The sequence below is a fragment of a genome, unplaced genomic scaffold (assembly GCF_019419815.1).
Source record: "Pyrus x bretschneideri cultivar Hongxiangsu unplaced genomic scaffold, Pyrus_bretschneideri_v1 Contig1, whole genome shotgun sequence".
Lineage (NCBI taxonomy): Eukaryota > Viridiplantae > Streptophyta > Magnoliopsida > Rosales > Rosaceae > Pyrus > Pyrus x bretschneideri.
In genome coordinates this window covers 12999707-13069123 of record NW_025999390.1, presented here as the reverse complement: position 1 = coordinate 13069123, position 69417 = coordinate 12999707, and the positions used below count along the sequence as shown (strand labels likewise).

General features: G+C 35.7%; 9 protein-coding genes across 15 annotated transcripts; 4 read left to right on the top strand and 5 right to left on the bottom strand.

Annotated features, from left to right (window-relative positions):
• The first annotated feature begins 669 nt into the window (after positions 1 to 669).
• On the top strand, positions 670 to 4008 carry LOC103944008 (nucleosome assembly protein 1;2). Of its 4 annotated transcripts, none has more exons than XM_009354398.3 (12): positions 675 to 900; positions 1008 to 1051; positions 1214 to 1309; positions 1723 to 1815; positions 2117 to 2201; positions 2297 to 2358; positions 2453 to 2637; positions 2767 to 2944; positions 3050 to 3093; positions 3215 to 3410; positions 3526 to 3543; positions 3661 to 4008. In XM_009354398.3, exons 1-12 carry the CDS (start codon positions 852 to 854, stop codon positions 3721 to 3723), a joined length of 1113 nt encoding a protein of 370 aa, XP_009352673.2. In that variant the 5' UTR covers positions 675 to 851; the 3' UTR covers positions 3724 to 4008. The 4 variants fall into 4 exon arrangements, with proteins under 4 accessions (XP_048443095.1, XP_048443097.1, XP_009352673.2 ...); XM_009354399.3 differs by having other exon boundaries at positions 676 to 897; XM_048587138.1 differs by lacking the exon at positions 3526 to 3543 and having other exon boundaries at positions 670 to 900.
• Positions 4009 to 5412: 1404 nt separating this feature from the next.
• On the top strand, positions 5413 to 9297 carry LOC103944006 (DNA repair protein recA homolog 3, mitochondrial-like). The gene is given in 9 exon segments (XM_009354397.3): positions 5413 to 5668; positions 5832 to 5889; positions 6318 to 6535; positions 6714 to 6801; positions 7400 to 7572; positions 7765 to 7911; positions 8148 to 8282; positions 8610 to 8783; positions 8785 to 9297. Coding segments are annotated over 9 exon segments (1263 nt in total). The 5' UTR covers positions 5413 to 5611; the 3' UTR covers positions 8998 to 9297.
• A 4470-nt stretch (positions 9298 to 13767) lies between these two features.
• Positions 13768 to 17648, bottom strand: LOC103944005 (putative transcription factor bHLH041). Its single transcript, XM_048587122.1, is given in 11 exon segments — positions 13768 to 14020; positions 14451 to 14858; positions 15121 to 15440; positions 15443 to 15524; positions 15526 to 15909; positions 16100 to 16162; positions 16402 to 16416; positions 16511 to 16616; positions 16710 to 16832; positions 16928 to 17188; positions 17273 to 17648. Coding segments are annotated over 10 exon segments (1770 nt in total). The 5' UTR covers positions 17119 to 17188; positions 17273 to 17648; the 3' UTR covers positions 13768 to 13942.
• An 8182-nt stretch (positions 17649 to 25830) lies between these two features.
• LOC103944040 (UPF0481 protein At3g47200-like) lies at positions 25831 to 26904 on the top strand. The gene has a single exon (XM_009354430.3). It carries the CDS (start codon positions 25831 to 25833, stop codon positions 26902 to 26904), a length of 1074 nt encoding a protein of 357 aa, XP_009352705.2.
• A 4225-nt stretch (positions 26905 to 31129) lies between these two features.
• LOC103944003 lies at positions 31130 to 33586 on the top strand. The gene is made up of 8 exons (XM_009354392.3): positions 31130 to 31256; positions 31388 to 31431; positions 31558 to 31676; positions 32030 to 32112; positions 32317 to 32438; positions 32577 to 32741; positions 32955 to 33048; positions 33141 to 33586. Exons 2-8 carry the CDS (start codon positions 31407 to 31409, stop codon positions 33340 to 33342), a joined length of 810 nt encoding a protein of 269 aa, XP_009352667.2. The 5' UTR covers positions 31130 to 31256; positions 31388 to 31406; the 3' UTR covers positions 33343 to 33586.
• LOC103944004 (DNA-directed RNA polymerases II and IV subunit 5A) lies at positions 33578 to 36231 on the bottom strand. Of its 2 annotated transcripts, none has more exons than XM_009354394.3 (5): positions 36072 to 36231; positions 35266 to 35474; positions 35004 to 35183; positions 34347 to 34460; positions 33578 to 33900 (listed from the first exon to the last, which is right to left on the bottom strand). In XM_009354394.3, the coding sequence occupies exons 2-5, from the start codon at positions 35464 to 35466 to the stop codon at positions 33775 to 33777; spliced, it is 621 nt and encodes a 206-aa protein (XP_009352669.2). In that variant the 5' UTR covers positions 35467 to 35474; positions 36072 to 36231; the 3' UTR covers positions 33578 to 33774. The 2 variants fall into 2 exon arrangements, with proteins under 2 accessions (XP_009352669.2, XP_048443075.1); XM_048587118.1 differs by having other exon boundaries at positions 36050 to 36180.
• A 695-nt stretch (positions 36232 to 36926) lies between these two features.
• LOC103944000 (CRM-domain containing factor CFM3, chloroplastic/mitochondrial) lies at positions 36927 to 42128 on the bottom strand. 3 transcript variants are annotated; one of them, XM_048587097.1, is made up of 10 exons: positions 42032 to 42128; positions 40022 to 41511; positions 39303 to 39783; positions 39088 to 39218; positions 38664 to 39014; positions 38387 to 38543; positions 38020 to 38312; positions 37875 to 37935; positions 37693 to 37784; positions 36927 to 37584 (listed from the first exon to the last, which is right to left on the bottom strand). In XM_048587097.1, exons 2-10 carry the CDS (start codon positions 41318 to 41320, stop codon positions 37492 to 37494), a joined length of 2958 nt encoding a protein of 985 aa, XP_048443054.1. In that variant the 5' UTR covers positions 41321 to 41511; positions 42032 to 42128; the 3' UTR covers positions 36927 to 37491. The 3 variants fall into 3 exon arrangements, with proteins under 3 accessions (XP_048443054.1, XP_048443062.1, XP_048443057.1); XM_048587105.1 differs by having other exon boundaries at positions 40022 to 41505; positions 42032 to 42123; XM_048587100.1 differs by having other exon boundaries at positions 40022 to 41508; positions 42032 to 42120.
• Positions 42129 to 46717: 4589 nt separating this feature from the next.
• On the bottom strand, positions 46718 to 49801 carry LOC103944001 (cytokinin dehydrogenase 3). The gene is made up of 5 exons (XM_009354391.3): positions 49159 to 49801; positions 48535 to 48662; positions 47862 to 48137; positions 47429 to 47697; positions 46718 to 47182 (listed from the first exon to the last, which is right to left on the bottom strand). The coding sequence occupies exons 1-5, from the start codon at positions 49745 to 49747 to the stop codon at positions 46891 to 46893; spliced, it is 1554 nt and encodes a 517-aa protein (XP_009352666.2). The 5' UTR covers positions 49748 to 49801; the 3' UTR covers positions 46718 to 46890.
• A 15453-nt stretch (positions 49802 to 65254) lies between these two features.
• Positions 65255 to 68746, bottom strand: LOC103944039 (cytokinin dehydrogenase 2-like). The gene is given in 6 exon segments (XM_009354429.2): positions 65255 to 65635; positions 65847 to 66115; positions 66220 to 66468; positions 66586 to 66642; positions 66644 to 66714; positions 68124 to 68746. Coding segments are annotated over 6 exon segments (1542 nt in total). The 5' UTR covers positions 68725 to 68746; the 3' UTR covers positions 65255 to 65340.
• Between the last annotated feature and the right edge of the window lie 671 nt (positions 68747 to 69417).

The following is a 69417-nucleotide window of genomic DNA, read 5'->3' as shown; positions in this document are numbered from 1 at the left end:
AATTTTCTCAATACATTTTTGTAAGCAAGCATGCGATCCATGATATAGCTGAACGTTAAAACATGCCTAAAAAAATCCTTTTAACATAAAAACACAAGTAATTGGTAACGTATTGGCTCGTTTGGAAGTTCCTTTAAAATAGTTGAAAGCACTTTTGATGAAATGTCTTTGATTAATCCTTAAAAAAAAATGCAAGTAGATTATGAAAAAACACTTAAAATGCTTCCCACAAAAAACACATCACTGGTGCTTCTTGCATGAGGCACTTTAAGCGCTTTTGGATCCTAAAATATTTTCAATCATTTTAAAATCACTTCCAATTGACTTATTCATTAGCTAATTAATGATTTTGTTTGATCGTTTGGTTCAAGACTGACGATCCAACGCAGCCGCATATTTGAAAAAAGAACGTTACTCTTGTACGAGTAAAATCATTTAGTGAATATTTCCTCAATCTACCCAACATTTCCAAATTTTATACTACTGTCAGAGATCCTGAATTCAAATTTTTCGAACCACGTTTTTAGAATAAAGAAGATAAAACATAATTTTGGGCCTCAATGCCACCAAATCAAGCCCAATGTAAACAAGAAAATTAGAAATATTTTAAATTTTGGACAGATCAGCACTACCATCCACAATAATACCCAGAGAGAGAGAGAGAGAGAGAGAGAGAGAGAGAGAGAGGAGAGAGGGGGTTAGGTTTTTAAAAGGGGAGAGAGGATTTAACGGAGGCCACGTTTTGAAATCCCCATTACCCTTTTCCTCCCCCTCCCACCGCTTCTAGGGTTTTAGCTTTGCCGCCTTCTTCTTCCTCCTCCTCCTCCCTCCCTCTCTCTCTGCAAATCGGAATGAGCAGCGACAAGGATAACATCAACATGTCCGATCTCTCCTCTGGTGGTACTCTCTTTCTCTCCTCCCCTCTCTGTTCTGATTTTTGTATTATCCGATCCGGTGATCTTACTCGGCTTCTGTTTTTTTTTTTTTTTTTTTTTTCGTTTCTGAAGCGCTCAACGACGTGGATCGAGCCGGCCTCGTCAATGCTCTCAAAGTCAGTATTCAATTTTCTCGGCAACCAAACAGATTTTTATTCTGTTACTATAGAAGGAAATTTCAATTTTATAGTTTGATTGGATTTCTGTCTGTTTGTTAGAACAAAGAAGTTAAGTGTTTGATTGGCTTATGGAGTTTGTTTTTCTTGTGTGTTTTGCAGAATAAGATAGAGAGTCTGGCCGGGCAGCACTCTGATATCCTCGAGAGCCTATCGCCTGTTGTCAGAAAGCGCGTCGATGTTCTTAGAGAAATCCAGGCATGATTCTCTCTCGCTCTGAAGCTTGTAGTTTAGTGCTTTGATATACTGGATTACTCATAGTTTCATGTCTTTACATACTTTATTTGATTAACTAATTAATAAGATTAAACCCTTGTATCATTTATAATTTTATTTAGTTAGCATAATTTTGATTGATATGACGGATTTCCGCTACATATTATAGTTTAACAATTTTTTACAATTGGAGTTCTGATTGAGGTTTTACTTGGGATTGTGCAAATATTCATTGTAATTGACAAATTGGTTGGAGTTGATATCTCATGAACTGATGGTGTTGTTTGTTGAGTGCAACTTCTTGAGCACTGTTTTAGTATTATGTGATGGGATATGAAAAAAAGTGCGTATATTATCCCGAGTGTGAAACACCCTGAGATTCTCTTTACTTACAGACCCAACATGATGAACTTGAGGCAAAGTTTTTCGAGGAGAGAGCAGCTCTCGAAGCTAAGTATCAGAAATTGTATCAACCTTTGTATACCAAGGTATTCTACTGTTCTACATACCGCACTGATTATGTATCTTATATTGGAACATGAATAGTTCATCCTTGCTGCTTTATGTGGATTCTGTACGACTATGTGGTTTAGTGGCTTGTCACAACTCTACTTGAGCGAGGTAGATGTGGCACCCGTAGCCTGTGTTAGTGTGATTGATCTTATTTTTTAACTGCATTTTAGGTTCTGTTTTGCTTATAGGTCTATTACTATATTGTGCATGAGGAGCAAAACTCCATTTCTTTGTATGTATTTGGTTTTAAAATAATTTGTACTGATCACTCTGCAGAGATACGAGATCGTAAATGGTGTTGTTGAAGCTGAAGGCGTTACTAATGAAGCAGCAACAGATGAAGAGGGTAAAGATTCTGAAGGTATACTCTTAATAGTTATTCAGGAGTCAGAACCCATATAGGTTTTATTTATTGTTGGCAAATATTATTCTTTTGTTTGCGTATTTATTTTGCAGAAAAAGGAGTGCCTGATTTCTGGCTCAATGCAATGAAAAACAACGAAGTGCTAGCTGAGGAGGTGGTTATTTGTACATAAAGTTCTCATATTTAATGTTTATAATTATATTGTTGTTGTCAGCTCAATTGTTTCTTATTTATTTTCCTATCACCAGATATCTGAGCGTGATGAAGGTGCTCTTAAATATCTTAGAGACATCAAGTGGTTTAGGATAGATAACCCTAAGGGATTCAAACTGGAGTTCTACTTTGACACCAATCCCTTTTTTAAGAACTCTGTCTTGACAAAGACATACCACATGATTGATGAAGATGAACCCATTCTCGAGAAAGCAATAGGGTAAGTTCGGTTCCCGCCTTGCCTTGTGCTAAATAGGTTAGGTTTCTTAGTTTATACTTCTGTTACCAAGGTGGCTTATACATGGTTGTTTGTACATACTTACAATATCTGGTACCTGGTGGTTTGTAGGACCGAGATTGAATGGTATCCTGCTAAATGCTTGACACAGAAGCTTCTTAAGAAGAAGCCTAAGAAGGGATCTAAGAATGCTAAGCCAATAACTAGAACTGAAAATTGCGAAAGTTTCTTCAACTTTTTCAGTCCACCTCAAGTCCCTGAGGACGATGAAGATATTGATGAAGATGCTGTAACACTCTCTTCTTTACTTTTTGTTTGTCTTTAAGGGATTTTGTTTGTCTTTAAGGCTTATATTTTTTTTTGTAGTTTCTTATTTGTACCACTTTTTCAACAGGCTGAGGAACTCCAAAACCAGATGGAACAAGATTATGACATTGGGTGAGTTTATAACTTCTACCCGTAGACAGATTTCTCAGCTTGTTACTAGTGCTACATATTTTGGTAATTTTCTAATTCAGTGCATTGTTTAAATTGTTTTTTCTCACTCATTTTTGTGCAGGTCTACCATTCGAGATAAGATCATCCCTCATGCTGTTTCATGGTTTACTGGAGAGGCTATTGAGGGAGAAGATTTTGGTGACTTGGAAGACGAAGATGAAGACGACGAAGAGGAAGATGACGAAGAGGAAGAAGATGAGGACGACGAAGACGAGGAGGATGAAGACGATGAAGATGAAGGCAAAACCAAAAAGAAGGTGCAGTGTTTGTAGAATTTGGATCATCTGTCTCCGCTTGCATTTTTCTCTTCCTTGAAATTATTGTAGTTTGAACTGATGGTTATTGTTTTTTGTGGAATTGATTCTGATGCAGACATCGGCCAGTCACAAGGTATGTTGCCTAGTTGCTTAAATTTGTTTATAAGTTGAAGATCTTATACGAGTTTTGTTGCGTCGAAAATGAACTATTTGTATGCATATACTGATCACTTGTGTTATATAAATGTAGAAGAATGCAAGAGCACAAGTCGGGGAGCAGGGTGAGCGGCCTCCAGAATGCAAACAGCAGTAGAATATGATTGTTTCGGAAAGGTGGGCTAGTAGCTGCGAGTTCTTGTTGGACCTTGAGACTGTTTTGATAGAAAATGGTTGATGGGCAGTTTTATATGGTCAATGTATTTTTTTACCTTACGCTATATGATGAGTGATAGTCGGAGTCATTGGTCTTCTTTTCCATGTTGGTTAGGGGGAATGTGACGAAGATGGTTTGGATGTCATTGTGATCTGTTGACCTATGTTGGAATTTGATGGACAACGTTTCTTAGTAATCTATTAATGATTTGTGTATGATGACTTACATGGAATGGGTTTACTAACACGTGGTGACCCAATTTAGTAAAACAATGATGTGCTGAAATTCAACACCCTACAATTGAAACGGGACACTGTTGGGGGTTAAATCTGTCAACTCATTTCGTATAAGTTGTACTCGAGATGTGGCCTTTTTTCCCTTCCAGTGGATTGTTTAGTTGTTCGCGAGATAGCAACCGATGCCTAAAGTTTCATTATTTTTCTTTTAGGCGCCGGAAGTATTATTCCCAAAACGGTAGAAATGCATTTTTGAATCACATTGCAAGAAATGTTTCAAGTGTTTTTTTCAAGATTCATTTGTTTTTTTAACAAACGGTTCTAAAATCACTTTTCTTTAACGTGCTTTTTTGTCATTTTAAACACACTCTTTTTCAAACACGCTTATTTTTAAGAATTTGTGAGTAGGGTGGGCACTTCAATGGGTTTACCAATCAACCCGACCAACTCAATCGAAATTCGTTGGGCAGGGCTGGGTTGTAAACTTTTAAAAAAATCATTTTCGGGTTGAAACCCAACCACCTGTTCAATAGGTTGGTTGGTTGGGTTGAGGTATTTTTAATCCGATTGAAATCGACTCACATGAATATCAATAATTCTTACACGAATATCAACACTTCTTAAACCTAAATGTATTTACATGACATATACATAAAATTAATTGTTGTTTAAACACATTTGTTTATTTGTACTTTAGTTAAATGATGAAATCTAAATATTAAGTAACAAATAGTGATTCTAAAACGAAATTCACGTTATTTAAGTTTATTATGACGTGTATTTTGGATTATTTATCCTCATACTCACTTTAAGAATAAGAAAAAAAGTAAATAATTCACAACCCGTTGAACCCACCAAAACCAACCCACCTTTGAACGGTTTGATTGACTTGGTTTGTCCATTTTCTTGGAGAGAAATAGGTTTCAATAATGTCAACCCAAGCCTATTGGGTTGGCTAACAAGTTGAAGTCCAACTCGACCAACTCACCCAACATCCACCCCTGCTTAGTGGTGTTCATTTAAAAACATGTGGAGGAATCAGGCTTCCAATTTATTCAACTTCTGTTTTTAAGGAAATCCAAATGAACCAACTTAAAAGGCATAAAGGCATTCTAAGTTGTATGGCGAGTCAATTTATTATTCACTTATACTAATGCGATGAAATAATGTCATGTCGCTATTGAAGGAATGGCTTGGCCTTCACCAGAGCTAAATATTATCTGAGCATTTATCCATGCATTCGAAGTTTATACTATCGTATTTCTTTTCTTTAGTATCGTTTTTTTATGATAAAAATGAAAACAAAATTGGAGTGAGGTTATGGAAAGGCCCATTGTAAAATGGGTCGTGAGCCCAACAGTCAGGTCTCCACTCTCCACTCTGACACTCTTCCGCTTCTCACTGCGATACTCCAGCATTTCAAAAAGGAGGGAAATAAACCCCAAAACCCTAAAACCCAGACTCTCTCTCTCCCTCTTCCTCTGCCAGTGCCTTCATATGCATGGCTTCGGGAAATTAATTTTCCGTCACCTTTTACCTCGCTCATCTCTTCACGAATTTGATTCCGGAGAGAAGCTTGGAGGTTGTCACCTATGGCGAGGCTTCTCCGAAACGGTTTTTCTATGAAACGTTTCCTATTCCCGCCACAGGTTTTCCATTTCTTCATTTGTGAAACACGAAAGTTTTTCTTTCTGAATATTGTAACCTTCTGTTTGGTTACTAGGAAAGTTTAGGAAAAATAGTGTCTGAATTAATCAAAATTATGATTTATGAGTTTCCGGCATCTAATTTTTTGTTTGCTTTGTTTCGCAGGTGAATCAGAGAGGAATATTAGGGACATCTACTCAGTTTTGCAATTTTTCTTCTAAAGGTGCTTGCTTTTAGTTTTTTTTTTTTTTTTTTTTTTTTTTTTTTTTTAATTTAATTTTTCTTGATGCTTTCAATAAGTTGCATTCGGGAAATGTTACATTTTTTGTATTTGTTTCGAATGAATTCGCACATTTTATAAGGGAGTTTTAAGTATATCAAGGAATACTGTATTTGATTGCTAATCAGAAAATAAGAGTGAAACTGGACCGAAAAAGAGACAGTGTGATGGTATTAAGATTTGTTGCAAACTTCAATAACTTTGTGGCCTCGTCCGAACGATTGTATTGCATGAAGTGTATTCTGTATGGCGTGGAATTTTACTGATTGATTACTAACTTGTTATAATAGGACCACTATTATCCATTATGTGCTGACACAAAACATGGTTTGTGCTCCTTATGAGTTAAAAATTTGAAATTCTGTCTGAAGGTAGAAAGAAATCTAAGTCGGATGGAAGTGACTCCTGTGATGAGAATTTGTCGAAGAAGGAGTTAGCCCTGAAGCAAGCTCTTGATCAAATCACATCCTCATTTGGAAAGGGATCTATAATGTGGCTTGGTCGGTCTGTCTCTCCTAGACAAGTCCCAGTGGTATCTACGGGTTCTTTTTCTTTGGACATAGCACTGGGAATTGGTGGATTTCCGAAGGTATCTTGCATACATAATCAGCTAAATGTTTAGGGTCATTATAGCGCTTATAACTTGTAGTCTTGGTCATATGAATGTTTTTTTTTTTTTGCATAGGACGCGAGACAGATTTGACCTTGTACTTCACCACAGAATATGTATTTGCTTCTTGTGATTTTCATTTGTTGAGTTTCTGCAGGGACGTGTTGTGGAGATATACGGTCCTGAGGCTTCTGGGAAAACTACTCTGGCTCTTCATGTAATAGCCGAATCACAGAAGCATGGAGGTTAGACTGACATTTCTTACTATTATTTGGCGGTAAATTAACATATTACACTTCACATATAGAACATGGTATGGCTGTTATATGCGAAAGACACTTACTTTTTCGTTCTTTGTTTCAGTTGTTCGTTATAGGTTAACACAGTACTTCCACACACACACACACATCTAAAATGTGTTTCCAAATCATCTCGGTTTCTTAGAATTTGAACAGGTTTTTGGAGTGTTTATCTGATGCTATCTATCACTGTGTCTCTTCCCCTGCATCTACAGCACCTATATCTTTTTTTTTTCCTTGTTGATCTACTCTAGAAAAACTAGTAAATTTCTCTTATCTTTAAGTTTGAAATGTTGAAGCGAGCCATGCATTGGGCATTTACTTTTTGCGTTTGATGCACATTTAATGGTATGGCTCGTGTGTAAAATATAAGTTCTTCATGTTTCAACATTTACTAATGAAGAATCAATGAGACCATCTTTTGGTGTGGGTTACACTGTTGATGTCAATTAACATATTAATAATCTTCCGTTGGTGATTTTTCTGTTGGCTGCTGTCTGTCATGATATTGAGTTTCTTGTTTTATGCAACTTAATTTATGTAGGGACATGTGTTTTTGTTGACGCTGAGCATGCTCTTGATCCTACGCTGGCTCAGTCTATTGGGGTAAACACTGAGAATCTGCTTCTATCACAACCTGATTGTGGTGAGCAAGCTCTCAGTCTTGTAGACACTCTAATCCGGAGTGGTTCAGTTGATGTTGTTGTTATTGACAGTGTAAGTAAGGTGCTTTTCAGTAACGTTTTGTTTCCATGTTCGTTGAGATGTGTTCTTATAATTCTCTTTGGTTTTTGTTCTTATTGAATGTTTTTCACCTTTATATCATCTCATGAGGTTTTTGTATATGTTTTTAGACAGAGTTTGTCTTTTCCGTTGTACGGTAGATGAATGCTTTCCATATGATTACAGGTGGCCGCACTTGTGCCTAAAGGTGAACTTGATGGCGAGATGGGTGATGCTCATATGGCAATGCAGGCTAGACTAATGAGCCAGGCACTTCGCAAATTGAGTCACTCTTTATCTCTATCACAGACAATATTAATCTTTACAAATCAGGTACCAGTGTTCGTTCGATTTCACTATTATGTATGATACTATTATGCAACATACAAATCTTTTCATTTTGTGAAATTTATATGGTTTCACTTCACTTGACTTGTGTGAAAACTTTTGTATATAAACTTCCATTTTCTAAAACTTATGGATTTATTATCTGAAGATAATTTGATATTCACCATTTCATGAATATTTGTTCAGAGCTTAGACATCTCTAATTGTTTGTCTATTTTTAGGTGAGGGCAAAGCTTTCTACTTTTGGAGGATTTGGTGGGCCAACTGAAGTTACTTGTGGCGGCAATGCTTTGAAGTTTTATGCTTCAGTGCGCCTTAATATGAGGAGAATAGGACTTGTAAAGAAGGGTGAAGAGGTAGGTACCGGTACCATTTTTCAATTTTGTTCATGAATTTGAACTTCGCTTCTTGGAGTGAGGTAGTTCGCCTGGTAGCCATTACCTAGGCTTATTTGAAAGTTTGAATTGTCGTTGAGTATCCATTTAATGAAGCCTGAAATTATCTTGGTTTTATTTAGGCTACTTTCAGTGACTATCCAGTCATCTGATAAAAAAAATTACCTGAATAGAGTAACATGGCCTATTTACATGTTGTTTTGTGCATTTTTTTTTTTTTTTTTGGTTTGAGGATTAGATGCTATGTTATTTATGCATCCTTTTCAAACAAGTTAATTTTCCATGCAGACTTTAGGAAGTCAAGTTCAAGTGAAGATAGTGAAGAACAAACTTGCCCCTCCATTTAGAACTGTTCAGATAGAGCTTGAGTTTGGTAAGGGTATATGTCGGGAATCAGAGATCATTGATTTGGGATTGAAAAACAAATTCATCACGAAGGCTGGTGCAATGTATGACTTAAACTGGTCAAAGTTTCCGTGGCAAGGATGCTTTAAAAAGGTTTTTGTCCGAGAGTAGTACTGCTCTGGAGGAACTTACAGCAAAGCTCACGGAGAAGCTAGTTGATGATGTGGCAGCCAGGGAAGCAGAAACAGAACTCATGGGTGAAGGTCCTGCAGAGGAAATTGTTTCACCTGATTCTACTGACGAAGATGCAGTTACTGCAGTAGGAGCGTAAGTGTTCGGATGGCCTCAAACTGTGGAGATAAGTTTTTACCTGTTTTACCTGGCAGGGTTCGATGCTATGGGGGAGCGGCTACTGCATTCTCCCAAGCAGCTAGTAGAATCACCTGCTCTCCTTGGAATGACATGGATGTGGTGAAATTTTGTGGGTTCAAAAGAGGGGAATTTGGGAAGGATGCAGCTTGTCATTACTTGTTCAGCTACAGTTTGTATGTCAGTGAGGTCAGTGTTATATATCATTTGATTTACCAAACGGAATGTTATATATTGTTTAGTGAATTCTATTTCGAGCTCTCGTTGCCGATTTTTCTCACCACTTCAGACTACTTGTTGACGTAGTTCTCACATCGTCCGACTAGTACATTACCCTGTCCGGGTGGTAATTTGGGAATGAGCAGTCGAACATTATCGCTGCACACGCACTACCACATCGATCATCAAAACTTTGAATCCGGCACACTGCGACTTTAAGCACACACGACTGGTATTCGCACTCATCTGTTTTCGTAAATTTGGAAACGGTTGATCTCGGACCATCGCATAATCATACCATCGGTGCAGATCAAAATCTGTAACCCTACGCGATGGTCCAAGATGGAACAACAAATTATTTGGTGGTCTTCCCAAATACCGTATTCACATATAAACTAACGACGGAAATAAAGAACCAAAAACGTGTAGAGTAATAAGAGTAGGCTTTCCATAAGCCTCTCAAGCCTATATATGATGTATGTCCAGAACAAGCAGGCTCCCGCAGAAAATGCAGTGAATGATAAATGAGTAAATTGTTATAGATATTATATTAAAGTATGATTGTGTAAATTCTAGATAGATTTGATTACTAATTATTTTTTTTCATTAAAATTGTATTTTTTTGAAGGAAAATGATTCTTCTCCTCCTTGTTACTATAAATAAAGGCATTAGGGGAATAACTCCTTCAAAATATCACATATTTCTCCACCCCTCTCTCCCTTGCCAGATAAATTGTTCACAACACGTTTTCAGCACGCTTCTTCGCTGCACTAAAGAATCTGATGTGGAATTTTTCTTCATCAAACCAGTTTATTAATATCATCACGTAATCAGATTCTTCCAAAACAACGATTTTTATCTTAATATTCTTGCAGCCTTGATAACATGAATATGAACATTCACTGTAATGCATGATTCAATTTTACGTTTACGAAATTTAAATTCTACGTAAATTGTATATGCATTATATTCATAATTGTTAAATTTTGTGAATTGATATTGCTATGAATTATATATATTGAATATGCATGAATTGAATTAAAATTGAAAAAATAATTAAACTTTAGGGTTTTGGCCTTCAACAATGCCTCGACCCACGGGTCACCGTCCCCGACGACCAGAAGCTCGTCTCCGACGAGCCTTGACTTCGAATCTCATCGGAATTTCTCGAAAAATCCGATTTGATTTTCTAGGGTTTTGGTTTTTGAAACGTTGAGATTTAACCTTTCTCCGTTCACCACCGTAGTCGCCGTTGAACCACGATCTTTCCATGAGGTTTTCCCAGCCAAAGCATTGCCGCCGGAAACGATGGCTCCAATTTCTTCCCCGGTGAACACACCTAGCACGGCTAGGATTTTTGGTTGGACCAAACCACGACCCTTTGGTTTAGCCTGCAGTCGCGGCCTGTTTCCACTCTTGCTCAGCCCATGCGACACCAGCCCACATAGGCTTTGGTGTCTCTGCCCTGCGCCACACTCGATCCCAACCTTGTGCTGGTGCATACGTTCTCTGCGCGCACGCAATCCCAGCCAGCAGCTGGTGCATCGGTGCACCGCACAGGATCCACGCCCATTTTGGGTCTCTGATCTCTTGGGCCTACAGCCTACACCTCTATGAAATTGGGCCTGCCAACTAGCCCAACTAGATTTCAGCCCAGTTTTGGGCCTAGGCCTCACAGTACTTATGTGTAAAGACCACCCGTGGGCTTTGGCCCATTTTTTATTGTCTAGTTTTTCGGCCTTTGGGGTTTTTAATTTTTTCGGCCAACCTCTAAATTTGGCCCCAAGTCCTATATTTAATTCAACTATTATCGTAGGCCCCGAAGACTTACATGCATATATTTGTTGCATATGTTTTGTATTTATTTATGTTTGTTTGCAGGTACGCATGAACCTGAAGTTCATAAATCTTTCGAAATCCAAAGTTTTCGAAAATATGCATTTTGAAAACCCAAAGTTTTCTTAAAACATCACTCATGAAAACCTAAAGTTTTTCATGTAAATTTCAACCAATACATGTCTATTAGAACCCAACTGCTATGTGAATGGATTGATTTGTCTCCATTACACTAATCACATTCTCGTCCATTTATTTTTGACAGGACATGTCAAATTTATACAAACTTGACTTTATTGCTTTAGAGGTATCGAAAAGAAATTACCTCAAGTGGGTCCAAGATGTGAAGCTCCACCTTATCGCTAAGAATTTACGAGCATCCATTGAAGTTGAGATGGATAACTTGGTTGGCAAAGCTGAGAAAGGTCACTGCCATGATCTTCATCTAAAGACACACATTCATGATGCACTGCAAACTGAGTACCTTACTGAGGAAGATCCATGAGCTTTATGGGTCATTTGGCCGATCGTTTTGATCACTAAAGGGACATCTTCTTGCTTGAAGCAAGACACGATTGGTAGCATTTGTGCTTCGAGGACTTTAAGTCTATAAATGAATTCAATTCTAAAGTTTGTCGAATCTGATCACTACTCAAGTTCTGTAACGAGAACTTGATCGAAGAGGATCTCCTAGAGAAGGCCCTTTCGACCTTCTCTACTGATCAATATTGTCTTGCAACAACAATATAGAGCTCAAAAGTTCATTAAGTTTTTGGATTTGATATTTTCTTTACTTCTTGCGCAGAATCAGTTGTTGATGAAAAATCATCAAGCTCGACCTACTGGTGCAACCACTATGCCTAAAGCACATCATAGTGAGAATCGATGCCTGAACCACCGTTCTAGGCGTGTTAATTATGAGCTAATTAACAAATTGATTGATATTATTGCACCACATTAATATGTTTATCCAAGAATGATAATGCTTTGTTCATTATCCGAAATTACCATTTCATGTACTTTGCATTTTTAGATAATCTTTTACTTAACTCTTTTCCCCCCTACAATTGTAATCACAACCAACAAACAATGCTACAATTAAACAATATTAATGAATTTCAAAAAAACTTTGTTGGTTTACCATTTCCATATAAAATTAGGAAAAGATTGTAAACCAAAACTTTCAGCCAACCCAGGGGGACTACAAGTGAGAAAAGTACTAAGCCCTTTAGAGTGGGAAAAGCTAATAGTATTGCTCCCTAAAAGCCCACTAAAATAACAACTCTAAACTTTGCTAACATAGCTTATAATTCTTATAATTCAGGTTAATTAAAAGTATTTATCTTTACACTTGAGATTTTGTATTCGAATTACTTTCCCATTTAGATAAATATGGTTACAGCTATTAACAATACTACAGTTATCCACCGATTTGACCTAAGTTACCCATTACTTTGATCTTATTTTACTAGAATTATTAACAAATTCTACCTTTTTTTATGAAAATATTTAGATACTTTATTAAAAATCGATTCTACTCTACTTACTACTAATTTTTATCTTTGCAATTATTGGAAGATTTCTACAGATTAATTAAGTAGGATGGCAGAAGGTTCGTAAAATTAAATTAAAAACTAACATAACTATTCTATATCTTGAACAAGTGCATGCCACGCACAACAGGGTCAAAACCGCCGTCTCCAAACCCCTTTACTAATTCCCTTACAAGACCCTAGAATTTCAAAGCAGATATCGTGGCCAAATGACTAGAGACAAATGGGATTTAAATATCATTAATCTAAGATGTTTGATACATGAATCCTATCTCAGCCTCAACCACTCCACTTGACGTGGCAGATGGATGTAGCTGCCAGCTGTGAAAATGTTATAAGTGGTTTTGAATGTAGCTGCCAACTGTGAAAATGTTATAAGTGGTTTTGAAGCAACAGGAAGATCCTCGCGAGGATTCTGAATATCTTTTGACCGCACGATATATAATAAATAGATGTGATTAAAGGATCTTCAAAATCCTCACAAAAAGAATCAGGAAGAATCCCCTCTCTTGAAGCAACTATTGAAAAAGTGAATATTTGACGAACCAATAGTCCAATACTTTGAATACTGTTTTTCTGCATCATGAACCAATCTCTTTTTGGTCGTATTGGCGGTTTTCTTTTTATTTGCAGTCAATTTGGGCAACATAAATTCGTACCAAGAAACAAAGAACTCAAAAAAGAGAAGATGGAAAACAAAGACTTATATTTGGTGGGCTTGACTGACCCCCGACTGCTGGAGCTACCAACAAAAACCATCCCAAGCTCCCAACAATTGTGGTATAATTAACAGATGATTAAATAATAATATAGAGAAATGTTCAAGAGATTCTCGAAATGAAAGACAATCTGACATCTCATATTTTAACGTTAATTTTCGTGTTAATATTATAAAAATTATGCAAAAAACATAAAGTAACAAATAGTCTATAAAGATTCTATTTTTTGAAAAAAAAAAACTCTTTAACATTTCTCTGCAATATAAATCTCTTATGAAGAAAAGACAAATTAGTGAAAGAAACCATTAAAACTGTCACCTTTCTATAAAAAAATCTTAAAAGTATTCTACACTTTTAATCGAAGAAAAATATATATTAGTTTTTGGTCAATAAACACAATGAAATGAATGAAATTGATATGTTTGATTAAATGGTGGCTATCCCAGATGTGATAGGGCTCGAATTGGGAAGCATCGATGGGCAAAAGTAGAATGCAATCCATATATCAAAATCTTGACTAGTCCTACTATTTGGACCATAATAAAAAAAAAAAAGAAAAAAAAAAAAGAAAAAAGAAGACTAGTCGATCCTACGTACTAAGTCAGCAACCACCCTTCTCACTGCTTCCTGGAAGGCAGTCTCGTTCCATTCGGTTCCCTGTGAAAAGAATAAAGCAACTACTCAATTTCCTTCTAATTTCCCTTCTCATTGCTAATCAGTGACCTCATTAAACCCTTCAATTATTTGTGTAGTTAGCACATTAAATCTACAACAATCAAAGAAAACTCAACCTAGGTTAACATTGGTCAACATACAATTAACAAGGCTACATATCAACTCTCTCAAAAGCAAGCTTGTAATTTAGGTGGTTACAAGCGTTTATCTTTATACTCAATCTCCTATGTTCAAATCCCTACGTGTACGTATTATTCCATTGTTTTTTGCTGTTTTAACTTTTTGTAGTTGTAAAAGCTTATAAAAGGTGTTCTGTATACCCTAGGTGAATTTCATTCACACATGCTTCAATACCAGGGAGCATTTTAATAATCAATGCGTTTAAGAAATTTGTAAGTATTTTATTACATACCTGATCAACTCTTAATCTCAAGATTACGCGGTTGATGTTAGAATTTGATTCTGATATCCAAGTATTGGCTTCCATGGACATCAAGCTTACATTCTCAACCCGCTTCAAGAATTCCAAAATGCGGATCACCATATCTTCGGTGCAACTCTCTTGTGATCTTAGAATCACTTGCAAGTCAATAATTTGCTCATCTTGATCCGGGGATGATTCGGTTGATACACGCGTAACCGTAAGACTAACTCTTTCATTTGAGGAGCCTGCAGCTGCTGCTGCTTCATTAGCTCCTAAGCTGGTAAGTGGCAAGAGCCTTGCCTCTAACTGCTGGTTTCTTTTGCTAAGCTCAGCAACTTGAGCTTTTAAACTAGTCAAGTACTCCCTTGCAGTTGTAAGAACTGAGGCTTTGTCTTTCTACACAACCAAAAAATTTAATTAATCACGATTGCAACGAAACCAATATATATACCAATGCAAAAAAGAGAAAGATGTTCTAATGCATTGCCCAACAAATGTATAAATTAATATATAGCTATACTGGACCGTATTTGACTGAACTGGAATACTAAAACTACGCTCAATATAATCTAGTTTAGTATTGTTTATTGTAGTCCAATTCAATCCAGTACGGTCCAATATCCTTTTATACAACAGAGTATATATGCATGTTAAATACCTTGGTTCCCGGAGGAAGTAGTGATTTCAATTTATGAAAGCTTTCATTGAGCTTCTCACGCCTTTTGCGCTCTGATATCATATGATGCAACTGGCTGCTTGTGGGGCGGGTGGCTTGGATACCTTCGCGAAGCCTCATTAGATTCAAGCTTCTCAAGAAGGAAATGGATCGCTTGTGCATGTTTTGCAGGCGTAAATTAGCACCCATTTGCGTTCTTGGGGCTAAAGCTGAGGTGTTGTAACTCTTGAAAGCACTGGCCTTTGGAGTTTGCAAGTGACGATCAGTAGTAGAAGAAGAAGAAGGTGGATTAGTTTGTGGGGTGGTTCATATGAAGAAGAAGATAGAACTGTAAGGATGGCTCTTGTCATCGTGGCATCTTCGATCTCCGGAGTTGGGAATTGGACTGTTTCGCATTTGAGAAATTGCTTGAATGGCTTGTTGATGAGGACTAGTAGCACCAGTAGAAGAAGTAGTAGTAACGAGATTTATGGTTGGTAAAGGTTCCAATGAACTAGTATTGATTGGTTGCAAGGGATTGGAAGATAATTGTGTAAAGAGTTCTGGGATGTTATGAGAAATAGTAGTGGTGGTGGTGGGAATGTTGAAGAGGAGGGAGGAATATTCAGGACTATCCATTGTGGAAAGTGATCTCAAAGAAGATGAAGATGATGAAGCTGGATATTGTTGCTGACCGTTGATTGACCTGCTGGCAACTTCTGTATGTGGAGATAATTGTCCTTGAAAAACTTCTGGCAACCAGGTTCTCATCATTTCTCTTTTTATATTTATCTGCAAAACAACAACAAATAAATTAGTTAATTATAAACCTCAATTATGCATTAAGATTCTTAATATAATTAAAAGCCACTTGGATCAGCCTGGTGGGGGCGGGTTATGGTAGGGTCAGGGTTCGAAACCTCCGTGTAACCAAATTTTTTGCATAAAAATAATTCCAAGTTAGGTTATGACTTGGCCTTACTTGAGACACATTGGACAAGCCCAGCTCAATTTCTCCACTCTTGCACCCCATGAAAACTGCAGTCTGTAATTTAAGAGGAAACTATAAGAGGAAAATACCGATTAATTAAGGATAATGCTTGTGTTCCCCTTATGCGGGAACCTACTTATTTCCTCCCTCTCGATTAATGAATCTTTACCATCAGAATATCATAATCGGAATAATTCATTCTCTTTGTCATCATCTAAAGATCATATATGCAAAAGTGTTCAATTTGGAGATTTTTGTCCATTAGTTAATGTTGTAGACCAATATGAACAAACCTTAATCCTTGCTTCCTGTTACAAGCAGATTAAAAATACTCAATTAGCGCACGATATCTTGCCTGAGTAAATTAATGAATGTACTTCAGATATATTTTAAATTAGTTACCCGATAAAATTGCCTCTGTTTATCATCTGATGCCAGTCTTTGTAGGTCCATTTCTTGCAACTCCACAAATGAAAAACTATTCCTGAAAGCGAATCCTGGAACACATCTGATCATGTACATATATACATGCAGCAAGAAACTTATGAGAGAAATAGCAACATTAATAATTAGAAGCAAACCAATAGGCTTAGTTACGCACTCGTTTTCGAGGACTTTGAAAACTGATAGCCGATACTCATCGAAAAGCCGCCGAGCCAAAATGCCGGAAGAAGAGCTTGGTTGATTTTCTTCATCATAGACACCATCGAGAAAGAATAAGCAGCTGCACGAACACATCAAACCAACATTAATACGAGCTCCTTCAACATTTGATGTGTGTGTGAGACGGAGAGTGAGAGAGGAATGATGCATACATACTTAGAAGGAGGTGGCATATAAGACCACAGGCAAATGTAAAAGCAGCCAAAAGATTGCATGACAAGTCGAAGGAAATTGGCGCGAGAACCTTCATCTAGGTGGAAGGCAGTGTCCATAGACAAAGGTGGGAAATGGGAGTCTCTCTGGATCTCCCCGCTACACTTCAATCGACCTTTATGTCTTTTGGTCATGACTATAGGATGACCCTACCCAATATGTGTGCTCCTTATTCATCTTGATTTATATGCAGAACCTGATGAGCTACAGAGAATAAGAAGAGTCGTTTAACTAGAAGGTGGCAAAGGGAAAGTCATAATAAGATAACAAGTATAGGGCTTAGCAAACCTGAGTTTAGCTAAGTTGGCTAGATCAATGTATTCTTATTATGCACCTAAGTTCTTCTCCTGGATGAATTTAATGTAGAATATACTATCGCTTGTCAAAATGAAAAGTATAGGGCCAAACAGCATGAATATATGTTGGGGAAAGATGTGAGCAGATTAATAGTGGCTTTAATCATGGAAGAAGCTGGCACAGATGAGGGAGATTTGAAAAATGGTGATATTTATACACATAGATAAGAATATTAAAAGAAAGCATTCATATTAGTGATGGAAGAAACTGAAAGAGGAAGAAGAGGAAGGAGACAGGTGATGAGAGAGAAAATTAGATGTTTCTAGTTCGTAAGGACTTGAAAAGTAATAAGGATGAGAACATGAAAAGTAGTAGTACTGGTAAGCAAGTTAGAGAGAGAGAGAGAGAGAGAGAGAGAGAGAGAGAGAGAGAAGCAGCCAGGGAAGGAGGGAGGGAGAGAGGGAGAGGTAGGTTAGAAAAGTAGCGGTCAAAGTCCACCCGTGACTCAAGAGAGGATATATGCCTTAATAAGTTGTACATGTGGAATTGAAAAGAGTCAAGGGAGGAAGGCAGACTCCCCTCTATTTAATTTTTTTCTACATTCCAGCATTAAAAAAAAATTCTTCCCCTTTTTATAAAACTTTCAGTGTTCTGTTTATTTTATCTACCAATGAACTTGGTTTATGAATTTCACCATGTGGGTATGAACGCTCTTTCGCAACACCTTCTTCTGTCGCATTTAAAAATAAAGGGATCGATCGATGCAAAGGTTTGTCTAAAGGTTTGTGACGTTTGTCTAGACTTTGTTTGAGTAGATCTTCTGGCGCACCTAATATTGAATTACAGAATCATCTGAAGCTTCTCTTTGATTAGGCATATTATAATGCATTGAGGACGAGTATCTACGAGGGCAGTTGAGTTGACTACATTGATTTAATATACACTATGTTTTTAGTGAATATATTTAGTTTTAGCAAATAAGTACAAGTCAGTTAATACAACGCTAAATATTTATTTTGAGTTCACACTGTATTTTACTGAAAAATCACACTTGCAAATTTTTACTCAAATTAAAAAGCATTTAGTTATCTTACTTTGCACTATATACAAACAAATATATATTTTCAATAAAAAATCGTGTTAACAATAAAATTTCTAAACGAAGGGTAGTGCTCTTTACAACTATACTATGAATTAAAAGAAGGGTAGTGCTCTTTACACTTTTTTTTACCTCCCACATTCTTGTTAATTTTTATTCATTAATTTTCTTTAATTTATCCGATCAAACGACTGAAAATTAAAAGAAGGGTGTGAAAGGTAAAAATAGATATGTGGATAACACTACCCTTAAACAAACTTTCTTTATCAGCATGCTTTAAAGAGTAATGCTACACTTACCATATATTTGTACCATCATTTGTACCATCTCTTTAACAGAGGTAGTAAGGCCACCAACATACATGTGGATCTCATCTCTATTAGAGAGATGATACAAATGAAAATAAAAATATATGGTAAGACTAACATTAATTTTTGAGTTTAAATGTCAATTATTTAAACAAGTTACTATGAAATTAAAGGTAATTATAATAATTAGGGTAAATATCATTTTACTACCCTCAAGTTTCGTGGTTTTCAACATTTTGTACATGAAATTTTTTACGTCTCAGAGTCATACCTAAAGTGTTAATTTTGGGACAGTCTCATACATCCGTTAGTTAAACTGTTAAGTCTGTCGTTAATTGATGACGTGGCGCCAATGTGAACAATGACGGAACGTCACATGTCAATATGGGCCCACGTGATATTAAAAAATTAAAAAATTAAAAAAAAAAAAAAGTTCTAGGCTTTCACCTCTCCCGACCCCTTCCCTCCCTCACCCTCCCTTCTCTTCCCTGCACCCATCCTCCCTGCACACCCACCCATTCCACTCCTTATCCCGCCCTTCACCCACCCACGTTCCCACTAATCCTCTTCCCACCCTGATGGTGAAGTGCTCCTGCATCACACCTCATGGTCTTGGGTTCGAAGGTTTATGTGCTTTTGCTACTCTACTGTTGCCTTTCTCTGGAAAAACAACCTTTTTCTAGGAAACCTTTTTATAGGAAGCTCCCATGATCGCCGTCCGAAGCTTCCTCCTTCGCGACAGAGCACGAATCGCAAGCCGACATGCGTCCGGAGGTCCTGAGGCACTCTCTGCCCTAGAAGATCTTCCACAATCTTCCGAAGCGACGTCGTCTTTGGACACGGCCTCCCAATGGGTTTTTGAATCCGATTCCAAGAACGGCCATTTCGTGTCTGCCGAGGCTCTCAACCCTCTGAGGGCTTACCTGTCCCTGCCCCAAGTCACTTTTGGCCCCAAAAGGTTTTCCCTTTTTGTTATAACTTCTAAAAAATGTGGGAAATTGAAGATTCTTGGACTTGTTTGGTGGAAAGAGAAGGGAGGGAGGGTTGGGTGGGCGGGAGGGATGGATTTTGGGGTTTTGGGGAAGGTGAAGGCGCTAGGTTTTGGGGATGGGGAATAGGCTTGGTGGCGGGGGTGGGTATCAGGGGAAGGGGGAGGGTGAGTGCAGAGGAAAGAAGGGAGGGAGAAGGAGGGGAATGGGGTGTGCAGGACGATGGGTGCAGGGAAGAGAAGGGAGGGGTGAACCCCCAGATTTTTTTTTAAATTATAATTTTTTAAATTTTTTTAATATTCATGTGGGCCTATATTGACATGTGGTGCTCAATTATTGTCCATGTAGACGTCACATTATCAGTTAATGGTAGACTTAACAGTTTGACGGATGTATGAGACTGTCTCAAAATTAAATACATTAGGTATGACTTTGGAATAAAAAAAACTTTATGTACTAAATATAAAAACCATGAAACTTGAGGGTAGTAAATGATATTTACCCTAATAATTAAATTTTGAACTTTAGACTCACTCCCTAATTTTGAGTTTATGCTAAAAACAAGCTTCGATCTTAAGGGTAAATAAGCACTTCCATTTTTCTAGTCTGTAATCAATCTAGAAAAGTCCCATAAACAGTTGGAAATAATTTGTCTGCTTAATTAGGGCATATGCTAACATCGTAACTTCACTGTCTAGACTAAAATAATTTCAAACTCAGTTGAAAAGCCATACCGATGACTAAGGGGAGAGATTTTTCAGTGTGACTGGTACACAAAGTGGTATACCACGTGTCACTAAATAAATGGTGGGATATGTGTGCTAAAAGTTAATAACTTAAAAAATAAAACTTGCCACCATTCTATTAAAACACATGGTGTACCACTTGTGTTCCGTCACAACTAAAAATTTCTCGACTAAGAGAAGAATGGATGGAGTGGATGGAAACAGCGCACCAAAATACTTAGGTATTGCTGCAATCTTGATAGCCAGTTATGGTGGAGATATAGGAGTTTATGTCTAGGGTTTTGAAAAGGAAGAAGGAAACAAAAAAGAAACGAGCAAAGCAAACAAGATAACAAGAAGCCAATTAGTTGTTTAAGAAGCTAGTAGAACACATCTTATTGCTTTTTTGGGTTCCACATTGCGAATGGAGGGAAGGGATGGAATTGAATGGATGAAATGATCATCTTAGCCTCATATGTGAGTTTTACGTGTAGGTTACTAACGGAGGAACAACATAAGTTTTTAAGTTTTTGACGTGAATTCTAATCGACTTCACCATAGGAGTTTAAATTCAAATTTTATTAACACATGAGCTATCTTCCGAACACCTTATGATCACATAGATTATTTATCTAATTAGGCCAAGAATAAAAAAACATAGTGGCTCCACTCCACGTTGTCATCTTTAATTTCTTAAGCCAAATGCTTGACCGGCGCATATATTCTTTGGTGAGAAATCGTCGAACGGCGATTGTTGAGAGAATCGTAGCCACCACCAGTTCATTGACCGCAATTGACCCTGATGGGCTTGAGACTGATCCTTTCCTCTTCTTTTTGTATCTTGTAATTCATATATAGTATGCATAAGCAAAAATAAAGAAAGGATAATCGCTCGCCTATCTTTTACACCTAGTGCTCTTGTAAGTAAAATAATATTACGTTTTGTATCTTATATTTGGTCCTTCGAACCTGACATTTTGGCTCCGCTCCGAAGATAAAAGTATTAGCTGCCAAAGTCTTCTCATCTTCTTAGTCTATAGTTTTAGGGATTAATATATTTCTTGTCCCAAACCTCTCTTGGATTAGTTAAATGCAACAGGCATGAGCCAAAGAATAGCTTCATGTCAATCATTGTTTTCTATTACTTGTTGGTTTTACTCCCCAAGGTGACGAATAAAAAATTTGTTATTATTTATTCTTATTTTGAACAAGCTATAATTTATTCTTGCCCTTTCACATTTGTTTCTTTATTTATTTTATTTTTATTTTCATTTTTAAAGGAAGGTCAAACGGGGACGTCGGGGAGGATGATACAAACTCTAACCTTTGGGTGTGAAAAACTGATAGACAACATGAATAACAAAATAAAAAAGAACATGTTCCTATAAACTATCCAATAAATAGAACACTGGGTTCACATTGAAACCCTTAAACAATTAAGCTTCAACGCGGATGCGTCCACTGTTTCCGAAAAAACGTAAGTGTCATGGAGCAACTTCGCAAAGTTATTTCCACTAGTGAAGCCATAGAGGCTCAAGGAGTTGCAGGCGCACGTCCGGTCGTCGAAATTCAACTCTAAGAGCGAGAATCCGCCTTCTAAATGTCCATCGTTGTAATGAATGGCAGGGAGGGAATTGTGGCTCCAGCGATGTCCAATATGCTTGCATCACTTATCGATCGAATTGTGAATGCTTGTATGCACTGTTCTAAAAATTCCTACTAACGCTAGGTAAGCTGTTCACCGCCCTAGTTAATCTCTAAACTTTGAAAATTAAGAAACGGCGCCTAAACTTCCTTAAGCGCCCACTCAGCCCGACTAGGTTGCAACTCTTATTTAGATAGAAAATCAATAACTTTCAATTTGGACTTTATTTGTTCAATATATTGTAAGAGACTTGTTGAATACTTGGATGAACACTCATTATACACTTGTTTCCCATATTTTTAATATGTTATAATACTGTACTCTATGCATTTATTTTGCAATTTATGTATCTCAATACAATTATGTATTTTTGTTAATATATACTATATATAATAAAGGGTAAATTGCCAATTCAGTCCCTGAATTATCACCTAAGTGAAAATTAGGTCCCTAAACTATTTTTTTTTTCAAAAAAATCAATCCTTGAATTATAAAAATTTGCCAATTACATCCCTAATATTAGATTCGAAACTGCTTTATTCAATTTTCTGTCAATTTAAGTCACGTTACTTACATGCGATACACAATAGGGTAGATTAGTAATTTGTCATAAAGAAAAAGTGTATAGAGTTAACTTCAGAGGGTAAATTAGATGATAGGCTCACATCCTATATGAAATGTTAAGGGCTTATAGGTGAGAAAGTGACAATATTACACTCTAAAGAGTGTCAAGTGACTTAAGTTGACGAAAAATTGGATAAAATAGCTTTGAATATAATAGTAGGGATGAAATTAGCAATTTTTAATGAATTTAAGGACTTATTTTACCGAAAAAATATTCAGGGACTTAATTTTCACTGACGTGATAATTCAGTGACTAAATCGACACTTCACCCTATAATAAATTTACTTAAATCCTCCTAGGCCCCACCTAGGCGCTAGGTCCAACCCATCGCCCTAATAGCATGTAGCGTCTTTTAAAACCTTACTTGTAGGTCTTGTTGTGTTCTTTTATCATAATCGACATAGTTGTCCTTCAAATAGTAGAGCAATTAACAAGCCCATATTAAATTAGAAAACTAATAAAAATGACTTGAAAACTTTGAGTTTTAACGATAAGGACAAAATACAGGGTAAAGTGAATAGTACCATGATTGACTTTATAGTGTAAAAATATGGTTTTTCGTTAAAGTGAACAGTACCGGGAGCTTTTCGTTAAAGTTCCCTATTAAATTTTGTTTGATTGATAAGTTAATATAAAATTTATTGAATTGATAATTTAAATTTACATTATTTCATTTGCATAATCTAAAGTAATTGCTGATTTATATGAATTTTTGTTAGTTTAATTTAAATTAAGATATAGATTAATATAATATAATTAATTGATATTATATACTTTTTTTTTTTTTTTAAAGAGGGATAACTGGTGGCAAGCCACGGTTATCCACACTTTCCGCAGGCCGGGAAGACTCGCAGAGGCATTTCAACCTCCCCCTGGCCATAAGTCTGGCTTCCACACATTTTGCCACTCTCCCCGACAATTCCTTGTTTCGCCACTGGTTATTTCAGTCACCAAGTGAAGGTAGTGTGTAGAGAGGTAAAGATAGGGAAACAAACACAAGGTGTATGTGGTTCACCTTAAGTTGCGCTACGTCCACGAAGGTAAATGAGTTTTCATTAATAATGTAGAGTTTACATGACACATGGGTTTAAGCATATTCATCATTAATTAGATCTAAATATAGATAAAGGAATCTCATATCATAAAAACAATAGAGTAAAGGAATTTTGTACAGTTTGTTATTTATTTATTCTTTTTTACATAAACAATAGAGTGGTATTTCATTGAACTTCACAAACAATTACAGAGGTTTGCCAATCAGGTACATAGCTCCAATGATCAAGAAATTGATCTGGAGTAAATTTGCGTAGCCAAACAAACTATAGTAAACCTTGCTGCCACAAGCACTGCCTTACCCTGCAAAACGTCACAGATGATTGCATGAGGGGTAGTATTATAAACACATCTAATGAATGTTGTCCTTGTAGGACGTGTTTCGTGTAACCGAGGAAAGTTTGATGGATCGCCTAAATACGAATATGCATGAAGCATGCCTTCAGATTGATAAAGAATGCCGATAAAATTATCCCCGGCTACTTCTAAGTTCTAGTTAAGCACTCTTTAGCTTTTAAGTTATAAATTTCTCAGGTTAATATCGTACCTGTTGATACATCATGCTAATTTTTAATATATACCATTGTGTTTATTTTGGGTTCTCCTCTTAATTAACATGGTCAGTTTTGAGAAAATTGATTTGTTTAGTTACCAAAAGATGACAAGAACTCTCAGAAAATTTATTACAGTTTGAGCCTTGCATGCAGAATGTTGAATCCATTTAACTTGTGATTGTTTATGCTTTCTTGTTATACTTATGAATCGACATGTGCATTTTCGGTGTGTATTCTCATTCAATCAATTTTCTAGTAAAGAAGAATGTCCGTTGACCTAACGGCTACAAGCGCGTCCCCATGAAATACAAATTCGCATTGTGGAAATTCCGAATCTCGATGTCCACTGATCTGTTTCTTTGTTGTTGGCCCAATCTGTTATTTTTTGTGTTGTGTTTTGTAGACTCAATAATTGTGGTTTAGCTTGTACTCGTTGGCCAAATTTTCTCCAAGCCTTTCCCACAGGGCTTCTTTCACTTTCGTTTTTTTCGGATTTTTTGGTTTTTGTTCAATTAATTGTCTTTCATAGGCCTAAAAAAAGGGATCAACATTTCCTTGTTTCTGTGATTTTTTTTCAAGGTAAAAGAGCGAGCCTGCAATTGGAGAGTTGCATCAAATTCGATCATCCTCATAAGGTTCTCCAACAAATTATACAACCAGGTAAGAAAACATGATTATCTTGACCTTTATATATATATATACACGTGCGAATCAGTGCTTTCTCTTTACAATGTGTATTGAAAATCACTGTAAATTATTAGATTGTTAAACGAATTTCAATCCAAATTAATACCCTCCACTGTTCTTCATATGTATCAATCTCATGTAGTGATACAATCATCTCATGCTAAAATTTTCGGAGATTAATGTGATAATTAGATTTTGGTTTTCCATGTAGGGTTTGCAAGAATAAAGATTGTTCATTAGATATCATAAGTAAAAATAACAAGAGAAAGATAAATATTTGTTTTTTCATAGTGGGATAGACTCTTGATGAGTTAGTTATATATTGGAAACCTGATTTATCTTAATAGTTATAAGCATGATTTGTTAGCGAGTAGTATGAAACAAACTAGTGTTACATGCAGACATTAATCAGATTAGTTTTTTTTTTTTTCCTGGTAAAAAGATTATATATATCTAAAGCTATTTGATCTTATATTGTTCCAATATTTGTACTTCTCTTGACATTCAGTGGTAACAATTTCCATATTTCCTATATTAAACGCAGAATCCATCTAACTAGGAGTTAGAAAGGAGTTCATGGTGGTAGAGAACGTTAATGATCTCTACACGATGCTAATTAGTCATCGTGGTGGAAATGTGGTTGCAGAAAATAATGCGAATGCGCAAACCTCGAGTGGAAATGGACATGAAGTGGAGTTAATAGCATCCTCGATTAGACGAAAGCTTCATAAGCAACCTCCTTTACCAGCTTGTACTTGCATATTTAGAATCCCCAGCGTACTACGCAGGCATAATGAAAAAGCTTTTCTTCCAAATTTAGTTTCAATAGGGCCATTTCATCATGGACAAAAGAACCTGCAAGTCATGGAAGAAATTAAACTATGGTATCTATATTGCCTCCTTGATCGAAAACCAACTTCAGAGACCAGATTGGAGTACCTTGTGGAACTAATTAGAAGTATAGAACAACATTGTCGTGATTGCTATGGTGAAAAAATTGATATGAGTAGTGAAAAGTTTGTAGAAATGATGGTGGTTGATGGTTGCTTTATTATAGAACTCTTTCGCAAGTATGCGAGAGTGGTGCCTAGTAACAAAGATGATCCTGTGTTCTATACGTTATGGATGCACTCGGCACTTATAAATGACTTGTTTCTACTCGAAAACCAGCTTCCTTGGAAGGTTCTTGACTGTTTATTCCACCACACGAGGGAAAATAATGACAAACCACCGGCCTATTCTCTGTCTCATCTTGCTCTCAACTTCTTTAGGAATTCCACATTCTTACAGTCTACACAGCTTTACGGAAAATCAGGAAGTAAACATTTACTTCACATCATACGACACTCTTTACTTGGCTCATATACGCAATTACAATTAACGTTTAAAAGTTATTGGGAACCAATTCCTTCTGTAACAGAACTTCTACAAGCTGGAGTCCAATTCAAAATCAGAAACACCGGTGACAACATGCTTGATATAACCTTCGAGAATGGAGTGTTGGAAATTCCACCAGTAAACATCCAAGAGAATGGAGAGTCTCTCTTCAGAAACCTCATAGCTTACGAGCAGTGTAATCCAAGCATCTCGATTTCTAACATTACCTCTTACGCTGTGGTGTTGGATAACCTTATCAATTCTAGCAAAGATGTAGACTTTCTCATTCAGAAAGGAATTATAACTACAGTACTGAGCAAGGAGGACATAGCCTGTTTCTTCACTAGGCTTTACAATGACACTATTCCTGGCTATTTCTCTTACGCAGAACTCACCAAGAATGTGAATGCATTCTATCAGGACCGGTGGAACAGATGGCAAACAATTCTCAGGCGTGATTATTTTAACAATCCGTGGTCAATCTTGTCGTTTGCTGCTGCTCTCATGATCCTAGGCATGACCTTCATTCAAACCATATATACTGTTCTGGCTTACTACTAGGGTTCCGGTATGCACTGTGCAATTGTGCCTTTGTCAATATCTTTGTAACTTTGCTAAATATACATGATCGTGAATTGGAATTGTGTATTTAGCTCGTGCTGTAAAATCCAAGGCTGTAATCTGTTGTATGTTCAAAATAAACCCACGGCTGTAATTGCTTACATGTGTATGTGTATATATACGAATTTTGTAGCTAGAAATAACTTGCACGACCCTTTTCTGGCAAATGTACTATTCATACTCGATTCATAAACTTCTAACTACTTTCACTAAATTCATTTGTGGCTACAACCTTACTGCAAATCACGAAATCCATTTTTTTCTCTTATTGTATTAATACCACATACACATGATTAGTGTGCTTCACATAGTAAGTCACCGATCAACATGTAAATTTCTGAAGCTGTACATTTTTCGAAGTACGGTAGGGCCAGGTACGTAGGTCCTTATTCCCCTAGTTGAATAAATTCATGCTTTCTCATAACATGTACATATTTGTTGAGCCATCATCTTGCCACGGTCACTTCTGAGAAAATTCCAGGAACACTTACTTATATTGTTTGAGATCCTTCTTAACTTCATGCAAATAATCAAGGACGAAAGATTCAATTGCGCTACCAATAAGACAGGTAATTTTCTATTTCTTATAAAATTCAAAATTCATACGTGAGGTTTTAGATGGCAGGGATAAAATGTATTGACATATATCTGACAGTTCTTTTGGTGCTAATGTATCCATTTTCCCAGTTAGCACCAGCTTTTATTGGCAGGAGGACTATAAGGCCACATCTAATTAGGTACTGTCATGCCAATCGGCATATAGTTTTGGGTCCTTTCCCTTAGTAGTCGGATACATTCATGCTTTGCCGCAATATTCTGCGAAAGTTTAATTTGTTTGGTCACCAAGGATTTCGAGAAAATCTATCAGAGTGAGCTTTACTCTTCGGGCAAGTATTCTCCATCCGCGTGGTTAATCGTCCGAAACCTCTAGTTACTTGCACTTATATCCACGCATGGCTAGTGTTTGTAGTAAAGCACGAAATCCATCACTAATATCACCAAAAGTTGTGAAAATCTCTTCGTCTACTTGTAACCTCATGCCAGACTCATTTGAGCGGAAGGCTTACGATCCTGCAGAATTAGCTGAAGCGCGGTGGACAAATGAGCCGTGTTTTGAACAGAAGTATGTGATTTCAGAGAAAAAACTGATTTGTTTGCTAACTGAAAAATTCTGGAAAGATTTAAAGGTTTTCAATAACGTTCCTGATTTGCAGCAGTGTGCTCCACCCATCGCACCCAAGTTTGAATTCTCCCCTTCCTGTAGTTTAGATAAATTTAGTGTAATAATAGTAATGTGTATACTTGTATAACGTATATCTGTGTACTTTAGACAGTTAAAATTCTTATTTTTAGCTAATTAAGCCAAGCTTACTTCTAATTAACAACGTATATACTCGTATGATTTAGGTCCCATGGCTCTCTATCAATTGTGGACCCAACACAAAGCTGAAATTTGACGTAAAGTATCAAGGAGACAAGAAGTAGCTAGCTATAACTATCTAATAAGGCCGAGGAATTTCTCCTTCTCAAAGTTCCCTCCAACTAAAGAGAGAGCCTGCAACGGAGAACTGCATCAAACTCGATCATCCTCATAAGTCTCTTCTACAAATCCTTAAATTAATGTAGGAAATTAAATAACATGTTTTGCTTTAGTCTTTACCTTTGTCGATTATATGTGGGCTAGTTTGGTTGTGGAATAGATGTGTCGATATGTCATCATAAGATGCTTCGATTCTAACGTAACATAGCGACTTGTTAAGATGCATTAATGTATATAACTTTCATTTATTTGTTCTCCTAAATGTAGTGCGTAGAGTATTTAGAGGTATTTAATCCTAAGATGTTGTCAACTATACATTTATTATGGTCTTTTTCACGTACAAGCCCTTGCTAACATTACACTTTTTAGAAGAAAAAAAATAGCAAACCGAATACTTTGGAGAGAAAAAAATCCTGCTGACTAGCTATGTAACAGTTTCCAATTTTAGTTTCCTGTATCAAAAGAAGATTTTACTAAATAGGAGTCAGAAAGGAGTTCAAGATGGCAGAAAATAATGTGAATGTGCATTCCTTGAGTGAAAACAGAAGCGAAGTAGAGTTGATAGGATCCTCGATTCGAGGAAAGCCTACACCAGCAGCCTTTGTTCCCGGCTTGTAGTTGCATATTGAGAATCCCTAGCGTATTACGGAGGCATAATAAAAAAGTTTTTGTTCCAACTTTTTAGTTTCAATAGGGCCATTTCACCATGGAAAAGAGAACATGCAACACATGCAAGAAATTAAATTGTGGTATCTACATTGCCTACTGGAGTGCTTTGTCGAAGCCATTAGAAGCATGGAACAACATTGTCGCAGTTGCTATGGTGAAAATTTGATACGAGCAGAGAAAAATCTGTGGAAATGTTAGTAGTGGATGGTTGCTTTATTATTGAACTCTTCGTATAATAAATTAGATATGCAGAAGCCCATCTTACCGGGGTTATGATTGGTGAAGCAAGGCTCGCCCTGGGCTGAAATGTAACAGACGAAGCTTTATGATCCTAGTTTTAACCTTCATGCAAACCTTAATTATATTTCATGCTGTCTTACTACTAGCAAACTAGGCCTCCATTTCAATTTTGCTTTCTTCGATGTGTTTATGAAGTTACCAAATACATGATCATGTCTTGTCTGTGTGAATTGGGATTGTGGTTTTATAGTTCATGCTTATTACAAGTTCAAAATACTATACAATGTTATAAGTGAAAGTTTAACCTTTAATATCACCGAGATGCCCTTTATGATAAATCCGAACACTTAGCAATAGGTGGTTAAGTCGGTGTTGGATCATACTTAGCCTAAAACATTTACAAAAAATTTCATCGCCAATTTCTGCAGTATGAATCACCAAATTTTGATAAAAAAAAAAAAAAATCATGTATACAAGTTGTGTGTATTCTCATCATGCGTGGTGACCATTCGCCAATCCACATTGAGGTAGGCCACATAAATAAACACACAAAAACAAGCAATATATACATATTCTGCCCTTTCACACAGTTAAGGGATGCCGTGCTTGCAGGAAGTGTGATTTACTGTGTGACAGAGGAAGGTCTAATGGATCGCCTGAGTACTGATATGCCTGAATCATGTCTTCATGTTGGCAAAGAATGCAGGTAACTGAGCAAACTCTACTTAATTTCGTTTTCACTGTTTTATGTTTCCTTTTCCTTTTTCTTGCATTGCACGCATGACCAAGCTTATTGGCGATACTGTATATAAGGGTGTTGACAGTCCATGGATCTGCTGATGAGGCCGTCCCTGTCGAAGATGCATTCGAGTTTCCAAAGATAATAGCAAACCACAAATTACATGTTATAGAAGGAGCTAACCATTGTTGCACCTCACATCATCTGAGTTAGCGACAGTCGTTTGGTTCTATTCAAGTCAAATTTGAAGCATTAGGGTTTTGATGAGAGTTGACGAAATGAATAATGTGAGACTTGGGGGAAAGTACGGGAGGTTAAGTGAGACATTAGGGGCACAATGAGAATTCACTGTATCATAACAACAATTAAGCCATAGTTGATATGAACCTAGCTAGTTATGTGTGATGTGTTTTTCCTATGAACTCAAGTTCTAATTCAGGCTGCCTCTTTATAGTCTTTTTATTTATTCAATAATTTTTTAATTTAATGATGATTGTCTAAATTTCAAAGTGGGTCAACTATAATTGGGTATTTTACTCGTTATCCATGTGAACCAATAGTATGAGACCTTCCAATTATAAGTAAAGAAGAATATTATCTACCCTCCTCCCAACCTAATGGTTGAATGCACTTGCATGAAAATATTGGTCTTGGGTTCAAGGGTTGGTGCTGATGTTGCTCAGCTATTGATCTAATGATTATATTGATGAAGATGAACCATTAACCAAAAAATATAAAGTGGAATATCACTAACTTGTAGTTCTTGTGGCCTCTCTTTGTCGAAGTGTAGATTATATTAGTATATTTCTTGAATAACCAAAAATAGTAAGTTAGAAAAAACGGACATGATCAAACATGGATGTGTAGAAGCTAAAAATGATGTGTATTTATCATTTTCAAAATAAAAGATAGAAGCATGGCAGTTTTAAGAATCCCATAAATAATCAGGGTCCAACAGTTAAAAAAGAGACTGTTGTGGACCAAAACCTAATAAAGACCCAAAACATTATTTGGTTGGGAACTGACTGGATTGGTCCGATACTCTCCCAGTTCCAAACCCACCGGAGGTGTGTAGATTGCAGAGCAGCAAGCAAAAGTTTCTAGGTAAACTTCTACTGCCTTGAGGATTAATTAATCGTTAATTAACTTATAATCTCAATTAAAATGCTGCTCTTAAGTTCTTTCACTTCCATAAGCTTCCCTTTACCAAACTTTAATCTTCCCCGCAATCGCAGCCCAAAACGAATCTTGAAAATGGCAGAAGCTGCGAAAAACCCAGGTCAGAAATCTCATCGTCTCACGCTGTATATGTTTGATTTGAAATATTCATGTGCTTATTGCCATCAAGTTACCGACTTTATCAGAATTTCAGTGGATTTTGTTCGTTTGAATTGCAATGTTTCAGTGGGTCAGCAGCAGAAAATCATTGTGCCCAACAAACACGGTGAAAACCTTGTGGGATTGTTACACGAAACCAGTTCCCCGGACCTTGTAATCTTATGCCATGGTTTTCGATCCACCAAGGTTGGATTTTTGATATAGTCGCAACAATGTCTTTACATGGTAGCAATGCTGGAGTGGATTTGACGTTGTTTAATTAAGAAAAGAGAGAATAGGGGGATCTAGCTTTAGCTCAAAGAGGAAACGAGTTCTCGTTTGGTTCCAGCTTGATTAGGCTTCTAATTTAAGTTATATTTTCTAATATTTCATTGACAATCTATCGGCGAACTTTGTTTGTTAATGATTTGGTTTGTAATTTGAAGACAACTGTGTTTTAATAACTAATGAATAGAGTAGTACTTCGTCCGTGGAAATTGTAATGCTTAGTTGGCTGCATTGTGGGCCAAGTTTCACAGCTTGTGTGTCTTGATTTCCAGGAAAGCTCTGTTATGGTGAACCTTGCTGTTGCACTGGAAAATGAAGGGATTAGTTCCTTCCGTTTTGACTTTGCCGGAAATGGGTAATGCTGTCGAATTACAGGGTTTTGAATTCCTGAATATAACAGGTTCTGTGGAGAGTTCGTTGTGTGCACCTCATTAGTTTCATAGTTGTAAGCCTGGCTCTGTCCTTATCATACTGTTCGTACTTGCAAAGTTTGCATTTTTTCAATTTGAGATCTAAGATTACATTGATGCTGATTAGTTGTGGTATTTTTGGTTGTCAGGGATAGTGAAGGCACCTTTCAGTATGGTAACTATTGGCGAGAGGCTGATGACTTGCACTCTGTGGTCGAATACTTCTCTAGAGAAAAACGTGCACCCAGTGCAATTCTTGGACACAGTAAAGGTACGTTGGATTGTTTTGCACGATCGTTGTGTGAGATTTTACTCTGATAAAATAGAGGACAAAATGCTATTGATGAATGTTTCGAAAGAGTAATTTTGTATTGTGTACCAAAGGTATTGCTGAAAATTGCTACTACAGGAGGTGATGATGTGCTCCTGTATGCTTCTACGTATCATGACATTCGTACGGTTGTCAATGTTTCTGGACGTTATGATCTGAAGAAAGGCATTGAAGAACGCTTGGGGAAAGACTATATGGAAGTAATCAAGAAGGAAGGATTCATTGATGTTAAGAATAAGTCGGGTAATTTGCTAATTCGTATCGTGTAGTGAATTTGCGAAATTTGTTTGTAAGACCAGAGGATGGCATGGATAAATAAACTGATAAATCTGAGTGTTTTCAGCTTGTATCCATTTACTTTCAGTAACACACACACACACCCTTACATATATATACATGAAACCGAGTAAGGTGCATGCTGGCGTTTAACACAGTGATGGGATGCCATGTTTGTAGGAGCTGTTATTTATCGTGTGACCGAGGACAGTTTGATGGATCGTCTAAGTACTGATATGCACGAATCATGCCTTCAGATTGACAAAGAATGCCGGTAAGCAAACTTAATTAACTCAGTTCTCATTCTTTTATGTTTCCCTTCATTTTTTCGCCTGACCTAGTTTATCGGCAATTCTGTATATACAGGGTGTTGACAATCCATGGAACTGCCGACGAGATCATCCCCGTTGAAGATGCATTAGAGTTTGCCAAGATAATACCTAACCACAAATTACATCTTATAGAAGGCGCTAATCATTCGTACACCTCGCATCAAGCCGAGTTAGCATCGGTTGTCTTGGACTTCATTAAGGCAGCTCTGCAGCAGGACAAGGCTACTTCCAACTAGACACATAAATTTTTCAACGAGTCAGGGCTGGGTGGATTCCTTATCTCGATGTAGTTTGATGCATACATTCTCATGCTTTGCCGCAAGTTTGTGTTTTCGCTTCGTTCTGTGACATTAAATACAGAACTAGATGAACACGATGCATGCCATTGCATCACGATTTGAGTTGTTACCTCAGAATTTGGTATAACCATTGAATTTATACCTCAAACATCAATAAAAAGGCAGAGAACAATGTTAGCAAGTTGCTATGACTAATTATATAAACTAGAATTGGATTACAGCTCCATACGAGCATACATAAATCACATGAACTACCGAGGAATCCACAAAATGAGTTAAAAAAATCCCGATTGCAGCGACTGCTCGCTTTAGAGCTCCATTTCCAACATAACCATGAATGAAAAATTATCAGGTCGCGCTGACAGAGTATTATATGACGTAACGGTAGGTGACATATCGCCCTGCAGTCTCACTTGGTCGAATTATCTTCACAACTTGTGCACGCTTAAGGCCATAGTATTTTGCAATTGGATCAGTCACCTGAATCCGAGGGAGCTGGACCAAAAGAATACAAATACAAGGGTAACAATTAGCAAGCAAATTTCCTTAATTTGCCACAGATATGCAGGCTAAGATGTGTTTGGAAAACAAACGTTAAAAAGCCATTAGGATGAGAGAAACAAAGCTTTGTTACTCTGTCATGTAGTTTGGATGGTATTACGATGCATTGGGCATGACCCGATTCAACCAATAACATAAAACATCCACAAAGGGGAGAAAAAGCAAGCGCTGTCACTTTGTCACAATAGTTTGGATGGTGTTAAATACGCATTAAGCATGACTCTGTAGTTGAGTTGAAATGTTCAACCCAAACAGTTCAATGAATGAAGTGGTAAATTTGTAGTCATGTTAGAGTTATAAATCTAGATTTAAAGTCATGGCATGTCTCACGTAGCATATAAATTTCGTAATGCAAGATTAACAATAAGTGCAGAACTGACCTGTGTTTCCTTAACAGTGTATCTCTCCAGCAAAGTCTTCTTTTCCTCATTTGTAAGCACTCGATGTTCAGGAACTAGAACGTGCTCTTTAATATTCACCAACAATTCTGCCTCCTGAATCATAGAAATAGAGCAAACATTATTATCCTCTTAGTTTGAAGCACCTGATGCAACTATAGGTGGAGCCAATATTTTGTATGTGGGGTAAACAAAAATTCTCTTCCCAACCCAACCCTCTACACTGTAGGGCCATACCCATTCATCAGACTAACAATACTAGTAAGAGCTTTGATCAGATCATCAGATTAATATTCACTCTTTAGAAGGCATTAGAGCTTAGAATATAAACAAACAAATCAAGTTATTGCATCGGTGATCTGTATGTATAGCCTTCAAATTTCTGATATTTCTGGTACGGTAGTACCTTACATTTCTTGCGTAAGGCTTAATAGATTGTCGTGATATTCATGAAATTTCAAGAAACACAGCTTCATACTAACAACAGATTTTTTTTTTTTTTTTGAACAAACAATATTATGTACACTAAGGGGTGGGGAGTGGGCTAATCCTGACAATGGGCGAGCCATAATAACGTGGTTCAAATTCGCCTTTGGTCTAAGCTTCATACTAACAACAGATTTAAGTAATGAACCTCACCAGAAAAACCTCCAAGTGGAACTTTCCGGATATCTCACTGATACAGGCCTTTGCAAAGGGCGTCAGACTTTGTTGCGTAACCAAGATTGCTCTGAGCACATTCTCCGACTTCATGCGGTTGGTATAAGTCTTCATTGTCTTGACCCCAACTTTTGGTTCGTCAGGAAAGAAGACATAAATCTGAAACACAAGAACCAACAATCAGAGACGCCAACGGTTACAGTACTACATCCACTGCAATTAAAAGGCATTGGGGAAACACCTGATCATTGCTGTCACTTCGCTTAGTTTTATTGATGATAAGGTCTTCCCTTTTCATGTTCTCTCCATACTTGTCCTTGAACTGTTCTTTTGTCATGTTGATCTCAAAATCTCCAACCAAGTAATTCCGGTCTTTCAGCATTTGCATCACCGTATTTCGGACTCTATAAAGCATTGTGATTTCTTCTTCTGTTAAAACCATCTTTGTCTCTGATATGTTACAAAACCCAGCTTGTTTGTTAGGTTCCTTCGCAATTAGCAGACAATGGTTATGTACAATGAATCACGATCAAGCAACAACACATCAAACTTAGACAAAATTTTCACAGTTCCATTAACCCTTTCGTTTTTTCACAAAGTTCGAAATAGCAAGGCATTTTATGGGCAGCTTTGTGAGGCATAAGAAACCCAAATACATAAAATTAAACAACAACTTCATCATTCATCCCTAATAATCAACCAAAAAAACATATAATTCAAGTTTAACAACACCGTAAAACTTTAAACCAAAATCCAATCCAAATCTAACAACAACAAAAAAAACCCCAAATTCCAACAATAACAACAACTTAATCTCTGCCTTAAACAGACTAACAGAAAAATGGAAAATTGCAAAAAAAAAAAAAAAAAAAAAAAAAAAAAAAAACAGGCAAAAGAAAACCAAAAGCTCTGAGAGCTGAAAAAAATAAACACAATATACAGTCCTAAATTCTAAAACACAAAAGAAACACAATATTTGGAAACCAACAAGAGAAATATCATAAGAAATCGAAAAGAGATGAGACCTTCGGTATGACATTATCTAACCTGTTCGGCAAAAAATATGTCCAAAAAATTAGTGTTTGTAGTCGCAGGTTGAAGAGGTTGTACAGGAATTCAACTCACTAAATTCACGGGTGTTTTGTTTATCGAGAGAAAAAAGGCGCGAACGAGAGCTGCTGCTGCCTCTTTGAGTCTGTTGTGCCAAGGAAGAAAGTCTGTTTGCGCCGAGTGAAGAGAGAAAGGCAGGGTTTATAATGGAAGTTGGTTTTTTAGTCAAAATGTTCCCGAGATTTGCATTACTCCTTATTTTGGTCTTTAAAATTTAAAATCGATAAAATTGATTTTAAATTTGTTCACAATCAATCATTTTGATCATTTCGTGAAAAATCTCTATAAAATAAAGATAAAATTATAAAAATACCCTCAACTTTTGTCAAATTATTTTGGCTTATTGTTTATTATATTGAGGTAATTTTATTATTTGAATCCTTATTTAACATAATTTTTTATCGAATGATCAAAATAATTGATGGTGGACAATCAATGACCACTTCTATTGATTTCAAATCTCAATAACCAAAGTGAAGAGTTAAGCAAATATCAGAAACCTATTTTGGCTAAACAGCCATCAAAGTTTTATACCGCTACGGTGACATATAGGTATTTCTACTTTTTTTTTTTTTCCAAAGAAAATGGGAAACATTAGCCCATTTAGCGTCAACTACAAACTCAATATATCAATTTTGTCGTTTAGCCATATTACAAAGCAGAAAACTGAATGCCACGTGACAATGATCCCGACCCACATAAAAAAATCATCCATAAAGCAAGCTCAGAGTGCTTTTTGTTTGCTATTGGGAGTGGGAGTCTGAACTGAAGGCCTCTTGTGACATTGTGAAAGAAAGAAAAATATTGCTAGATGAATAGCTAGTTGGTCTCGAATGGGTTTTAAAACTTGAATTGTGAAGCATTTAATGACGACGATGTATGCAAGAACATGATGAATGTAACCGGATGTTGCCATACGGATGGCCTCATTACACATTCATACGCCGTTAAAACTACAACTATTACTTAAATGATACTGATCGGAGCTATTTACATCTTTCTGGACATCTGCAATCTTCACCTCTGAAGTATCAATCAGCTCGCTGAATTTGCTGAACTGGTTTGAACAGCTTCATTATCTTGCATTTACTGGTATATAGGAGGTTTACGGTTTAACCTGACCGACATTCAGATCCTGTCGTACCCTCCAAAGTTTTCCCAACATAGCAGCCGATCTACCTCATTGCCACAAGATAAATGCTTAGATTTCTGCAGTTAGGTTTTTGGAGTTCTGACTTCTGAGTATCAAAAACCATTCCTTTGTGCCGGCTCATTCATTCACTCAGCAATAAGAAACTATACATCTCCCTTTCCGACATACCTATCTTCAACTCTGAAGTAACAATCAGCTTGCGGACTAACTACTAAACTGATCAACAGTCTCATTTTCGTTATCGTCATCCACATTGCCACAATCATATACTTCAAGATATGCCTCCTCCCCTTCCTCCTGGTTCAAGAAAATAGGGAAGCATCTCAGTTATCGGAAACCAAAAGTGCCATTTTGACAAAAGCGGCACGTTGTACTAACTGAGAGTGAGATAAATGGGTCAGTTACCTCGTCACTGTCATCACTGGGGATAGAATAATCATCTACTGTTGAAGGCAAGGTTCTTCCGCCATCGACCATTTTCCCCTTTCCTGTGTCCTCTGAAATTAACACCAGAAGAATATATATATTATGGAAATGCAAACTACATCACCTGCGTCAAAACTACGACAATGCAAAGGATATCATACTAGTTCGGACTTCAAGAGGCTCAACTCTCTCCAGTAAGTCTGAGATATGATGCTTCAATGCCTGGGAAAGATGGGAAATATATTAGAACTGATATAATAGCCATCATGTTTGAAGAATAACAAACACGATTGGTTTATATGTTACCTCGCGTCTCTGTAGTTCAATTGACCGAGCCAATGCCTGTCTTCTTGTCAATAAATTCCTAGGCCTTAATGGAAGAGGGCATTGATAGTTCTTACCACGATAAACAATCACTGCATAGCCTTTGGTAGTTTTATCTAGAGACACTAGCACCCCACCACTCTCTGCTTCCAAAGAAATTGCAACATGCTTGACTTGCTCAAAACTTTTTCCCCTAACAATTATCTTCACCAACTCTCTATGCTTCCAGTGCAAGTGCATATTCTCTATGGTACCAGAGTAAACCCCTCGCCTCCCTGAAATATAAATCACTCAAGCATTTGATTCTCCCCAAAAAGTTCATTTAATCCAAAGAGGTAGTAGTTCTTACCTAGAAGCAGAAAGGGTTTCATACTGAGACCAATCTTACGAAACAAGAACCTATCCTCATCAGTTAAGGTTTCCAAATCATCTGGGAGATCTGATGGTTCCAAACTTTCCTGCACTCTTGCTAAAGCCTTCTCAGCCTTTCTGAGCTTTCCTTTCGCCTAGAATCATCCAGGGTTAGAAATAAGTCGCAATATTGAAATTCCTAAATGACACTTGTTCTGGCATCCTAGACTTGTGGGGTACATAAAATACTTGGACATATTGCATTTTGGACTTACAAGAGCCAACTTCTTCTCGAGGTGTCTGACTAAAGATGCATGTCTAGCCAAAGTTGAATCTCTCGTCATTTTTTCGACTTTATCAATGGTCAGTTGGTTTCTCCAGCGAGTGGTTGCTGCCAAGGTTTCAGCAAGGGTTCCAGCAACCAATTGGCCTTTAGAAGCTTCAGGTTTTGACTCAACAAAGTCTGAGGCCATCTGTCGTGCTTGTTCTTCCTCATCTTGTTGGAGATCTCTTAATTTTCTCCTCTCTTTTAAAACCCCAGTGACAACAGACGGCAAGTAGTCATTACCCCTGTAAAAGACGATGAAATCTTTGTTTCTAGAGAGAAGTGTACCCCCTGTCAACCTCTACATATATAACATGCAACAGTCGTCAGAAATAGATAGGATAATGTGGCATACAATGGTCATTATGTCTCACCTTAAGTTCTTCCGCCATCCTCTCATTACAAGTATTCTGTACTCCACGTTTGATGGCTATCTTTGCAATAGCACTCTTCTCCCAAAGCTTCACCATTGCATTAGCCAGACCTTGTAATTCTCTATTCCTTCCTATAACAATTAATCATACACGAAAAATATCAAGACAAAAGATTTGGTTATCTAATACAATCATAAGCAATAAGTGTTACATACCTAAAGCAAAGTGTGGAGGTACAGTTCTAGCAAGCCTACGGAATTTTGTCATGTCCTTGTTTCTTAGACCAGGTCTTACCCCATAAGGGAGAAGTCTGAATGGAGTTTTATATCCGGGAATCACGGGAGGAAGCAAGTCAGCATCAACAGGCAAAGGCTCACGGCCTATCCAATCCTTAAATCGTGGACCCAACTCATCTAACAAATGGTTTAGGACACTCAAGTCCATGAGTTCGCGTTGAGATAAATCCTTCAAATACTCTGCAGACTCAAGACTTGGAAAATCTGTAGTCCTAGACACATCCTTCATTCCTACTTTGTGCATCCCATCCCTTGTAGCATCTTCTGTGTGGTGGAGCATATGTGAATTAGTCTGACTCTGTTTAGCATATGATTGTACACAAGGAATGTTATACGTCATTCCCCTGTAAAGCACTACCGAACTGCCTGATCTCCATATAACCAAACCTCCGGTTTTACTCTAGCAGAGAACAAATGATCAACTAAATAAGGTGCTAGCGGTAACCAATTCTTGCAAACAACTAAACAATATAAAAAGAGAGAAGAGCCTGCTATGATCAACATGATACATGAATCAATCTCCAATTTAAAATAGTTGAGCAGAAATTAATCATCAAACAGCTAAAGAATGATTCAATAACTCCACAGATATATAGGAAAGGGATAACAAAGAAAGTAAACGAGGTACCAACACCAACCTCTAATATCTCATGTGTCCTTTTCATGTTAAGGGAAAACGGCTCTTCAAACTTCAACTTGACCACTTCATCGACCTTCCACTTCTCATGTATAGTATCCACCAATGCCTGTGTGATGCCAGAAACTCCGACTTTTATCCTCTCCAACATCCTCAAAGAAACATTTCTCAGCCTCTTCAACTCATGATCCGGAAGCATTCGCTCCACCAAATCTGTGTTGCTCCTCCTTTTCCTTGCCTTATCACCTTCCTCAGAACCCAACTCACTTTCTCTCTCCCAAGGCAACCGGATAGAATCACAAGAACCACTATGAATATGCACAAAATTTTCAACCTTTTCATTTTTAGCACCATCTCCAGATATAGTTTCATCAAAAGAAATGCCATTTAAGCCTTTTGAAATCATTTTATCCTCTTTTTTCGAAACCCCAATTGAAGTTCCACCATTTTCCCCAATACTTTTACTCTCCAGCTTCCTTTTACCATCAAATCGTTGCTTAAAGCTCTTCTCTTTTTCAATCTTTTCATCGTTTCCACCATCCACAGATAGAGTTTCATTGAAAGAAACACCATTTGAACCATTTGAAATCATTTTCTCCTCTTTTTTTGAAACCCCATTTGAAATTCCACCATTTGCCCCAACACTTTCTCTCCCCAGTTTCTTAGTACTATCAAACCGTTGCTCAAGTCTCTTCTCTTTTTCAACACCACCACTTGTAGTATCAATCTCAGAGTGCCTAACAAACCCACCAAGATTTTTCCCTTGTGCAACACTGTGTTGTGAGGTTGCAGACTCATAATCAACCTGGGGCTTAATGGGTTTGCTTCCATGAGACCAAGGAGCATAAACTATACGGTTTGGCAAAGAAAAACTCACTGTCTGTTTCACTGGTTCAGACGCAGAAACTCCAGAAGATTTCTGACCTTCCTCTTCCTCCTCCTCCTCTTCTTCTTCTTCTTCTTCCAATACTACATTTTGTTTTTGCCATGGAAAATTTTCTCTTGGGGAATTGACTTTCATAGACCATTTGTCCTGTATTTGCTCAAAGAAGCTTGGCTTGGGCTTCCTCTTCTTCTTTGTGGGCTCAAAAGCTACTTTGGTTCTTTGGGGTTGCTCCTGGGTGTCAATTTGGCCAGTCTTACACGAAACTCTGAACCTGAGAGATCTGCAACTTTTGGAATAATGGGCTTGAATCGTTTGATACGGTTGAAAAAAAAAGTAGCTAGATTGAGATGCATGGAAACTGCAAGCACAGGAACTAGTAGTAGATGGATTCACTGAGACCAGCAGCAGCGCCATGGTACTGGATGTCCCAATATCTTTAGTGTTCTAGCTATATATTATGGAAGGCATAACATGATAGTTTCCTGACAATGCAACTAGTCTGCATAACTTGATAAGACCCCAGGATAGCTAAGCTAGGTGACAAACCAAATTGCAGCAATTGCCTAACGCCAAACACGATGCATTTGCCTTCTTAACTGCTGCTACTGACAATAGTAAGGTTGTAAACAACGAAGGCAAAGAATTACAAAATAGATAAAGAAAAACCGGAATGTAAATAAACCCGAATCCAAAAGCAACAAAGATAGCTATTTGGAAGCAAACCCATCACTGCCATCCTATATTCTACTGAGATATGTTTCCTTCTCTCAGGCAATTCCACAAACAGAAAGTAGACATAAAACAATGGAACTTCTGTTACTATATATTTTGCACATGGATAAAATAAAAATTGTAACTACTGAATCAAGCAGTAAAAACCCATATAATTTCTCTATCTAATTCGACCCAATAAAACATAATCAATTGGGAGAAATCCAATTGGCATTCAAATTTGCCACTACAAGCAAAGCTGAATTAAAGAAACAAAAAAAAAATGTAAGAAAATGATCCAATCTAACACAGAAAAAAAAAACCTGAATTAAATGAAATTAAATTGTGATAAACCAGATTAAATAAGTTTGGAAGAGAGGATGGAGAGGGAAGGAGGAGAAAAGAGAAGAATACCTCAGGCTCAGGGCGGGAGAGGAGAAGTGTCTGCCAGTGAGAAACGAGTGAAGCTGAAAGTTGAAACTCTGTAGATAGCGGGGGGTCGATAGTGTCAATAAAGCGGGTACTTTCAGTGAGGGGTATTTTTGACTTTTTACTCGGCGCCGAGTGCTAAACCTAAACGGGCCGGCAAATGAGTTTGGGTTGGGCTGATCCCATTCTATCCAAAGTTCTGGTGGCAAACGAGTTTTGTTCCATATAATTCCTTCATCTAATTTGAATTTAGCAACACGTGAAAAAATGAGCGTAGGATAGGATTTGGAATAAGGATATCAGAGGTAAAGTAGGAGTCGCCACAATTAAAGATAAGATGATAAAAAATTGGTTAAAGTGGTTTGAATATCTGAACCAAATTACAGATGTTTTGGTTAGAAGATGTGACTATGAATGGAGGCTCATGGCAAAAGGAGTAGAGAAAGACCTAGGAGAACTTTGAAATAGACCATAAGAAAAGATGTGGAGTACTTAGAGCTGACGGAAGACAATGCAAAACCGAGCGCAGTAGTGTTCTAAGGTTTATGTAGCCAGCCTCACTTACTATAATAAAACATAGTGGTGGTTGTTGTTGTTGTTGTTGATCCGTTAACTTGTTATGTTGATTTCGTGTAAGAAATTCGTCAAATTTATCTTTTCATAACATATATTGTGCACGTTATCGTTTCATAGAAGACATTAACTCATTAATTCACGAATATTCTTGAATCGGAGCAACTTTCTAACCATAAGAATGAAAAACGTGATGTGGAAAAAAACAAGGAATGAAAAACGTGCCTTGGGAAAAAAACAAATACTGCTACATAAACAAAAGGGGAGTGAGAGTTAGTTGCTTTCATTGGTACTTACCATTAAATAATGCCACGAAGACTAAATTTATAGATAAAATGATAAATTAAATGATGTGTCATTGATAAAAAAAAAATGAACATATTTATCAAAGCTTAAGTATTAATCCAATCACTAACTTCCAAGTAATTTAGTTTACAAATTTAGTCTGCTAACATTACCTTACAAATAGGGATGGCAATTTAACCTGTCAAATCTAACCCCCGCAAGTAACCGATCCAAATGGTTCGGTTTCGGGCATAAAATTTTGGGTATTTTAATGTTATGGGTAACCGTCAGGTAAATTTTTCGGTTTCGGGTTCAGTTATGGTTATTAGGGTATCCGCCCCTAATTCATACCCAAAACGGAACCATTTCATCTATGAATAAAAAAAATATAAATATTTATTATATGAAAAGGGGTTGTTAATAATCATGCATCATTAAATATGAAATTAATTATTTGCTTTTATATCATTAATAATAGAAATTAGATGCTTATAATTTCACGAATGTAATGTTTTCTTAGTAATAAATTTTTAATATTACTTATTAAATGCATTGTATCAATTGCATTAATAATAGCAATTTATTTAATATCGTTTTTTTTAATATTCTTCATTTAGTTAATAATATAAATATTAAATGGGGAAAACCATTTCTCAATCAAAAATCCATCAACCGACGGATTCTGTTATGGGGAAAACATGTTCAGTGATTCTACAAGTTCGAATTTGGAGAAAATAAACGGGTTTGGATATGAAGATGACACATCCGAACCCAATCCGCTCCATTGCCATCCCTACTTACAAATTCTTTACGGAGCGTTTTGTGCTGCTTCATTTTCATGTAATAGCAGTTTATAATGCAGCTGCCTCGAAGCTATGGAGAGGACAAAGTCATCATCTGTCTTTTTTTAATTATTATTATTATTTTTTTTTTCACTTTTAGTTCGCACAGTGTGTGAATGTCTGGATCCTGTCTTAACAAAAATCAACGAAGACAGCCATAGAACACCATGGAAAAAGCTAACTTGATGACGGCCCTTTTGATGTCTCCTAGTTGCCTGCAAGCTGCAATTGAGTCGTACAGGAGCTTTTACACTCTGGGGTTTTAGAATATGAATTAATGAGATAATTGTGTACTTAGCTCATTCTTTAAGCACCCCTCTAGTAATTGTGTTAATTATTGTCGGTTTTTGTCACTTTGCTTCAATGACGTAAGGGAGAGCAATATCATTACATGTTTCGTCGCTTCTAAGCTATTTTAAAGAGAAGGTTGTCATCAATTTTGACAAAATGTCAATTGTTCTTCTATTTATTTTCCATTCAATAAAAAATGTTAAAATAATACCAACAAAATAGTAATTAACAATTAACTTTTTGTTAACAAACGATATTTTACAGTTATCTACACTAAAGTAAAGGGAGACTTTGAATCCATGAAGCAATGAGTTGAAAAGAAAAGTTCTAACCACCTGAATAAGTCACTACTTGCAACAAGTATGGGTTCGGTTTAAAAGTGTTTTTAAAATGATTGACATGTTTTTTTTTATGAAAATGTTTTTTGAACCAATATTTAGTAAAAATGCAAGTGAATCCTTGAAAAGTATTTGAAGTGCTAGAAGCACATAACTGATGCTTCTTGCAAGATTCACTGTAAGTGCTTTTATAACCCATAAAACATTTTTTTCTAAAAACACTTTTAGTCATTTTAAAAGCACTTCTAAATGAGCCCTATTATTTTAGAAACAATATATATACTCATATTTTTCTCTTTGACTAGCCTGTAACTTCCCTGGCAAAAAGGGGTGTGATATCCTTACACCCCATTTTACTTGTCACACACCTTTTTAATTTTTGACCGTTGGATCAGATGAATTGAAGAAGATCAACGGACATAAATTATCAAGGGGTGTGTGAGAAGTAAAATGTGGTGTGTGGATAGCACACCCCTAGCAAAAATTGTCATGCATGTATAGCATGTCCAATATGGCGTTGTTTATTGATTAAAACGACAACATCAGAAAAATTATTGTATGTGCCGGTTACACCTAAAATTTCTAGATTGAGCTTGAATAAAGGGACACTCTTTAGAAGTTCATTATGATAATCTAAGTAATTTATTTTTAAGTTCACTCAAAATCATCTCCACAAAAATCACTCCAAATTGGAAATTATTCGACCATTTAGTTAAGTGCTTTCTGAAGGCATTAGTTTAATTAGATGGCTCAATGGTTTCACAAATTTTAATTTTTATTTTTTTATTTTTATTTTTATTTTTTATTTTTTATTTTTTTGTAAGAATGACGCAAGGTGCAAATACAATGTGTGGTGAGTATAAGAAATCCCTCTACGTATGAACTTAAAATTACTTAATGATAGTGAACTCCAGATATGAATGTGGAAACAAATTATTACAAAACCGACCATGCACATTATAAAAACTTTTGTGAGATATGATTTGCTTTATTGCTTAACTAAAGGGGAAATTAATTAGTGCCTTTCTTTTTAGAAGTTTGTTTTATGTGAACGTGCGCATCGCAGAGCATGATCGAGTGCAAAGGGAAGGGACGGTGTCCTTTTTCCAAAAACGGAGCTTTAAAAAAAATGGATTGATGCATATTCTGCTAGCAATTATGTGCTTTTTCTTCTTGTCTGGGAAATTTAGTTGTAATTAAGTAGTTCAGAAAACATCTTAATTATATTGTTACTACTCATTAGTTGAGCATTAGCAGAGGATGCGAAGTCCAGATTTTATGGTGGCTTCTACTTTAATGTCTCCTGCTTGCCAGCAGGCTGCAATGAGAGAGTTGGAAAACAATCTAATTTGCCCTTCATTAACAAAACCCAAGCTGTCTTTCGGCATTGCAGTACTATAACTTTATTAAAAAAGCAGAATATATAGAGTTCTCAGCCAACAGTTTTGTCCAATTTTGGATGGGGAAATTCCTGAAAATAGTCACTCCTTTGTTCTAAATTGCTGTGTTGGGTGATTTTTACTTTTCTGGGCAAGTGACTCAAGTTATCGAATTTGGTTTTTTGGGTGATGAATGTGATATAATTTTTCATTATCTTGCTACTTAGTCTGACATTGCATTAAACGCTTTACTAAAGTTAGTCTAGTTTATTTCCTAATTGTCTGGTGTAACAAACATACGCTAGTTGTCTTTTATCACTGCAGTACTATAACTTTATTAAAAAGGCAGAATATCTAGAGTTCTCAGCCAACAGTTTTGTCCAATTTTGGATGGGGAAATTCCTGAAAATAGTTACTCCTTTATAATGGATTCAAATAGTTCGATTTTAAGGCGCTCGAAACGTGATCAGTTTATGTGAGTGTATAATATGTATACGAAAATCTCACTAAATTAAGCATTTAGTTTGGCGAAATGATTTTGATGAAAGGTTAGAAAGGGGATATTGATCATTCAGTCGAATAACTTATTCTTAGGTTTGTAAATTAAGTCATATTATGAGTTTTAAGGATGTATTAAATTTTTTGTTGATGACCATGAATTATAGTTTTCTTGTCGTTTTGGAGGACCATTTCGATGGAGCTGTTTAGAGGGATCCCATGAGGTGTTGGCATGTTGAAACTTAGCACTGTCTTTTTCCATATATTGTCCATTAAGTGCAGAAAAAACCGATTATCCTTTTTTGTATGTGAACTTCTATATTATTGACTACTAGATGTTAAATAGGGTTTCGAACCCAGCCTGTTTTTTACTTTTGTAGGGCATACGTGGCAGGAATCTAACAACTACTGGGGTTACAGATAGCATATTGTACTGAACAACTTCATCTACATTCTCCAACATAATAAAAGAACAAGATCTAACAAATTAATTAGAAATGCTAAATTCATATTTTACCATATCATAACTAAGTTTACAAAAACTACTAGTAAAACAATTAAAATAAGATAACTTTAATAATTAATTTTAACAAATACTATAGCTACCTTAGCTTACTAAACGAACCTAATATATAAGATTAATTATTGAAAATTCTTTGTCCTGGAGAGAGTATCCTCTTGGGGTCGAACAAAGCTTTCTTCTTCAGGAAGGCTTTCCATTTAGAGCCAAAGTGGTTTATCCAACCTTGCTGTGTTTTTATGTGAGGAAGGTACTGCTTAACCTCTAAACCAGCCCTGTCACAAAACCCTAATATCTCTTCGTTTTGCTCCTCAAATGCTTCCCAATCGTCAAACCCACTTGAATACAAAAATCCAACGGTGTAGAAAACATCTTCTTGAGGTATAACCGCTGACATCCTATCATCCCATCTGCAATTTAAATAACATAAAAAGGTTAATTATTAATTTGTGTGTAAATATCAAGGCAGCGGAACTTACGATTTAATTGAGTAACACTTCTGTATGGACCACATTTATTTACCGGTCATTTTACTTGGCCTCTTTAAAAAAGACGAAGGTGCTCACTTTGTGAGATCACGAGGAAACCCGACCGTCTGTAAATGTGGTCCTAAATAATTCTATTCATTTTGCGTGCATCATAGAAATTAATCTTACTTGGTCCGGTTCATTGGATAAACGAGGACTGGTCCTGTGGTAATGTTTCTCCTGAGAACAATGTCCTTGAACACTCCTGCATCAAAGTCCGAGATGCTACTTTTTGGAATAAAAAGATTCAGCCATGGATGAGGGACGTCCCATTGTCCTTGTGAGTGAAGCTTTTCCTCTCCACTTCTAACTCTATTCAGAAAATCGACATAAGACACATCCTTCTCAAACAAAAATCCAGGAAGAAAGCTCAACCCTTTGAATAGAAGTTCAAGTTCCTACATCAAAACAAAATTTATAGTCACTAAAAGTAAAATTTGGGTCGCGCGCACTTAATTTGACACATATATTTACTATACAAGGCATATATGAAATTATCACAGTGAACCATGTACTTAATATCGCATAATCTTTTATTTTATTTATTAAAACATTAACGTACCTTCTTCACGGTCGTTTCAGTGTGCTCGTCATAGTATTTGGATACTTCCAGACAATAAATGATGCCCCGTTTGGTTACAAGAGAAATAATTCTTGAGTGAGAAGATTGTGGAAAAAAGGAGGATCTCCAATTATCCGGAGGACCCTGGTTCAACATAAGTGAACCTTCCAAATAATCGAGGGCGTTTCTTTGTTTTCTTCCGTTGAGAGAAATTAAACGTTCTTGGTCTCTGGCAAAGGTAGAGAAGTCACTGTAAAGCATTCGTACCCACTTGACCTACAAACAAATTGATCACCAAATTTAATTGATTGAGACATATAAAATATAAATTATAATCAATCATGTAAACAACACTTTTATGTTAGGAGAAATGGTGTTAATAGGGTTCCACCACTAAACATAAAAAGGGAAAGAAAAGGGGATTAAATTAAGAGGTTAATTTAACTTAATTACGTGATGGCTTTGATGATCATGTCTCTAAGCAACATAGACAAGTCATTTTATATTGAAAAGTTGAAAAGTGCAATATTAATTTATTGAGTTCATCCGCATCACAAATTGGAATTCGTTTACTTAGGTGAAAGTGGGAACAAAATATATGACTAGGCTAGAGAAAGTCTAAGTCAAAATATGAATATGGCTGCAGCCGGCTGCTAAACTAGTATAAACTTACCCTCTTAGGTGCTGGCTCTAGGGAAATTCTTGCCCTAGTTATAATCCCAAATTGACCTAATCCTCCGAGGACTCCAAAGAAGAGCTCGGAGTTTTTTTGTGGGGAGCAAGTCACAAAATCCCCTTGTCCTGCAAGACAAAAGAAAAATACACACAAACCTAATTAGTGCTTGCATGCAAAGTTACAAATTGCATTAACTTTTATTCAAAAAATTATGCAGTAAGTTAGACTTAATTTTGAATGATTCTTCGATGCAACTGTCACACAAATTGTAAATCATTAATTGATAATAAGGATCAAGCTGGTGGTGTGAACTTATCCCTAACGTTTTCCAAACGTGTGGGACCATGGGACAAGCTTCAAACGTTAGTAAAATGCGTTCAGAAACAACTGTACATTCATGTTTCTTAACAACTATATTTTTGTATCTTAGTATTCCACAATGTTGTTTTTATGCTGTAACACATTAATATTATTACAAAAATGGAGATAACAATTAAGGAAACGATAATGACCAAAAACAGAAATTAGAAAATTAGCAATTACCAAAAAAGGATTAAGAAAACAATATATAAGTTAATTACCAAAAAAAACAATGAACAAATAAATTCACATAATTCATACCAGTGACAACATCCATTTCATAAACATTGGTAATCTGAGGACCAAACCGGAAGGCCGAGCCGCTGATGCCAGCGTTGGAGAGAGTCCCGCCAACGGTTAAGTAAAGGTAGTCGGTCCACGAGACCGGTGTAAGTCCATGTTCTAATGTGGCATGCAGCACATCAATCCAAAGCTGTCCACCTCCCACATCAGCATAATTATCATTATTATTAATATTAATACCCGAATTTTTAGAAGAATTAACACTAATTCCAGATACATGTGGACGGTAATTTTTCAGTGAGGTCATGTCCACCACAACACCGTTCGGGGCCATGGCCTGTCCTCTGGTGGAATGACCATGGCCTCGAGCAGCTATGCTGAAAGGAGTCGAAACTTTGTTTGAGAATTTGATCAAGCTTGAAATGTCGTTTATGGAAGCTGGGTACAAAACGGCTGCTGGGTTGTATCTATGAATGTGACCAAAATCACTAGAAGCTAATTTAATGGCTTCTGGATCGTCACGAAGTTTATAACCCATGGTGAAAATCAGACCGCTCAGAATGATCAAGAATATGAGTAATGTTGGGAAGGGAAAACTCTCAGCCATTTTAGGTTTTGTTGAGAGAGAGAGAGAGAGAGAGAGAGAGAGAGAGGTTTGGTTTTGGAGATAAAGGTAGAGGTGTGCATATAAATAGACAAATAAAGCTGCATGAGAACCAGGATAGAAATTTCGCAACGACGTCGTCATGGCGTAACTACTATATACTTTTTTCTTTCAAAGATACGCAAGGACGAGGCCTTGGATCTCACTGTTGTTTTTCCTTGCAATCTCACGAATTACTCGTGCAATGGAATCATGAAAATAAAACGGATAATGTTATTTAAATATATAAAATTAATATATTTATTGATACACAGTACTCTAATATAGGTGAAACTCGTATGCATATAATTATAATCATTGTGTCCATTTCTATTAAAGAGTACCAGTCAAATGTATCTAGATAGTTTTATTGAATTGCAATACTGGAGAAAATTGGAATACTTGCCTTTCAAACTTTTTATTTTGGACGAAATTTGTGATAGTGTTACCCAAAATTATCATTACTCCACGTTGTAATATTTAAAATAAATAGTTTTAAATTTTTAGTTGAAAACCAATGCTCACATAGCTGACACATTTTTTTACACACTCCATAATAAACGTGAACTATGCAAAATCTATCTATTTCAGCAACGCATGTCAGTTTTGAAATAGGAATAAAAGTTTTCACTCTTTAACGTTTTGTATACGTTTTTTGAATGCATCAGAGAGTATGATGGTCACCCACAGAATTCCAACTCCATTAACCCTGTGGGCCATTAGGAGGGTTCAGATTTCTTCATCTGTGGGCCAATTGGAGACCAAGTTAGCTGCGTTTCGGCCGTTGGATTGTGATCTCTAGGTCAAGAAATGTCAAGGTTGGTCAATATATAATGGTTACTCAATCGTTATTTGTGTATTTGTTTTCTCTCTCCCCCTCCCTTTTTTATTAAGGATGGATGGCGGTCAAATTTTGGTAATCATCAAAAGAATCTGTAAGATTTTCCATTCGGGGATACAGAGGAACTTTACGAATCAAGGCATCGATGGATTTTGTGATTCATAGATTTAATTTTAACAAAAACAAAAGTGGGAGACATAAATCAAAGTTTTTCTTCAATGAAAGATTTGTTGTGTGTATCTACAGCTACAAGTTAGGGGAAAAGTCAATTTGGGCATAATTACATGCAGCCCGTGTTTGTCTAATATGTCATTCGAAATTCCTTTGTGTTTCAATGCATATAATTATATAATCTCAATTTCTCAGCAAAAACACATGACATAACCATGCATGCTTATTTCTTGGCTTATTAAATTAATCAAATTGTTTTCCATCATGAACGAGTAATGCTAAATATACCATAAATATAATGGCATAAATACTATGCAAGTTCCAGCTCTATTTAACAGATGCCAGTAATAATTAAAAGGGTAAATTACACTTTCATACTTCAGGTTTGGAGTCTATTTCAATTTCTTACAACATCTTCAAAACATTTCACTTTCATACCTTAAGTACTATTTTATTTCAAAATAATACCTCCGTTACATTTTTCATCCATTGATCTGTTAAATGCTGCCGTGGCTGCTATATATATGCCAAATGTCTGCCATGTGGTAAATAAAATATTTTTTTTAAAAAACCTGAATTTTTTCAGAAACCCCCCCCCCCCCCGAGTGACCGTAATCCAGAACCCAAAAACCTGCAACAAGAAGAAGAAGAAGAAGAAGAAGAAGAGGGAGAAAAAAAAAAAAACAAAAACCCAGTTCGTCCCACCTGAGCCACCCCTTTCTCCCATCCCCCATCACCCCTCCCAAAAATGCCCCATTACCCACAAAAATTCCACCCGAGATTAGGTGGATCTACCAAAAAACCAGTCCAAAAATCATCTCAAACTCAAAGTATTTTCAAAATCCACCCATACTGAAAATCACGAGATCCTGACCCCAGGGGGGTGTGGGTGGTGGGGCGGGGAAGGGGGGAAGGTCACGTGGCACCAGGGGGAGGTGGGTCGTGGGGAGGAGGTCGCGCGATGGCCGGGGGGGGGGGGGACGAACTAGGTTTGGGGTTTTTTTTCCTTCTTCTTCTTCTTCCTGCTGCTGCTGCTGCAGGTTTTTTTTGTTCTTTCCTTCTTCTTCTTGTTGCTGCTACAGCAAGTTTTTTGGGTTTTGGGTTAGGGAAAGGGATGTGGGTCGCTTTTTTGGGAGGGGGGGTGGGGAGAGGGAGGGATAGTGGGTTTCTTTTTTTTCTTTTTTTTTTCATTTTTTTTTCTTTTTTTTTTGAGAAAATTCAGGTTTAAAAAAAAAATTTAATTATTTTATTTGCCATGTGACGGACATTTGGCAGCCACATCAGCATTTAACAGATCAATGGATGGAAAATGTAACGGAGGTATTATTTTGAAATAAAATAGTATTTAAGGTATGAAAGTGAAATGTTTTGAAGATGTTGTAAGGAAATAAAATAGACCCCAAATCTAAAGTATGAAAGTGTAATTTACCCTAATTAAAATGATAAGATAATGTGTTCGACATGCAACATATTATAACTTTATTAATAAATTAATAACTTTTCAGTGTCTTGCATGCATTCATAAAAAAAAATAAAAAAATAAAAAAAATAAAAAAAAGCAAGAAAACAATTGCATGCCATTCACACGAGAGAATCTGATGTATAAAATTCACCAGAACTTGTCCCTGCCTGTTTAGTTATATCATAGAGTACAAGTTTATACATTGATGCTACGCAACAGAAATATACATATTTTCTGGGCAATTGTATTTTTGGGTCAGGTTTTGTACTCTCGCACTGTCATGTTTACATGTCGAGTGTGCTATTTGCACGTTCATTTTTACGTCCTATACACTTTTTGTTAATTTTTTTGATTTGATATTCTTTAATTTATTCGAATTTACGACTGAAAATTAAAAAGATGTATAAGAAGTAAAAAATAATATGTGTATAGCATCACCCTATATATAGCCAAAGATACTTCCAGATCGCAAGGATTTTCATTAAAAATGTGTGTTGGACTATACTCTAACAAATATATATCCCCATTCAACAGATAATCTTTGACCTATAGATCTCACAGGTAGGATGACCTATCGGGTGGCAAGACCTTCCACCATTCTCTGGTCCATGCATGGTACCATGCATCCATATTCTATTAGTACTTTTTTTTTTTTTAAACAACCATATTCTATTAGTATTAATCATATAATTAAGAATGTAATCTTGAACACATATGCATATGCTCACCATGCTTGATGTCTAATCATATATTAGTACTATTGTATAATTAAGAATGTAATCTTGAACACATATACATATTCCTAATTATTGAAGCTAACTAAATTAATTTATAAATTAAAACAATAACTAATAATTAGAGAATCTATGGAATGTGTAGATATAAGTTGATAGATTGTCAGGTTAATTAGGTTATTATAGTGAGGAACAATTATAAAATCGCGAACCTTAATGGAAAAAACCAAGTACACCTTATCACATGAATAAACAGTGATAGTTAGGTCTTCTGCCTAACAAAAAGGGCTGGAAAATATGGCAGAAAAGGTTGGTTGTATTATATTTCTCTTTTTATAGGAGCTAGCATATATATAGGCCAAAATCTACTATATACTACCGAAATAGTGATCTTTAGCCATTACTTTAAGAATTCATATAAAGTTGAGAAGACAAATTAAAAATTTAAAGATCAATCCATTGCCAATACTTTAGGATTTTAAATATTGTAGATTACATAATATCTGTTGTCAAATGTAATCATAGTACAGGAGCTTTTCGAATGGAAGAGAGTGAGCATTATTAGATACGACTACACAACCGCTTACACTTGGTGCTCTTTGTTTGTTAATAACTTAATAGTGTGAACTTCACATTGAAAAATGAAGAAATTTTATAGTAGTGGAGCCATAAATTCACGTTAGGATTGAGGGCTCCTTTATACCATGTAAAATCATAATATATATGTATATGTACGTGTGTGTGTATATATATATATGTATATATTGAAAAAAGAGAAAATGGGAGAGAATTTCAGAATGCATGAATATCGTATTTTTTATTGGCAAGTTTGGTATCATCTTACCTAATATGCTTCACTAACCAAAGGTATTCAAAATTATTACTTAAGAATATGAATTTCACATTGGAGAAACAAGAGAAAGTAGATATGTTTAAAAGTAGTCGGACTAATCTTCATATTGTCAATTGATTTTATAATGGAATTTCAATCTTCTCTATGATATCAAAGTAGGTTGGCCAACATGTGAAGCCCAGCAGTTACATGTGCTTCCCGTCATCAAATTTGTGTTAGTCATGTATTAAGCTCTAAAATTCGCTACACATGAAGGGAAGTGTTGAAAATATGAATCTTAGGTATGTTGAGAATATGAATCTTACATCAGAGAAATAAGAGACCTAATATACTGATAAGAATTAATTAAACTACTCCTTATATTATTAATGAAATATTACGACGAAATCTCAACATCTTTTGATGAATTCTGACTAATATACTCATATTAATTAAAGAACTATATGTCAATGAGGAAATATTGTAATTACATCTCTAGAAACAAAAAATAATAATAAGCAAAAGCGGAGGAGGAGGTCTAAGATTATGTTTGAATGGGGAAGATTTTATGTTAAATTTTTTATTTGGGACATTTCTTCACATCTTCATATGCCTTTTTACATATGACAAAGTTCAAACCTAACATGTAAACAAAACAAATTGGATGATGTGAAGCATGTGTGGTTGTTGGGCTTCACATTTGCCAACCTGCTTTGAAGAAGTTGCGGTTTCACAATAAAACTAATTGACAACATGAGAAGTAACCCAACTCCTCATAAGCACATGCAAGGCTTACCAAACTTCCAATGCGGGACATTTCTTCAGATCAAACAACACAAGAGCTTTAGGCCAAGTGAGAAAGATATACACTATAACACTTTATGTCATTGTAATACTCATGTGGTGTACTTCTATTCCTTCCTATCGACATTTTATGATCTATTTGTTACAAACTTGATCTCTATCTTGTGACTTGGAAGTTCCTCACCTAAACATAGCCTAAATTTTTTAAGGGATTTAGTTTTCATATATGTACACATGCAAAGACTTTGAGAAAAAAAATTCAAAAGGGTCGGAGCTTCCCCTTGTGGCTCCATGATTGGCTTTCATGTGCTTATAAGGATTTGGATTACTGTCACTCCAAAATAGTCAATATGTACTTCTCCTATATATGCAGAAATTTTGGATAGAAAAAAAGAGAAATTAGGTTTACATCCCTCTTTTTTCAACTCCATTAATTGAAACCTTATTCATTTTCAAATTTTAATCAAGGTCCCTTGGTTTTAATAAACATCATTAGTTATTTCAATAATAAAATATTTTACATATCAAGATAATTAAATTTTATTTCTAAATTATTCATTTAGTGTTAGAAACGTTACATTTGATATATTTATATTTATGGCTAAATTTTGTATCATATATTTTTATTTTTAGTTTGTACCCATTTTAATTTGCAACCCTTTTTATGAATTGTGCCAATCTTCTATTCAGTTTTAGTTTGTACCCATATATTAATTTCTCTTTGTGTCCATATTTTTCAAACTCTTATTTGTACTCATATTTTTTTGACCTTTTGTTTGTACCCATAATTTATTAATAATGTACCCATTTGTCTTTAAACAGGTACCACTTTGTTATATGTATAATGTACCCATTTTTTTATATGAAATCTACCCATTATATAAAACGTATCACCTTTTTTTGTATAAAATGTACAAACTTTTTGTCTGTAAAATGCATCGTATAAGAATTATCAATTTTTTGTATGTAAAATGCCATTAATATAAGTAATGAAAAATCATGGGTTTTATTTAAGTATAATTTCTTTTAATATTTTCAACAATATGGATTCAACAAATTATAAAATCTCATTAATATAAATAACTACAAATATCAAATTTTAATTTTAAAAATTATAATAACCTACATAGAAATGCATTATTGCGTTATTTTAGGGATTTCAATCAAAAATCGAAAACCAATAAGGTTTCAATCAAAGAACGTTGATAAATAAGGACCGCATCCAAAGTCACCCTAGAAAAAAATACTATGGATGACTGTAGAAATCCTTAGTTTCTTCCTTTTTATAACATATAATCTCATTAAGTGCTTTACATTAGAAATCATTAGTTTAGTTTTGTTTATGTATAGAATATTTAATATAACTTGGTTAAGTATAGTACCAATTCACCTGCGTGATTTCAAAGCATTCAGGTGAACTTTGAGCTCATTTTGATCTCAATCAATATCAAGCAGATTTATCATGGAACGCACTCCATTGACCCAAGTCAATTCTCAATCTTGAACAATCTATGGCGACTTTGACGGAGTAGTTACGTTGATTAGTAAATTGGTGACAATTATATTTCACCCAATATATTCACTAATTTATTTGGTTGTCGAGCAGATATGAATCTGGACTAACCCTGTCAAATTGTGGACTTTGAGGGGATCTCAAGATTTTGCCGATCAGTTCTAACAACGAAATGGCAACGCAAACATTGAGTTTGTGGATATCTTTACGCTTCTTCAGCATTTAAACTCAAAGACTGAGTCACAGAGAGAGAGAGAGAGAGAGAGAGAGAGAAGGGTTTGTAGACAAAGATGTATATAGGCCTCGTGGAGGGGACTGTCTAAGATTCTGAAAATCTTTATCGGGATCTAAGTCAATTAGCACACAAGATCTCGTGGTCCAAAGAAACAAAAAACCTATGGCATGCACACCTACCGCCAAAATCTACTGTCGTATTTTTTTGATTTCCTCTCACATACTATACATTCATATCCGTCCATACGTGCATGAACCATGAAGTTCGAGCAGGACAGTATACGTAGTATATGATGTATGTTGAACAGGGGCTCCCACTAACGCAGTGAATGTTCATATGTACGGTCCAAAGTTAAAAGAAAGAAAACGGTAAATTTTATGACCCGTTTGATAACCAAATTTTATTTTGTTTTTTATTTCACTTTTTTGTGATTGAAGTATGAAAAGAGTACACATATAGAGAAAAACATAGATGAAGAAGGATAATGAAAGAGAAAGGGAGAGATAAAGAAGAATCAATGAAAACAAACATAGGAAGTTTAAACACCTCAACATTTGTTTTGGTTTTTGGTTTGGGAAGTGTTATTTGCACTTCTACACTCCTCACAAGTGTTTTTTCCTTTTCAAATATAGAAAATTTGAAGTTTAGAATAAGATTTTTGGAGTGCCAATAACAATTCCTTTTGGTTTTTATAGTTTTCTTTTTGTGTCCTTGCATTTCTTCTCCATCTCTTTCACCATCCTTCGTCCACTTTTTTCCTCTCATTTATAAATAAATAAATAAAAACAAAATGATTATTAAACGAACCTTCATAGTCTAGAAAATTATTTCTTAAAGTAGCAAGGTGATGAAAAGTTTGGAATGTGAGATCAAATGAATTGTAGATTTAGTTATATCAAACCATCACATTTGGGCAGAAAAAGCAAAAGGGGAATGGTTTTATTGTTAGCTAGGCTTGTACTTTTATTCAAATTATCTTTATATAAAGCGAATTTTTGTCATGATAATGTAGTGTTTTCTTACCAATAGTCCGACAATAGAAAATCCTTATTTTGTTCACATTTCATGAATCTAATCAGTGGTTTGTATCCATAGTAGTCCAACAAGATCAAGGAACATTTCGAACATATATATATACACGTTTGGTTTAGGGTTTATAATTTTGGATTTAGGGTATACTATGTATGTATATACGTATGTGCGTATAGAGAATAATGATTGGTTGTGGTTATTCAAAAAAATTAAGCCAAGCAAAATCAAACTGAACAAAGAATGGCACCCAATAGGGCTCCAGCAAAAACAAGACGAAAGTGCCGATGCAGAGAACATACAAAATCAGAACCAACAACGCCAAACAGGAGCTATAAAAACTTCTCTAGTACATACATTTTTTTTAAGTATGTGCATATAGAGAAGCTTGTATAGCTAGCTTATCGAGTATAAGTTGGGTGCACATGCATATACATGGTGTTTTACGCTTACGTGATGGAGGAAAATAATCTTCAACAAATTTGACAAAACACAGCCACACGAGCAACTTGCTCATATAACTACATCATAGCTCCCGTACTATGAATACTATCTGTATTATACTATTATGGTGGTGATGCTTTACGAAACAGTGATAATTGAGCGGCCAACATCGAGAGTATATTCTTTGTAAATATGGACCCCCCATATCCTCCTCTAGATGGGACGTGAGATGACCTGCACAATTGAGAATAATACTTGCATCTTCTCATAGAATCTATATAATTCATTCTTGCGAATAAAGTATTTTTATTATATAAATTTTATGATTGGAATAGTTCGTTTTGTTAATTTTTATTTAAAAACAATCTTACAAAAAAATTATTTAAATCAGAGTATACATCTAAATGTATGAAACGTATAGATGATGTAAATATCAATTACCAAGTAACATATTCATGATAAACTATTTTTTTTTTCTTTTATACTTTTGAATTACTAAACGATTAAAAAATTATATAGTAAAGATACATTAACTATAAGAGGGGAGATTTGTGCATTTTCCATATGCGAGATGCAAGTATTATAATACAACTTTTAAGATTTTTTTTTTTTTTTTTGGTAAATAAACGCAACGGAAATTCAACTATGATTTGGTGTAGGTAGGGCACACATCAGATAAATGAAGGATTGGAAATATGCAATTGATGATCCAACGCTAAAGATTCTGGTATTTAATTAATCGGTGTATTCATAGATTTTTATTTTATTTTGCAAGGTAAGGTGAACTTTGCATGGTGGAGGCTGGACTGTAAGGCGTTCAGATGTTAGTTGTGGAATTTGCTTACAAAGCATGTCAGTCAATCTATTGGAAATCAGAGTAGTCAGTTTGTATAGGAGAGTATCAATCCAATGTAGGATATAATCCAACGGTCCCCTTCAAGCAGTCCGATCGAGAGAGATTTGTTTCTATCAAATCCATGTACTTAGATACTGTGTGATCTTTTAGTGTGCCCTCATGTGTTCATGTCATGCATTTATCTCCATGGCCTACGTCTCTCAGTCAGTACCTTTGTGTTTGTTGTCTTGTGATTTTTCTACTCCAGTACATGACCTGATTTCAAGTGATTTGCTTCAAACCTACACTTAATGTACCTCAGTTTCTGTTCTTTTGTGGACAAGTTACTTTTTTGGGTCCAGAGTAATATCTCTCTTGTGTACAAAATATGTGCAAATCACTTAAGTGGTCTTTCTTGCTAGTAAAGCAAGAAAAGAAAAGGTTGTTGCACCAAGAAGTTAAGGGTCTATGAGGTATTGTGAGGAGCGAATCTTTAACATAGCCTGTTGTAACAACTGAGTTTATTTCTTTCATTACGCATACAAGTTATTTGATAAAAAAACTTGTCACCTTCAAGTGAGAGTTGTATGAATACAAATTAAACAGGTATGACATGCTTCTTATCACTTATGTTCCCATTTGCATGGAGTCTTTGGTTGCCTATTGGAAATTTATGTTAGATTGACTGGCCTGTCACAGTCCTTAACTGAGAAGTTTCCAGCTGACAACAAGATATTTCAAAATTGAAAGCTATCATTATTCAAAGATTTGAAGGATATACGAGTAGACTCTGTCTCGATTTACTTGGTCCGAACTGTATCTGGTCCCCCAAGCCATAGAAGCTTCTCTTTTCCCTGGTCATTGGTGCGGATAATCCAGTTTTAAACAAAAATCACCAGCTATGTCAGCGATTTCCACCTAGCGTAGAAAGAAAAGCAATTTTTGGATATTTTATATGCGAATATAAGACCCGATGTGTAAACATTTAATATGATTAATATTATTTTATTAGTGAAATTATAATTTTCCTCATATTTTACGAATAATTTGGGTTAATATTATTATGTTACTAACCTCATGCTACACGCGTGTACGAAGACAATCAACATTGTTATTTCATTATTTATTATTCAATTTGAAGGAAAAATAAAAAACGAAAAAAGTAAAACAGTAAATATATTTAAAAAAAGAAAAATTTAATGAAAAACTTCCAGTAAGGTTCACTTTAACAAAAAATTATATTTTTACACTAAAAAGTTAATTTTGGTACTATTCACTTTACCCCTTTATTTTATCCTTATAATTATAACTTAAAATTTTTAAACAATTTTCATTAGTTTTTCTTTTAAAAAATAATAAACTTACTAATCACCACCAGTCCCACTTCTTGGTGGTTTTATTTTTGTATTTTTTTTAATACTTATGGATGATTGTCAGTTTTGGGATTATGAAAGTTTCAACATTTTTACCTTCTTCTTTTAAATACATAGATTATTCTTATATTATTTTGTTCGCTCATGAAGGATCTAGTTGGGTAAAGCTATATACAACTCATTGCTAGAAGAAATTTTTTATGATAATGGGAACATGAGTGGTACATTAAATGTTTTTATGTAAGTAGTGAAAAATTTTATTTTTTAAGTTATTAATTTTTTAACACGGGTGCATTTTTTGTTCACTCACATTAACTTTAGGGTATGCTCACCATACACCTTATTCGGTGCCATGTGTCCATCCTTCTAACCTTAGTTACTTGCTAATTAAATATATTATTTTCAATTTTTAAAACTAATTTTAAACATTAAAATTAAAAATTAAAAATAAAAACTGAAACCCTTCAAGTTCCCCACCCAGCCAAACACCAAAAACAACTACCCATCCACGCCACCCCTTCAATTGATTCTTCAAAGTCTACCCCTACCCAGCCAATCTTCTTCGTGCCATGGTGAATCACCATGTCTCCGTTCTCCTTCTTGCACTGTAACTCTAATTTTATTTTAGTTTATAAAGAAACCCAACAAATGTCCTCGCCAAGAAAATAATCCCAAATTGGATAATCAAATCGTACGTGCACAGAAATATCCTCACAAGAAATAGAAAGGGTTGATTCTTTAGGTGAGGTTGCTATGGAATTTCATGGTTGCAAAGGCGCAACCTTCGTGGTGGTCTCCGGCTGTTGTTACAGTGGAAGAAAAAGAAGGGAGGGCGGAGAACGAAGTCATGGTAAATTCGCCATGCACCCGAAGAAGAAGATTGGCTGGGTGGAACTTTGAAGAATCAATTGAATGGTTGGCGTGGGTGGGGAACGAAACACTGCTGGGCCTGGGCAAGGTTTGAGTTATTTATTTATTTTTAAGTTTAATGGTTAAAATTAGTTTTAAAAATTGAAAATGATATATATAATTAACAAGTAACTAGGGTTAGAAGAAGGGACACATGGCAGCTAATAAGTTGTATGGTGAGCATACACCAAGTGTGAATGAGCAAAAACGCATCATTTTAACACACATATCCCACTATTTATATAGTCCTGATTTACATTGAAAATATCTCCACTGCTACCACTTATGTACGTATTAAAAATAAATAAATAATAAATAAATGTTGAAGTGAAACTAGGGATGGCAACAGGACGGGCAGGGTTGGAGTGCCCCTTCCATTCCCCATCTCCGATAGTGATTTTTCTCCTTATAACCAGATTCATAACCATGTTTTTTAACTGGAGATTCTCCTCCCGCGCCATTAGGGTCGGGTATCCACAAGGTACCGAACCTGTGAGGCTTTTGTCATCCCTAACTTAAACACATGTCAAGTGTTAACCCTCATGAGATAACAAACCTAATCAATTATTCAGATTTCTAGTCTTCTAAAAAAAGTACTTCCGAATCCATAGGATTTCCCTTCTTACTACATTTTTTAACAGGTTCTAAGATATCTCCAACGTGGAGTTGCTAAAACCACTTTTGGGACAATAAAAACAAATTTTAGCTTCGAAATTATATTTTTTTTTCCAACCCCGTAGTGCTAAAATTTAGCACGTCAACTATATTAAATTAGTTTTCGTATATTCCATAGAATTGTAATGGAGTAGCTTATCGCTTTTACGAAGTCAGGCTTATATGGAGTTGATTCTAAATTATGGTTTGAGGAGCCCCTGATTGTTATAAGGGATGTACTCTATCAAAATTTGTATTCGAGTTAAGTTTTTATCATCAATAAAGCTATCGTTTTAGTTATTATTATTTTTTTTTTTGAAGAGTTTTAGCCTCAATTTTTTTTCAAATAATTATTTTAGGTTGCCTTAATTTATTTTTAAGAACATGTATCTAAAAAGAAGTTCACATTCCAACGAAATATGAAAAATCACAAAGAACTTTAAATTCAATTTGCATTAGGACGGCTCTGCTCTCCTCCATTTAGTATACGTGGTTGAGTAGAACCTTTAATAAGGTAAACCTGATAGGGAAACTCACACCTTGCATTAAGCTTTTCATCTTCTTCTTGTTTCCAACTCAAATTCTAAATTTTGGATTCTAACAGCTTGGATATTGGAGTGGTCTAATGGGTTTTTGGCAGTATATGATAATTAGGAAACATATTCTCTTTTAGCAATAAAGTAGTGTGAATTTGATCTTGATATATAAAGATGGAGCATGATCATTTCGTGCAATCTGTAAGAATTATATATTCTCTAAAGATTATTGCAACAACAAAGCATATGATGATCTGTGTTTGCAGACTAGCAAGATGTGGAAATGTATGCAGCAACAGATAAGGAAATGTAGCAGAGAGTCGAACTATTTGTGAAAGACTTGCTTCATACATTGATTTGATCGTATATATACAGGGGCGGACCTACCTTGGATATGTTGGATCAACTGACCCTTTATAAGCTTTGAAATCCTTTATAAAAGAGATGGATGCTGCCCTTTAAAAATCTGAGATACCTTAAAAATTGCCCTTCAACTGCTTGACAAATTGCCTCAATGAGCACTGGACGAGATAGCTACTAGCTTAATTGTTTTGTATGCATTGCTATGGGCATCTATCGATAGGCTTACTCGACATATGTTGGCATTTGTCGGTATGCTCACTGGTCTTCACCTGAGAAGTGGTTTTGTTGCTCTCTTGGTGGGGATAAGGCAATGTAATCATAATCCTAGGAGAATTGGATATCATATCCTATATTCTCTCCCAGATAATCTCCCGAAATGAATTGAGGTTACTTTCTGTACAAGGACTCTGAAAATCTCTATAAAATACCCTAGGTTGGGCATTTACCAAGGGGATCAATCAATGAAAGGACTGTTCACGACGTATTGCACATCACATCATTCTTTCTTAGAACTATACCCATAGGTTGATTCTCCTTCCCGAAGATATGTAGGCATTCCTTTTCACATTCAACCACCCCCCTCCTCCCCCCCCAAAGTCAACCTTATTTTTCCCTCGTCGGAGGTCATGTGCAATTTCGACTAGATTTCGTTTCCGTGTGTGGATGCGCACGAATTTGATTTCAACAACTAATATGGACCAAGTTCATGTAGGATTGTGATGACAAGATCATCATTGTCGACTTTATGTCCAATGGTAGCAAGTCCATCCGAAAGCGCCTTGGCATAGCGAATGTATTATGACACAGTGCGAGAACCCTTGTGGAGATTGAGCAACTGAAAAAGAAAGTTTGCTGAAACAACGGAGCTTTGGGAAAAATGCTACTGCAAGCACTCCTAAACAGCCTGGGCTGTATCATAACCAACAGTCAAGGCACTTAGTATTTCTCTTCACTTGTAAGTGAGAGATATTAGGTTCGATTATCACCAAAAACAAATTTAAACCACATTATTGCTAACTCATTATAACTCTCTTTCCCTTAGTATAGATAATATCATTTGCTAAAAAAAATAAAAAGAAATAAAAAAAATTCAAGACATCTAGAACTCTTGTATAACACAAATCGCCACAATCCCAATTGGGATGACATGCACGCACCTCTTCGAGGTTCACTTTTTTGGATGCCGAATAAAACTTTTGTTCGTCCAAATAAAGGAAGTGGACAGAGACTTTGGTGCAATAAACATCATAATTAAATTCTTTTCAGAATACAAATTCCATTCATTCACACTAAAGAAACAAAATTTTTGGAAGAATCAAATTTCATGATACACAATATATGTATTATGGTGGAATGTGGATAGAATCGTGGAATCATAGAATCAAATTAAGAAGTAATAAGCAAACACGCAAATATTAAGTGATATTAGCAGAATTTGCAAGCAATATACACTAGTCTTGTGACTTGGTCCATATATTTCGCATGTAAATGCAATCTCCCACAAAATCCAAACTAGTCTCCCTCTCAATGTCTTGTCCAAATCATGCAAGAGTGATCACTCCTTCAGTCCCACATAGGATTTCTTGTTGCTTCTGCTTTTGATTATTCAATTAAATCACATCCAAACTTTGTTTTTTTAAATTTATTAATTATGGACTCTACTCTTTCCGTTCGTTTTCGAAATTCTGAAAACAAGGCCTGCCCTGAGCCTGAGGGTAGTTGAAGTAGGCATCCGCCTAGGGCCCTCACTTAGGAAGGCTCTCAAATTTTTTGTAAAATATATAATAATATATATTATATAAATTTTTACAGTTCAAATCCAATAAAAATATCAAAAATAAAATCATAGGCAATTGAAAAGAATTTGTTGAAAAATTAGATTATGTAAACTTAATTAGTACATCTGCATTGAAAAACGTGAGACGTGTAATATTTAAGTAATGTTTGTATATCTTTCTTTATTTTAATATTAATTTTTAATGATATTGATATAGAAATAGACTTTTTCATGTATTTAGGGAATTTTTTTTTCTGCATATCAATACACAAAAAGTTGGGACTCAGAAAACTCTAGCGCCTCACGTCAAGTCTAAGTCTTGCCTAGGACTCCCAAATTCTCAGGGCCGGTCCTGGAACTAAATTAACTAGTGTTGAGATAATTAGGTTTTTTTCCATGATGGGTTGAAAAGCTAATCTAGCAGATATACATAATGTTTAGAACTAGTTTTTTAACTAGTGTTGAGAGAATTAGGTTTTTTTCCATGATGGGTTCAAAAGCTAATCTAGCAGATATATGTAATGTTTAGAACTAGTTTTTTTTAACTAGTGTTGAGATAATTAGGTCTTTTTCCATGATGGGTTGAAAACCTAATCTAGCGCATATATATATATATATATATATATATATATATATAATGTTTAGAACTAGTTTTTTTTTTTTTTTTTTCAGAATAAAAAATACATTAAAATTTTCCTTTAGCGAGAATCGAACCCAAGATCTCTCACTTACCAGTGAAGAGGAATACTATTAGACCGTAGTACTAAGTGGCTGTTTAGAACTAATTAATAATTTCAATTAAGTTTCTATATTAATAAAGTTCTGAATGAATGGGTTAACATTTAGATTAATTTCACACTTCTTGAATGAATGGGTTAACATTTAGATTAATTTCACATTTCTTAGGATAATTCGGATTTCACATTCTTAGATTTCAAACTTTTGGGGACAATTTATGACATGTAAAAAGTTACTAAACATTGTATATTATTTTTAAGTTCCCAGCTACTTCCAACTGCTACTACTTTAAACATACAATGCTTAATTACAAAACACTGAAAATCCTTTGTCCTGGTGCTAATATCTTGTTTGGATCAAACCTAACTTTCCTGTCTTGGAAACTTTGCCACTTTGTTCCGAAATGGGTTTTCCAATCCTCCTGTGTTTCATAGTGGGGAAGGTACTGCTTAACCAGAATGCCAGCATCATTACAAAATTGCAGTATTTGTCTGTTTACTTCATCAAATGCCTGCCAGTCATTGAATCCGCTTGCATGCAAGAGCCCTACAACATAGAAAACATCTTCATCTGGAATAACTGCAGACATCCTACCGTCCCACCTGCAACATTATTTAATACAAAATTCGTTCATTAGATTACCAAAAATAAAACAGAAACCCTAATTCTTTTGGTTCAAGGAAAGGGGCGGGATGCAGTAAGAGTCAAACTCCTTCCAAGAATAGTAAGTATTCTATCACTAGAGGCTAGAGCTGTATAGAAAGCGCACATATTTAACACAAGTACTATTAATTATGCTCACGGAAAACTCACTTTTTTCGGTTCATGGGGTAAATGAGGGTCACTGCCGTAGGAACATTTTGTTTGAGAAGAATGTTCCTGAAAACACCCGAATCAATGTCCAAAATTCGTGATTTTGGTACAAAGATATTCAGCCATGGATGAGCAATATCCCATAGTCCAAGTGATCGAAGTTTTTCCTCTTCAGTGTGCACTCTATCCAGAAAATCTATGTACAATACATCTTGATTGAATAAAAATCCCGGAACGAAGCTTAACCCGTTGATCAATTTTTCAACTACCTATATATACAAGGAAAAGTAATTTAAAATGGTACTAACTCTCTTAATTACCTTCAATATTAGTCATATAATAAATATAAAAAAATAGTAGAAAAATGGTGTACCTTGTCCACTGTTGTTCGAGTGCTATCATCATAATATTTAGCTGCTTCTATGTAGTAGATGATGCCGTATTGATTTATTAAAGCTGTTATTCTTGGTTGATCGAGTAATGGGTAAAAGGAAAGGTCTAGAGGACCCTGCTTCATTAGAAGGAAACCTTCTAAATAATCGAATCCGTTGTTTGCCATTAAACGTTCTTGATCTTTTGAAAATGCAGAGAAGTTGCTGTACATCATTCGAACCCATTTAGCCTGCAGAGAAGTAGTGTAGAACTTATTTAATCAAATCATAGTTCAAGAAAAATATAGTATATATTTTGTTACAACGATATTGTACTCTGAGGAGCAGAGGTATATTTTTGTTCATACCCTCTTCGGAGCTGGCTCTAGGGGAATCCTTGCTCTGGTTATTATACCAAATTGGCCCTAAGCCTCCGAGAACAGCATAAAATAGCCCTGGCACCTTGTTTGAGGAGCATGTAACTAATTCCCCCTTCCCTGAATAAAATAAAATAAAATTCATAAGTGCCTGATAAACAACCAATTAAATTTATGTGTAAGGGGCTAATGTTTACATGCAAGCGTTACCCTTAATGAAATTTATTTTTGTTTTATGTAAGATAATTTTTTTGACAAACAATAGCAGTATGAAGCGTTAAATGTTTGAGGAGAGAGAGATCAGTGAGAATCAAATTCGCAACCGTATGCATAAAATTATAACTTTCCACCACTACAATAAAGCACCTACTTATAGAATATCACTTTAGTAACAATGCAATCATATATCGATACAAATAAATATTTTAAAGCACCAATTGACTTGGTGGAATACTTTAAATGAATATGTAAACTTCATTCTTGTTCTATATCCACACTTTAAGAAAATGGCGCTTTAACACAATGGCATCATGTTTACACGCCCTACTTTTCTCCTTAGTAATTAACTATCCAACCCACTAATGATATATCGCTCTACCAAAAATATATAGGCTTTTTAGCCAAAATGGTCTCTGAGAGTGCATAACACATTACTTTAGTCCTTGATATTTAAAATCAATAGAAGTGGTCCCTAAAATTGTCCACCATCAATCATTTTGGTCATTCTGTGCAAAATTATGTAATTTATGTTACATAAGGATCAAAATGACAAATAAACCCTCAATTTAATAAATAATGGGCCAAAATGATTTGACAAAAATTAAGGATATTTTGGTCATTGTGTTCTTATTTAATAGAGATTTTTCTCGGAATAACCAAAATGATTGATGTGGACAAACTCAATGACCAATTCTAATGATTTAAAATCTCAGGGTTCAAATTGAGGAGTTATACAAATCTCAGGGACCATTTTGGCTAAAAAGCCATATATATATATATATTATTCATACTTTAAAGCCAATCTAAATAATCAAGAATAAGTTCGAGTTCTCACTTTCATTACCAGACCATGAGCTTGATTTGAAAGATTTGAGAAAGTTCGGTAGTTTTCACACACATGTGTAACAATTGTTGGCACTCTGAAAATGTGTACTTCAAATTTATAAAAATACAAGAAAAAAATTTATATACAAAGAATGAAAAATAACATTTTGGGAGTGCCAACTACTGAGGACAAACCCTAATAATAAATAGGAAAAATTAATAAATTTGTAAGTTAATGAGTGCGGTCCAATATTTTGCAACGCTTGCTGAGGTGCATTCATTTCCAGTGAATATGCATGCAATACAATGCAAAAGTAGTTGTTTGGACTTTTAAGTGAAAGAGCCACATGAATATTTCAAATTCATTGAATACATATAGAACTAGAATGTGTCACAAAAATAAGGACAGAAAGAAAATGGAAAGAAGGTCAATGAGATAACACAATATGATAGAGTAGTACTGAGTTGTAAGAGAGTCCTCATACCTGTTACAACATCGAGTTCATAGACATTGTTGATTTGAGGTCCATAACGAAACGTTTGCCCGCTGATTCCGGCGTTACTGAGCGTGCCACCAACGCTGAGGTAGAGGTAGTCAGTCCATGAAACTGGAGTAAGACCACGGTCGAGTGTAGCATGCAACACATCGATCCAACGCTGCTCACCTCCAACATCAGCATAAGAACCCAAAGAAGGGCTCTCAGAGACTACAATTCTAGACCCATTACTGATCAAAGCTGTCATGTTTATGACAACGCCATCAGAGGTCAGGGCCTGTCCACGAACAGAATGGCCCTGGCCCCTAGCAGCTACACTGAAAGGCGCAGAATTGTTGTTTGCGGATAGGATTAAACTTGCGATGTCATTTGGCGACGTTGGATTAAGAACTGCAGATGCGTATTGATAAACTATATGGCCATAATCTGTTGAGGTTGAATTGATGGATTCGGTATCATTTCGAAGGGAGCCGGAGATATCCCCGAGTGCGGGTAGGAGTATACTTGTCCCGGTTGTGAATAACTCCATAAACCCTAGGATTAAACTCATGGTTGTCAAGTATTTTGGAACTGCGAAATTCTCAGCCATTTTTTTTGTGGTGAAATGAGAGGAGAAGAGAAGTGTGTCGATATGTAGGAGTAAATTAAGTTGCATTATATACAGAGGAGAAATTACTTAAACAAAATTTATTAATGTGGGATAGTAGAGCATGGACTGCGTTAATTAACGTCGTTTAGTGGCCGGCCAAGTTGTATATGTACAGGCTTTTCCAAATGTACGCAAGAAGAAGACGACTTCATCAAATCAGTAAACACGCTTTTGCAAATTTAAGCAAAGATTATATAAGACCTTGAATATCTTAAATTTAACTTATCTATTTTCTACAAATTGTCGGTTGAATAGATACGAAAATTGAGTTAATTACTTTTGTTATATGATAAATTAATTTTCAAATTGCTAAGGATGGTCTGTACAAACATTCTTTTAACAAGTATGCAGATACATCGACGGATCATGGATTCTCATGATTATATGCATAGTTGCAACATTTTTTATTTCCTCATATTTCTTTGCTTTTTTTCATCTGATAATAAAATGGGACTCAAAATAATATGTTCTTTGTGTATATCCTTTTCCCACTTTATTACATCTTTTGTTTGGTCTGGGTGTTTATAATTATTTAGTTCGGAATTTCAGTTTTTAAATCAATTTTTGGCTCATTTGATAATTATTTCGTTTTTAGTTTTTAGTTTTAATTTTTAATTTTTTGTGAAAGAGAGG

Excerpts from the sequence above, each read along its gene's own strand:
- LOC103944008 (XM_009354398.3), top strand. The coding sequence starts at position 852 with ATGAGCAGCGACAAGGATAACATCAACATGTCCGATCTCTCCTCTGGT. Across the intron at positions 2,202-2,296 it reads AGAGGGTAAAGATTCTGAAG|AAAAAGGAGTGCCTGATTTC; the intron begins GTATACTCTTAA and ends TTTATTTTGCAG. Across the intron at positions 2,638-2,766 it reads ATTCTCGAGAAAGCAATAGG|GACCGAGATTGAATGGTATC; the intron begins GTAAGTTCGGTT and ends GGTGGTTTGTAG.
- LOC103944040 (XM_009354430.3), top strand. The coding sequence starts at position 25,831 with ATGGAAGAAATTAAACTATGGTATCTATATTGCCTCCTTGATCGAAAA.
- LOC103944003 (XM_009354392.3), top strand. The coding sequence starts at position 31,407 with ATGGCAGAAGCTGCGAAAAACCCAG. Across the intron at positions 32,113-32,316 it reads TTTGACTTTGCCGGAAATGG|GGATAGTGAAGGCACCTTTC; the intron begins GTAATGCTGTCG and ends TTTGGTTGTCAG. Across the intron at positions 32,742-32,954 it reads TGATGTTAAGAATAAGTCGG|GAGCTGTTATTTATCGTGTG; the intron begins GTAATTTGCTAA and ends CCATGTTTGTAG.
- LOC103944004 (XM_009354394.3), bottom strand. The coding sequence starts at position 35,466 with ATGGTTTTAACAGAAGAAGAAATCACAATGCTTTATAGAGTCCGAAAT. Across the intron at positions 35,184-35,265 it reads GAAGTGACAGCAATGATCAG|ATTTATGTCTTCTTTCCTGA; the intron begins GTGTTTCCCCAA and ends CTTGTGTTTCAG. Across the intron at positions 33,901-34,346 it reads ACACTGTTAAGGAAACACAG|CTCCCTCGGATTCAGGTGAC; the intron begins GTCAGTTCTGCA and ends CTTTTGGTCCAG.
- LOC103944000 (XM_048587097.1), bottom strand. The coding sequence starts at position 41,320 with ATGGCGCTGCTGCTGGTCTCAGTGAATCCATCTACTACTAGTTCCTGT. Across the intron at positions 37,936-38,019 it reads TTGAACTACAGAGACGCGAG|GCATTGAAGCATCATATCTC; the intron begins GTAACATATAAA and ends CATCTTTCCCAG. Across the intron at positions 37,585-37,692 it reads CCAGTGATGACAGTGACGAG|GAGGAAGGGGAGGAGGCATA; the intron begins GTAACTGACCCA and ends TTCTTGAACCAG.
- LOC103944001 (XM_009354391.3), bottom strand. The coding sequence starts at position 49,747 with ATGGCTGAGAGTTTTCCCTTCCCAACATTACTCATATTCTTGATCATT. Across the intron at positions 48,663-49,158 it reads TGAAATGGATGTTGTCACTG|GACAAGGGGATTTTGTGACT; the intron begins GTATGAATTATG and ends TTTGTCTTGCAG. Across the intron at positions 47,183-47,428 it reads TATCCAATGAACCGGACCAA|ATGGGATGATAGGATGTCAG; the intron begins GTAAGATTAATT and ends TTTAAATTGCAG.